Here is a 72,089-nt window from a genome sequence, read left to right as displayed (position 1 = left end):
CATTGCATTAGGTATTATAGGTAATCTAGAGATGACTTAAAGTACATGGGAGGAGGTGCATAGGTTATGTGCAAGTACTGCACATAAGAGAGGCTTGAGCATCCCTGAACCAGTCCTCCACGGATACTGAGACTATCTTTACGAAAGCCTGGAAAGGTAGCCTCGAGTGATGGTAACAAGGCCTAGACTAAACTACAGGGGGGTCCAGGACAGTTCAACCTCTGGAGTGGCCAGTGTCCAATGGGATGCAAAAGTACGTCTCTGCACAAACCTGACGTACTCAGGAGACTCAAAGAAAACTAATGCACCTGGTACCTAGAAATTTCTTCCATAACCTGACCAGTATTTGGTGTTCACACCATTTTTTATTTAGCCATTAAGATAGCCTCATTTTGGTTTTAATTTGCATTCCCCTAAAACTAGTGATGTTAGAATATTTTAGTATCTCATTTGCTACCTGTATATTCTCTACAGTGAAATAACTGTTCATTGCTTTGGCCCATTAATAATAGCAGTGTTTCCTTGAGTTTTGAGAATTCTTTATCCATTCTTGTTGCTAGTCCTTTGTTGGACAGAATTTTGCAAATAATTCCTCTCAGTCTTAGCTTTTCTTTTCATGCTTTGCACAGAGTCTTTTGTAGAGCAAGTATTTTTGAATTTGAATAATGCCTAATTTACCAGCTTTTTTTCATTTTTATGTTTAGCTTCTTGATATCAAATCTGAGAACACTTCACGTAGACCTATATCTCAAAGATTTTTCTCCTATATTTTTTTCTTAAACTTCTACATTTTTACATTTCAGTGCATTTTGAAGTGATATATTTTGAGTTAACTTTTATATGAGATATGAGGTTTAAGTCGGTTTGGGTTTTTTTTTGTTTTGTTTTGTTTTGCTTTTTAAAATCTTTGGATGTTCAGTTGTTCTGGCACCATCTTTGAAAGGCTCTCCTTCCCTGTGGTATCAGGATAACACTGGCCTCATGAAATAACCCTGGAAAGTACCCCCTGTTTGTTTACTTTCTGAAAGAATAATTGCATAAAATCAATTTTTATTTGAGAGGGATGAACCTACACGGGCAGGTGGGTAGTCAGGAAATGCTGGGCCTCTGGCTGTAAAGTGCCCTTCTTCCATTCCTGGGGTTTCTAACTCTTCTACCTTTTCCCCTAACTTTCCGAGTTCTGCTTTGCTTTTCTCATGGATTATTTCCAGGGTTTATATTTTTACTCAATAGGGACAAGCAAAGAAAGATGAGTGTATGCTGTCTTCCCTAGACTGGAAAGTCCCTACCTTACATTTTTAAAGGCTCACTCTAGATATATTAAGAATAAACATGGGACAAATGAAGAAGTAGAGAGACCAACTAGAAGAACTCTTGTATTCCATGGGGAAGTATTGATGGGTTGTACTAGTGGCAGAAGCAAATGGATTTGGGATACTGTTTTCAGATTGAGCCAATAGTATTTTTTGATAGATTGAATAATGTGAACTCTTGAAGTTAGAAAATAGGAGAAGTAAAGGAGAAATCCTTTATGCCCTCATAACCTGAGCGGTAGGTGCCATGACCTACCGTGATGCAGTGAGGAAGTGTCAAGTTAGCATGGAGATCTGGAGTTTTGGTCATGTGGTCTGCAAGAGGCCTAAGAGACTTCGAGGCATCAGTTAGACATCCAAGTAAAGATATCAGTTAGATAACTGATTTTATAGGTCTTGTCTTCAGGAGAGAGATCTGGAGTAGAGATATGAACTAAGGACTTTCGAAGCTAAATGTTGCTGAAAAAGCACATGCGCAAGGCTAGATTGGAAAGACAATAGACACCTTATACACTACAGTAGTAATGCCAGCATCATTACAAAGGATGGGGATGAGCACCTCTGTAGAAGAATTACCAACCACTTCTATCGCAATATAATTCACTTTCAATTTTATTAAGTAGTTATGTAAGAGTGAAGGGTCTAAATGCATGAGATATTCATTGGGTTGATACCTAACTTGGATGTCCATCCAAGGAAAACAGCAAGTAAATGTATTTAAGCTGACAGACACACATATAAAACCATCCAGATGAATACTTTTATTCCTGTGACTTTTATATATCTATTACTGATAAGAATTTGAAATTATCTTTCTTTTTCAAATTTCATAGTCTCTCTGTAGGCTGAAAATGCTAAATGTCAGTTAAATTAGTTTTCTAGGGCCTCAGTAACCAAGTGGGTGGCTGAAAAGAATGAAAAAAAAATATTGTTTCACAATTTTGGACGCTAGAACTCTAGAATCAAGGGTGTCATTAGGGCCATTTTCCCTCTGAACCTTGAAGAGGAATCATTTCTTGCCTCTCAATAGTTTCTGGTGGTTTGCTGGAAATCTTTGATATTTCTTGGCTTGCAGCTGCCAACATTAATCTCTTTATTATCATAGAAAGTCTTCCCTGTGTCTCTTACAATGTCACCATCTTATAAGGACATCAGTAATACTGGAGTAGGGGCCCTATTCCAGTATGTCCTCATCTGAACTTAACTAATTACACTTGCATGACCCTCTCGGTCACAATCTGGGACACTTTTCTTAGGAGGGGACACAATTTAATCCAGAACACCAGTCATATTTTTGAAATAAGATAGTTTTTTATTCAATAAAGTGTAAGCAGATCCAGGAAGAAATAATTTAATTATTGTGTTAACTTTCAAAGACTGTTCATGCCAAAAATCTCTCAGTTTTGAAGATTTAAACTATTTTGGTAGGCACACAATAATCTGCTACAGAGCTTTTTTCTCTTTCATTTGAGATGTAAAATTAAAAGAACTTAATGACTGACTGCTTGTAAAATCATTTTAATTATGCCACAAATTACAGCAATGCTCCTGAGTGTAAGAAAAACTATAATACCATGCATGTTCATATTTCTGTTCAGTATGTTCATAATTTAGTGTCTCAACTAAATTAAGGATTTTTTTCTTAAAGACAATAAATACATCAAATGATTCATTGGTGATTGTAGTGAACATGCTGATATTTTAATGTGCTTCATTCATAGTCAGTGCTTTCTGAACTGACTTTTGATTCTGTGATGAGGCTAGTTATTTTAGTTATTTTGATTATTGTAGTTACTTTAGCAGCTAGCATCTTAAAGGCCTTTATCAAATTAGCTTTCACTTATTCAAAGATCTAATTCCTTTTAATTTAGTGTACATTTTTACTACTGAAGTTGTAATTTATGTTTCATTTTTAAAATATGAGTTGAACTGTACACTACATAAAATAAACATCCTGTGTAAAGAGATAATAATTGTGTTAAACTATAGACATTTAGACTAAAATTGTTTAATAGCAAAGCAATGGTTTGTATCCAAGTTTGAAATAGATATTCTGTGTTTTCAAGAAACTGGTGACGATAATCTTAATAATCACTTTCAATTTTTTTTATGAGAATATTTGGGCAATTGCTTTCCATAATCTAATGGTGCTGATCTTTATCTGTATCATTATTATAAAAAATGCTATTAGTTCAGGAATCAATGTTTGAGGCTTCAACAATCTGAATAAAAATCTACTGAACTAATTTTATATTAGTCAGTTACATTTGGGCAATGAGGAATAAAACAGAGATGAAAAATATTGTGCAGTTTATGTTGGGAGTAAAATACTAAATCTATTTCACTAAACCCAAATGATTTAAAGACTGAAAAAGAAAGCTATTCTTCAGGGAAGGTTTTTTCTGTTGTTGTTTTTAATCCCTTAAAAATGGGATTGGTGAAGGAGAAAGTTATCTTTCCAGAAAGATAGATTTCTTATATGCACTTTCCATATGTTGAATATGCAATTTGTCAGGCAGTTAACTCGGGCAGAATTGGAAAGACAAAACCATTTACACAGCTGTTTTGAAAGGAGCACTGAACTGGAGTTAGGAATAATAGATTTTAATTATCTTTTCCTAATCAGAATATAATTTAAATATCTGGTCCTTACTCTCTCAAGAGATAAAAGAATTAGAATTTGGCAAAACTGTATTCCTTCATATTTAATCTCAGTCTGACATTCTATAAAGATACTCAGATCAGTTTTGGGCACTGAAATACATTTGTTCTATCACTTTGGCTTAAGTCAACTTTATCACACGTCACTTGGGACAACTACCACCAATTACAGACCAGTTTCTTCCAATTGGTCAACCTTAGACTAAATGCTCTTGCCTAGGAAGGTTTTGAATCTTCTTAACTTGAGAACTCTTTACTCTTAAAAAATTTCCCTAAGGGTACTATTTAGAAAGTAGCCAAAAGGTTTCTCACCCTGTTATTAGCCTCCACAAGCATGGGGAAGAGGTGCACTAAATAACTGGGCACAGGTTATGTAGCAGCCTTTGTCTTATTTATTGTGCGTTTATATGTCTTTGATTCCTCTATGGAAATGACTTAAGTTTTTACTAATCCCATTATTTGGGTAAAAGGCTGAAATTTCAGATAATTCTAAGTAACAATGAACTCCTCTAGTCGTTTATCTGTGTGTATACAGGTGCTTGTATACGTATATACACATATCCACATACATGTGTGTATGTGTATTGGCACATTTAAATACTTCGTTCAAGAGTTTAGTTACTTGTGATAGTGTAATATCTTTGTTTCTTTGTCTGAAAAATAGCGGTAGGTACAATTGCACCAAACTGAGGAATGGAAATAAAAAGACAATTGTCAGTTTTATCTTTCAGAAATTAAGCTATTTACAGGTATACATTATTTTTAAAAAGGCTATACCATATTTACATGCAAAATACTTTGGATGAAACTTGTAATGCTACTTTTTCCCATTACTTCCTACTCTACCGTTTCTCTTGAGCCTCTGAGGGTTTCAGGCAGTTGTTTCTTGTGGCTGAAAAAGTCGGAGACGGGCAGTAGGAAGAGAGAACTTGTGTAGCATCGCACCAGGGCTGGGGAGTTTCTAGATGCGTCGTGTCGCAGTCTAGGAATAGCAGAGATTCTCCACCCAAATCTTGCTGGCGTTATCTATAAAATTCACGAAGATCCCCTGAATCTTTACTTAATGTTTAGGAGACTGATATTCACTGAAAATTCATCTCTTGAAGTCACAGGTAACCTTTGAAGAAAATTATGATTATAAAACAGCTACCGGAAGAGGAACAGCAGAAGTTGAAATGTTTTCCTTGAATCTTGATATTTCCCCTGGGCTGCTAAAATTGCATAGTCAATAATCATTTTTTCCCCAAAAATTGTTGATTGGAAATTTGAAAATAGCATGTCTAAAATTTATTTTATCTTAATATTGTTATATAATTAGTCCTATTCGTCATGAAAAAATAGAAATTAAAGGGTCAATATAATCCAATTATTTAGATTTAAATCTCTTACATATTCTTTAGACCTTTTACTTTGCATACCCATGTAAATCCATTTACGAAAGAGGATTTCAGCTACCTGTTTCGTGAATTAATTATACATTTGACAATGCATCATGGATATATTAGTGTGTTAGAAAAAAGTATAGTTGATTGTTCTCTATCCTGTGGAAATCATTATACTGATATTATTTTAATGGATGTATTATAGCTTTTGAATTTTTTTCTATGTAAGAATGATATTTAATTTTATGTTGAATTATTTCCATTAAAAATGACATTAACCTATTTTGGAATAGACTGGTATTATCATATATTCACACATTTTTTTTTTAGGCTAGGCCCCATGCCCTTCACAAAAATTAACTCGCAGACCTAACCATAAAATGCAAAGCCATAAAATTCCTAGAAGATAACATAGGAGAAAATCTACATGACCTTGTGTTTAGTGATGACTTTTTAGATATCCTATCAAAGGCATGATCCATGAAATAAAGAATTGAGAAACTAGACATCATTAAATTTAATAATTTCTGTTCTAAAGACAATATTAAGAGAGTAGATAGGCCACAGACGTAGCGGGAAATATTTGCAAAAGGTACATCTGATAAAGGACTGTTACCTTAAATGTCAACAATAAGAAAACAAACAACTGAATTAAAATATGGACCAATGTTTCCCCATATCATAAGTCACCAGGGAAGTGCAAATTAAAACAACAAATGAGATACCACTACACACCTATTAGAATGGCCCAAATCCATAATACTGACAACACCAAATGTTGGTGAGGATGTGGAGCAACAGGAACTCTCATTCGTTGCTGGTAGGAATGCAAAGTGATACAGCCATTTTAGAAGATGGTTTCATGATTTCTTACAAAACAAACATAATCTTACCATATCCGATAATCAGCCTTCTTATTATCTACACAAAAGATTTGAAAACTTATTTGTGGGTGGGTTAGTATGTGGAGATATATATGGTAGGTTTATTCATAACTACCACAACTTGGAAGCACCAATAATAACTTCAGTAGGCGAGTGAATAAACTGATACATTCTGACAATGGAATATTCAGTACTCAAAAAAATGAGCAATCAAGCCATGAAAAGACAGAACAATTTTAAATGCATATTACTAAGTAAAAGAAGTCAACCTGAAAAGGCTAAACTTTGCATGATTTCAACTACAAGATGTTACGAAAAGCCACTGTGGAGAGGGTAAGCAGATTGGTGGTTGCCAGAGGGGCAAGTGGAGATGAGGGGAGTAGAGATGAATAGGTAGAACACAGAGAAATTTTAGGGCAGTGAAAATACTGTGTATGATATTATAATCTATATATATGATGTAGGTTCATTCTTGGTTTAAAAGAAAAATTCCTAGTAAGTGATGTTGATAACAGAGGAGGCCATGCATGGAGGAGCGGGGCAGGGTATACATTTTAAATATTTCTGCTTCCCTCTCAGTTTTGTTATAAACCTAAAGCTGCTCTTAAAATTCTTTTTTTTTAAAGTTGGAAAAAATTGAGGGAAAAGTAAATGTACAATGGAGAAGTCTGGAAAATATCAATCAAAGCTTAAGGTAAACACCATCAGAAATGGAATTAGTCCACATTAGGTGCCACCAATGTGATGGGTTGAGAGAAATAGCATTACTCTTGTGATCACCTGGCAAAAATGCATACCTTGGACTTAGTCACGGAGAGACATCAAACAAGTGCAAATTGAGGAACATTCTACAATGGCTATTCTGCAGTGGCTAGAAATGTAGGGGTCATGGAGATCAAGAAAGACTGAAAAATTGTTCCATATTAAAGAAGATGGAAAAATGTAACTGAGTACAGCACAGATTCCAAGACTGGATCTTTTTGCTGCAGACACTGTTAGGGCAACTGGAGTAGAAGCTCGGAGTTAAGGGTATGGATATTCTTGTAAAATTTTTTCAGTACGTATGAAATTGTTTCAAAATAAAATTTTAAAAATAGTAAGCCCCAAGCACAAGCCAAAAAAAAAAAAAAACAGGATTTTTTGGGGAAAAGACTTTCAAGAACCCATGTAGTATTAGATAACAAATTTTAATTCAGAGTAGCTGAAGTAGAAATAATTATATTCAAGTTATGCAAGAATTCATGTGTAAGTAATAAAAGCAAAATTTACATATCCACAAATAAACAAATACAAATGAACATTTGAGGTAAAATGCAATTATTTAAGAATAGATTTTGTGCATTAAGTAATAAGTTAGGGAATTTAACAAATGCAGAATCTGAACAATTTAAAATATGTACTGAAAGCTGACCAGTAATTTGACCAGTATTTTTACTCTCGCATTTTGTCATTCATTTTTACTAACCTTTATGCATACATTTCCATGTATGCTCAGAAGAACCATATCATAAAATATTAGTATCCTTATTAAAGGGAATTTAATAGAATTCTGAATTACCTTGTTCCATATGTGCTTAGTGAGGTTTCCCCTTAACAACTGTAACCATAATACTTACTGACAATTACCATTATTGTGTGGAAAACAGCTATATGAAAAATTTCAGCGACTTGACTTAACCTGTAATGACCATGCTATTATGACTTGTCCGTATTATATATATAATTAATGCCTCTGTTATTTTAATAATTGTTGTTTTGAATTAAAATAGAATGGAAAACTGACTAACCATAGTGTTTTGGAATAAATGAATAGTAAACAAATACGGACTTCTACAAACAATATGTAAAATTATATTTTTATATATTTTAATGGGGGGACTAATTAGATAATTTATTTTATGATTAATACATTTTTAAGTGATATGACAACATGATCTCTTGAGTACAGCCAAATGTTTCTATAATGCTATAAAAATAGCTTTGGCCTTTGAGAAGAGTTACACCTGATGGTCTTGCTTTTATTTTTGTTCAGCATCCATAACTTTTTTCTTGATTTTTGTCCCCCATCTTGGACGTTCTTAATAAGTTTAAGATGCACATTTAGCTGTTGTATCCTACCACCTGCTCACTAGAGTTCTGTCTCACATGGCTATTAGAATATTATACAGATACTTCAGAACCTGTAACTACTGATATTGTCAATCTTTTCACAGAAGACACGTGAGTTGACAAGTTGTTTAGATGCAGATATTACCATAGGCCAGTTTAAAGTTTAGAGGCGATGGTTCACAAGGTAGCCTCCTGTTTCCATTGTAAAACTTATTTTTCAGTATGAATTCAATATGTCAAATTAATCCAGATAAAATAGAAGTATTTTCCAAAGAGAGAAGAGTATAAGAACTTGTGAAGATTATGATTGTTGACCTTAAAAAATAATAGGATCAATTGGAAAGAGTAGATGCAAAGTGATTTAAAAAAGATAATATGCTTAAAATATAAGATTAATAGTATTTTAATATGCCAGACACAGTGTGAAAGTTTATAGATAACTGAAATCTTTAGTGAGTCAGGAGCATATAGAAAATAATTACGTCAGAGTGAGTGAGGTTCAAATCACTACTTCTGGAAGCAAAACTGTCCCCCGACCTCTTCTTCCTCTCCCTCTCCCCCTTTCTCCACTTGCTCTCTTCTCCCCTCCCCCCTCCACCTTTCCCTCCATCACACACATGCACACACATACATACACATATCTATACTTGAGTTACCTACACCCCATCAATCTTAATGTGATGGAAAAAATATGACTGCAGAATACAGCAGGATACAGCAAACTGAGGCTGGCCAGCATCCTTGTTAATCATCCCCAAGCTAACACATTTGGTTCATGTGTTTATTTTCCTAAAATTTGAAATGCAGAAACTGTATAAGGATAACTTACAAGAAAACCTTTGAGAAAATTGTTGAAAGCCTATTTGGCTTGTCTGTGGTCCATCCTGGCTATGTTTCTTTGTTTAATAATATCACTCAGTACAAAAACTGGATCTCTTTTAATGGTTCATGATTTAAAAGGCAAGGATTCATAGAGAATCCTTGTATTAATGCTGCTTTTTAATGAAGGGCATAAGTGGTCACTTTTCTATGAATAATTTGGTGAAAAGATTTATAGAAAACTACTTTTGTTGAGACTGGAATATGAATATTATGCTACAAAGAGAGAAAAAGGAGAGGGAGAGGAGGATAGAAGAAAGGAGAGTGTCATACAATTATATGATGACAAAAATCTATTTTTCTGTTCCCTAATAGATACTAGTTAATAAAAAAGTGAAGAAACAAGATGATAATCCTTCTTTATACCTCTACTCAGTACATTTGAAATCAGAGAAACAGGTTCTTTTTAGGTGAGATATCCACAAAGTTTCCCTTTCTTGAGCTAAATTTATCCACAATTTTTAAAGTTCCCTTTGGTCCACTAAAATGATTCATGCAAATTAAGCACTCATTATCATAGTTCTTATCATCCAACTCTCTATCTGTAATGTTCAAAAGATAGAAGATCCTCAACATCTGAACATAAATTCTCTGGAAGCTTGATGTCACTTCCAGCCAGAATTTGGTTTTCTTTGACCCCAGACCTGGTTGTTGTGCTTGTTCTGTGTGGGTACTTGAGGTGCGTACCTGGATCTCAAAGTTTCATCTGTTCAGACTATAAACTGAGAACCCTCGCTCATGTGGATAGAGCCAAGCTTTCTTATTAGGTTTCTTTTTACCACAGAGTTAATCTCTCACCATTTAATGTTCCCCAATATTGTGAAAGTAGAGTTTTTAATCTCCCATAGAACTTAGTTTTTCATAAAATACAGATTTGGGGGAATCAGTTTTTTTTTCATATGGAAGACTATAAAATTTTCTGGAATCTTTTGTAAAATGTTAATCCGGAATATATTACTAACTCCTCAAAAAGAAAACCCAGCCTAAATATTCTAGAGAGAAGCAGGCAGTAACAATAGCCAACATTGAAATATCCTCATCGTCTCTCTTGCCTTTTCTTGTACTATCCAACTTAGGAAACCACAAAAAGCATTTTAAAGACAATTATCTAATCTATATGTAATTATGTAATTCTTAAAATTTCTAGTTATTATTTGAACCAGAAATCGAGAACCAGAGGATTTTATCCCCAAGTATTTTTGTTTTGCTTTTTCTTCCATCTTCCTTCTACACCCACCCACCCACACAGTTCTTTTTTACCTCCTCTAGATTATGTCATATGAGAATTTATGGAACTTGAATATTCCAGATGATGTATTTGCTGCTGGAAACAAGACAAGTACTTCATATCCATGACCTCATGGAGCTATTATTTAATTGAGTGAATACAACTATATCTTGAAGTCTACTGTTGTACTTTGATGGAAGCATTTTTTTTCTTAGAAAATTCTTGGTATTTACAAAAAATACAGACTTACTCATTCTTTGCTAGTCTTTTTTAATCTTTCTTTTTCCAAAATGTTCCCTTGACCCTGTGAATTGAGGCTAGCTAGAAAGAGAACTGAGGCCAATCTATTTTAACAGATATTCCAAGAAAGCAATAAAACACCAAGAAAATAAAAGCATCCTTTTCATTTAAGCCAAAATTCTCTAAGTAGAGAACATGCTTTTAAAGCTTTCTCTAAATGGAAACAACACCTTTTAATCATTCTGCAGATGATTTGTCATCTTTACTTATATTCTTACATTTATATAGACATGTTCCTTGTAAAACTTGTAGAAACCAAATTTTAAGTGACCTTTTTTTTAAAAAAAAAATAACAAAAATTCTGGAGATCAAGCCTTTGTCGGTCTCATCATTTGCAAAATTTTTCTCCCATTCCGTAGGCTGTCGTTTTGTTTTACTTATGGTTTCCTTTGCTGTGCAGAAGCTTGTAAGTTTCATTAGGTCCCATTTATTTATTCTTGCTTTTATTTGTATTGCTTGGGTAGACTGCCCTAGGATAGCATTTTTGAGATGTATGTCAGATAATGTTTTGCCTGTATTTTCTTCTAGGAGGTTTATTGTATCTTGTCTTATGTTTAAGTCTTTGATCCATTTTGAGTTGATTTTTGTGTATGGTGTAAGGGAGTGTTCTAGCTTCACTGATTTACATGCTGCTGTCCAGTTTTTCCAACACCATTTGCTGAAGAAATTGTCTTTATTCCATTGTATATTCTAGCCTCCTTTGTCAAATACTAGTTGACCAAAAGTTTGTGGGTTCATTTCTGGGCTCTCTATTCTGTTTCATTGGTCATATGTCTATTTTTGTAGTAATACCATGCTGTCTTGATGACTGTAGCTCTACAGTATTGTCTGAAGTCTGGGAGAGTTATTCCTCCAGCCTCTTTCTTTCCTCTTCAGTAATGCTTTGGCAATTCTAGGTCTTTGATGGTTCCATATAAATTTTATTATGATTTGTTCTAGTTCTATGAAATATGTCCTGGGTAATTTGATAAGGATTGCATTAAATCTGTAGATTGCCTTGGGCTTGATCTCCAGAATATATAAGCAGCTCATACAACTTAATAAGAAAAAACCGAAACAACCCAATCCAAAAATGGGCAGAAGATCTAAACAAGCAATTCTCCAAGGATGAAATACAAATGACCAATAGGCACATGAAAAAAATACTCAATATCACTAATTATCAGAGAAATGGAATTCAAAACTACAATGAGGTATCACCTCACACCAGTCAGAATGGCCATCACTCAAAAGTCCACAAATGACAAATGCTGGAGAGGCTGTGGAGAAAAGGGACCCCTCCTACATTGCTGGTGGGAATGCAGTTTGGTGCAGTCACTGTGGAAAACAGTATGGAGATTCCTCAAAAGACTAGGAATAGACTTACCACATGACCCAGGAATCTCACTCCTGGGCATATATCCAGAAGGAACCTTACTTCAAAATGACACCTGCACCCCAATGTTCATAGCAGCACTGTTTACAATAGCCAAGACATGGAAATAGCCTAAATGTCTATCAACAGATGGCTGGATAAAGAAGAAGGGTTATATTTATACAGTGGAATACTATTCAGCCATAAAAGCTGATAATATAATACCATTTGCAGCAACATGGATGTTCCTGGAGAATGTCATTCTAAGTGAAGTAAGCCAGAAAGAGAAAGAAAAATACCATATGAGATCACTCATGTGGAATTAAAAAATAAAAACATAAATACAAAACAGGAACAGACTCATAAACATAGAATACAAATTTGTGGTTGCCAAAGGGGTAGGGGGTGGGAAGGGACAGACTGGGATTTCAAAATTTGTATATATTGACAGGCATATGCAGAATAGATAAACAAGATTATACTATATAGCACAGGGAAATATATACAAGATCTTGTGGTAGCTCACAGCAAAAAAAAAAAAGACATGACAATGAATATATGTATGTTCATGTATAACTGAAAAATTGTGCTCTACACTGGAATTTGACACAACATTGTAAAATGACTACAACTCAATAAAAAAATTTAAAAAAATGAAAAAAATGCAATAAAAATAAATAAAAATTCTTAAGGAAAATGTATTCATAACATAGGAGGGATACTGTTCAGTATCAACGTTAGATATGTAAATTCATACAGTACTAGTTAAAAGATTTTGTATGTATTACCTTTAATCTGTGTAAAATGAGATAGTTGTACATTTTTATTTTATATAAAAGTATGCTGAAATCCTAACAAATACATTCAGATGTTTATGAAAGTATATTTGAAAGTATAGTTCTGAGGATTATCTATACATATTAACGTATACATTTACATATTAATATAAACAAATGGTCTTCTGTCAAACTGGCACAGGAAATAGTCTTTTAAGGAATATGTAACTTGTATAACTATTCAGAGCCTATTATTTTGCTAATATTGATTATAAATACTTGAGAGGTGATACACACAAAACTTACCCAAATTTTGCTTTTTCTTAGCAATTTTCTTCATAATACAAAGGCATCTAAAGCAAAGTTATTGAAGAAAATTCAGTAAAGGAGGAAATCTTTATCTATGTACAGAAATACACAACATATAGATAGATACACAAATAGAGATACCTCTATACCTTTCCGTATGTATCTATACCTGTTTGTAATCTATCTATCATCTATCTATCTATCTATCTATCTATCTATCTATCTATCTATCTATCTATCTATCTATAGTATGTCTAGATCTAGATGTACATATCAAAATGTTACAAAGCATATTTTGTATTAACCAAATCATTGTAAATTCCCTACGGGTACAAGTCGTATTTGGTGTATTGCTTGCCCCTAGATAAGCTGATACCCTAAAGAAAGTTCAAAAACACATGCTTCATCTTTGATTACTACAACAGAATACATAGATAAGTGTTAATCTTTTTGAATAGGCAATTAGATAAAAGCAATAAATAATGTGCTAATTATGTGTCTGAAGTGTTAATGAGAACATCACAGTGTGGCACAACCAGTTGTGATTTAACAGAAAAGGAAAAGAAAGCCAGCTGAGAAAGCAAATGACTTGGTAATTGGCATTAAAGAATATCAAAAGTCACCCTTTAAAGTGACAGTGATTTAAGTACTAAATCTGATTATAGAGACATATGGTCCACTTAATTTTTCAAAAAATAATCATTTCTAGTGTAAAGTTTCCACATGTGAAAATCTTTATAAAGTACAAATCATAAAATTCTTAAGAAAAGTTTATAGTTAATAATGATAACAATGTACCAATTAAGAAAAAAAGTAGAAGTGTAAGTCAGGGGTGATATCAAGAATAAAGAGTTAGTTAAAATTTTCAGTTAGGACTCTTTTGCACTGCCAGTTTCTCTTTAATTCCCCTTTTCATGGTTAATGCTACTTCAATTCTGCAATCCACTCATTCCAGCATATGTTCAGTGCCTCAGGAGACCTCAATAAAACCAAAAGAATTTGGCTTTGCACCATATTTTTGTGCCTGTTATGGAACTGTTTCCATTTTATTCTAAAGATCATTGGCAGGAAAGATTTCACTTATCTTTATATTTTGGATTTCTTGTTACTATTCTGCATCTATCATCCCAGGCTAAAACTTAAGTCTTTTCTTAGAACTATTGGAAATTTAGCTACTGACGGATGAGTTTGCCAGTAAGACCCAGGTTGCTACCACTTTGGGTGATGTTAAAGATCTGCTTTAGCGCATCCATCCTCTCTTACTAGTCCTCCTTTCTCATTGCTTTCAAATGTTTCCTTTTTCTTCTCTTGTCTAGTCTTACCAGCCCACATCTGTTCATCATGCACCTTGTCCCCACAAACAAAATTGCTTTGGTAATGGTGTGTTTACTATCTTATGTGGTATTTTCACATCAAAACAATAATGTATTGAACCTAAATACACAAGCCTTTTCTAGGGCATTTCAGGCCTCTTGCAGAAGGTGAAGAAGACGCAGGAGAGATTATTCGTGTTATTCGTAACACCTAAGGAATCTTCTTAAATTAGAAATAACTGGCTCTACTTACAAAGAGGCTTACTTGTGATTCCTGTGGAAAGTGTATGAGGTTTGGTGGTGTAGTGGTTACAAAAGCACTTTCCTTGTCAATCCACGTTTCATATCCAAGCCTTGATTGCTGGGCAAACCTAGTGAAGAGTGGGAAATAAGCACCTGCATCCCTGCTTGCATGGTTGGAAATACTGCTTCATTATATACCAACTAATAAAAAGTTGGTATCATTTTTTCTGTGAAAAATAATAGTACTTAATCATGTGAAAAATCTTATTTATCTTTTGATTTACTACGTATTACCTTTGGAAATATTTCACAGGAATCTAAGATGTTTTTCCATATACTGTTAATTCACTATTAGGTAATATGGAAAGATTTCTGAACCTCAACGAGTCTGAATTTGAATACATTTTGTTTTCTGATAGGGTATTGCAGGTAGCATCAGGCAACAGTTTGTTCCTCCTTCAATTACTAGAAATAAATGGAAACATTGAAATGTCATATTTCTAAAGACATTGGTGAGCTGTGGAAGAAACAATGTGTGGAGGAACTAAAGTTCACGACAGGGAGGAGATTTTCCTCAGTGAGCTGGGTTTTAAGCCATTTCTTTGATAAATGTGCAATGTTAATATGAAGGAAACTGGGTAAAGGCAAACAGCATCTCTTTACTGTTCTCCTATCTTTTGGAATGTCTAAACTTACCTAAAAATAGACTTCTTTTAAGTCAAAGATTTCCAAATGAGACTAAAACTACTCACCCAGCTATATACTGGTTACAAGGAATACTATAACAATACAGATTAAAAAGAACAAAAACATTAAGTTCTATATTGTAAACACTAATGGATTGAAGGTTCTGTGACTCTACAACAAGATAAATCTTAAGAATACATGTGTTATTTGGGATGATAATGATTTAAGTGTCAATCAACAGAAGCCCATTCCTAAAATTTTATGATCCCAATAATATAGGCTTAGATTCTTTAAAACAAAGATATTAAACAATAAGTTCATACTGTATAGCACCTGGGATGATATTCTATATCTTATAGTAACTTACATTGAAAAAAGACTGAAAATAAATATATGTCTGTTCATGTATGACTGAAGTATTAATGCTGTACACCAGAAATTGACACATTGTAAACTGACTGTACTTCAATACAAATATATATACTAAAAACCCCCAAAGATATTGACAGTATTAAAAAGAGAAGTCTGAAAAGTAACACATATAATTGAAAAATTTAACCAATCTTTTTATTGTTTTTATTTTTATTTTTTAAACATTTTTTATTGATTTATAATCATTTTACAATGTTGTGTCAAATTCCAGTGTTCAGCACAATTTTTCAGTCATTCATGGACATATACACACTCATTGTCACATTTTTTTCTCTGTAATTTATCATAACATTTTGTGTATATTTCCCTGTGCTATACAGTGTAATCTTGTTTATCTATTCTACAATTTTAAAATCCCAGTCTATCCCTTCCCACCCTCTACCCCCCTGGTAACCACAAGTCTGTATTCTCTGTCCATGAGTCTATTTCTGTCCTGTATTTATGCTTTGTTTTTGTTTTTGTTTTTTAGATTCCACATATGAGCAATCTCATATGGTATTTTTCTTTCTCTTTCTGGCTTACTTCACTTAGCATGACATTCTCCAGGAGCATCCATGTTGCTGCAAATGGCATTATGTTGTCGGTTTTTATGGCTGAGTAGTATTCCATTGTATAAATATACCACCTCTTCTTTATCCAGTCACCTGTTGATGGACATTTAGGCTGTTTCCATGCTTTGGCTATTGTAAATAGTGCTGCTATGAACATTGGGGTGCAGGTGTCATCCTGAAGTAGATTTCCTTCTGGATACAAGCCCAGGAGTGGGATTCCTGGGTCATATGGTAAGTCTATTCCTAGTCTTTTGAGGAATCTCCACACTGTTTTCCACAGTGGCTGCACCAAACTGCATTCCCACCAGCAGTGTAGGAGGGTTCCCCTTTCTCCACAGCCTCTCCAGCATTTGTCATTTGTGGATTTTTGAATGACGGCCATTCTGACTGGTGTGAGGTGATACCTCATTGTAGTTTTGATTTGCATTTCTCTGATAATTAGTGATATTGAGCATTTTTTCATGTGCTTTTGGATCATTTGTATGTCTTCCTTGGAGAATTGCTTGTTTAGGTCTTCTGCCCATTTTTGGATTGGGTTGTTTATTTTTTTCTTATTGAGTCGTATGAGCTGCTTATCTATTCTGGAGATGAAGCCTTTGTCGGTTTCACTTGCAAACATTTTCTCCCATTCCGTAGGTTTTCTTCTTGTTTTACTTCTGGTTTCCTTTGCTGTGCAGAAGCTTGTAAGTTTCATTAGGTCCCATTTGTTTATTCTTGCTTTTATTTCTTCTAGGAGAAAATTTTTGAAATGTATGTCAGATAATGTTTTGCCTATGTTTTCCTCTAGGAGGCTTATTGTATCTTGTCTTATGTTTAAGTCTTTAATCCATTTTGAGTTGATTTTTGTATATGGTGTAAGGGAGTGTTCTAGCTTCATTGTTTTACATGCTGCTGTCCAGTTTTCCCAACACCATTTGCTGAAGAGACTGTCTTTATTCCATTGTATATTCTTGCCTCCTTTGTCGAAGATGAGTTGACCAAAAGTTTGTGGGTTCATTTCTGGGCTCTCTATTCGGTTCCATTTGGTCTATATGTCTGTTTTGGTACCAATACCATGCTGTCTTGATGACTGTAGCTCTATAGTATTGTCTGAAGTCTGGGAGAGTTATTCCTCCAGCCTCTTTCTTTCTCTTCAGTAATGCTTTGGTAATTCTAGGTCTTTGATGGTTCCATATAAATTTCATTATGATTTGTTCTAGTTCTGTGAAATATGTCCTGGGTATTTGGATAGGGATTGCATTAAATCTGTAGATTGCCTTGGGCAGTGTGACCATTTTAACAATATTCATTCTTCCAATCTAGGAGCATGGAATATCTTTCCATTTTTTAAAGTCTTCTTTAATTTCCTTCATCAATGGTTTATAGTTTTCTGTGTATAATTCTTTCACCTCCTTGGTTAGATTTATTCCCAGATATTTTATTACTTTGGGTGCTATTTTAAAGGGGATTGTTTCTTTACTTTCTTTTTCTGTTGATTTATCATTAGTGTAAAGAAATGCAACTGATTTTTGAATGTTAATTTTGTAACCTGCTACCTTGCTGAATTCTTCAATCAGCTCTAGTAGCTTTTGTGTGGACCTTTTAGGGTTTTCTATATATAGTAACATGTCATCAGCATATAATGTCACTTTTACCTCTTCTTTTCCAATTTGGATCCCTTTTATTTCTCTCTCTTGCCTGATTGCTGTGGCTAGGACTTCCAGGACTATGTTGAATAGGAGTGGTGATAGTGGGCATCCTTGCCTTGTCCCAGATTTTAGCGGGAAGCTTTTGAGTTTTTCACCATTGAGTACTATGCTGGCTGTAGGTTTGTCATATATAGATTTTATTATGTTGAGATATGTTCTGTCTATACCCACTTTGGCGAGAGTTTTTATCATAAATGGATGTTGAATTTTATCAAATGCTTTTTCTGCATCGATTGAGATGATCATGTGGTTTTTGTCCTTTCTCTTGTTGATGTGATGTATTACATTGATTGATTTGCATATGTTGAACCAGCCTTGTGTCCCTGGGATGAACCCCACTTGGTCATGATGTATAATCTTTTTTATGTGTTGTTGGATTCTATTTGCCAAAATTTTGGTGAGGATTTTGGCGTCTATGTTCATCAGTGATATTGGCCTATAATTCTCTTTTTTTGTAGTGTCTTTGCCTGGTTTTGGTATCAGGGTGATGGTGGCTTCATAGAATGAGTTTGGGAGTATTCCCTCCTTTTCAGTCGTCTGGAAGAGTTTGAGAAGGACTGGTATGAGTTCTTCTTTATATGTTTGGTAGAATTCCCCGGTGAATCCATCCGGTCCTGGACTTTTATTTGTAGGGAGGTTTTTAATTGCTATTTCTATTTCCTTTCTAGTGATCGGATTGTTCAAGTGTTCAGTTTCTTCTTGATTCAGTGTTGGTGGACAGTATGTTTCCAGAAACTTGTCCATCTCCTCTAGGTTATCCAGTTTGGTTCCATATAGTTTTTCATAATATTCTCGTATGATATTCTGTATTTCTATTTTGTTTGTTGTAATTTCTCCATTTTCCTTTCTTATTTTGCTAATTTGTGCTCTCTCTTTTTTCTTCTTTGTGAGTTTGGCCAGAGGTTTGTTGATTTTATTTACTTTTTTCAAAAAACCAGCTTTTGGTTCGGTTGATTTTTTTCTATGGTCTTGTTAATCTCTATTGTATTTAATTCCTCTCTGATCTTTATTATTTCCTTCCTTCTGCTGCTTTTTGGGGCTTTTTGTTCTTCTTTTTCTAATTGATTGAGGTGGTGGGTTAACTTGTTTATTTGAGATTGTTCTTTTTAAGGAAGGCCTGTATCGCTATAAACTTCCCTCTTAGCACTGCCTTTGCTGTGTCCCATAGGTTTTGAGTGGTTGTGCTTTCCTTATCATTTGTCTCAAGGTATTTTTTAATTTCAGCTTTGATTTCCTCATTGATCCATTGTTTTTTTCTGATTTCAGACAAAATAGACTTTAAAACAAAGGCCATAAAGAAAGATAAAGAAGGACATTTTATAATGATTAAAGGAGTGATACAAGATGAAGATATTACACTCGTTAATATATATGCACCCAATATAGGAGCACTTAAGTACATACAAGAATTACTAACAGAGATAAAGGGGGATATTGATGGGAATACAATCATAGTTAACCAATCTTTTTAAATGACTGATAAATCAGGTTGAAGAATACATTAATGATATATACTGTTTGAATACATAGTGAATTTACTTCTTTACTTATTTATTGATAACTTTACATATTATGAACACTACATTCCAAAACCTGCAGAAAACTCTTCCTTCACTTATTAAAATTTTGTTTTTCATACCCATTATATGACCAAACAAATTACCATCATACAGCCTATTCTCTGACCATAGGGGATTTAATTAATGCCTATGTCAAATAAGAAAATATAATGCGCTTTAGAAAAAAAATTCTATGAAAATTAAAGAATCTAATGACATATAGATTGTTCAAACAGTAAAAGATTCAGTGTGGTGAAGTAATTAATTATTTAGAAAGCCCTTGCTTAATTTTCAAACATTTTATTGATGTAAAGATTCAAGAAAATCTCAAATCATAAGAAGACTTTTTTCCTAATTTACAATCTGATTTTAAAGTTTCTTATGGCATCTTAAAGGAGCAAACATGGTAGTACCAGATTTAAAACTTCAGTGAAACTAGAGTCATTGAACTGAATGAAATTTAAGGTAAACTGATCTAAGGAACATAATAGACACACTTACTGTCACATTATTTCTAGAAATGTTGCCACTACAATTTAATTGGACAATGATTAATATTCTCTATCAATAATGACTGGAGCAATTGAATATCTCTACAGAAAATAAAATTTACTTTGGCTACCCAACATATTAACAGAAATTATTCAAGTTGCATCATAGGCTTAATGCATTATCTTTTGACTCTCCTTATTCTAGGTTACACAAACTTTTATTTAAATACATTTGTAAGGTAATATATTTAATATTAAATTCCAGAAGTTAGTGATAATACACTTGGCTTCTTGGAAAAAATAGTTTTCCCTGTTGGAAATAAAAATGCTTGTCTGTTTTAATTTTAATTTGATAATAATCAATAATTGAATTTTAAATAATCTTGACAAAAACATTGTCTTTCTTCCAAAAATAAAAAGATTAGATGCTGGATAGACTTTTGGTGATGTGATTTCTTCTTTTGTCTGATAACTGATTTCTCAAAAGACTATGAACAGTTGACATGTGTAAATATACTTATTATCATGGACAATAGTACATTAAGGCCTTCAGGAATATTGAACTGTGACTCAACAAAACAAGTCTTAGAAAGAAACAGTTATAAAGAATTTGAAATTGGGAAAGTCTCCAAATCATTTGTCTGATGGAATTAGAAATAGACGGGAAACGATTTCATCCTCTTATTTGCCATCAGACAATCGCTTCCTCTTCCTCCACCCAGATGGTGGAAATAGTTGAGATAACTTACTACTGTGAACACATTCCCGTTGATAACATATTGTCACTTTAAAAAAACAAATAAAAATTAGTCATTTTTAACACATTATGTCTGATTTCACTAGAGTAGAAATGTTGAGAATCGGCATTGTTGAATATCCTCTAAAAAACACCTCATCATCATACGACTCTTGCCATTTTATTTCTCCTCTGGGATTTTGATACCTGTGTTCTGGAACAGTGATACCTGTACTATTTTATCTGTAGTTAAGAAGTTAAATGGGACACTTTTGTGATAAGTGGGACTTACCTTTCTTTTCTTTTGACCTTGCTTTTTGTTCTCTGATGTGTGATGGCATTCCAAGGAAGAAATTTTAGTAAACTACAACACGCTGTTCAACCAAACTTACAAGTTTAGTAGCCATCATTTCTGAATTTTTGTAGCATATCTGCCACTAACTTATTAGCAAGACATTTAAAATTTTCTCATGGTGTTTTCTCAATTGTCACATGAATCTAATTATCCCTGCCTAATAGTAGAATTGAAAAGGCTAGTAAAATGTATATAAAAGTATTCAGAAAAATTTGGCCCTGAAGACATATTTAATTAGTAATTAGTAGTGTTATTGAAAATATGATTTAATGTTAATATTGCTATTTTAGCATTAATCTTGATGGTGTATATTTGAATGCATTTCTGTTTATCATATTGATAAACCTAGATGCTGCTTTTGTGTCAGTCCTTAGTAAATTGGAGACAGTGGCAGGATGGGTGTTCTTGAAACAGACCTTTTATGAATTGTGCTAAGTAATACTTCTGGTGTGTCCTTAGGAGAAGTTATACCGTTTTTCTTGCCCTGAAAATGTATGTATCTATGATTAAAGTTTAAAGAACATAATTTTTAGAGTACATACATGATGAAAATGAATTTCCTCCTTACTTTACGTTCTCCAAAATTATATCACCATGTACCCAGTTGCTCCGGCCAAAGCCCTAGGATTAATTCTTCTACCTCTATCCCTTAACACCACTTACTCCAAACAATGGCATGTTCTTTCTGTGTTATCTGCAAATACAGCTCAAATTCTTTGCTTTTTTCCTACGTCCCATCATAACAAGCTACTCAGTGAGAGCAGCCTCTTACACATTGTCCCTTGCTGTAGGTACTTAACAATCTTCCTTCCATTTTTGCCCAACCAAAGTTAACCCTCTACAATACAGCAGATGGTCTCCTCAAAATGCACATGAGATCAGACCGCTCTCCTGCTCATTAGGACATTCCAGTAAATTCCTGTTGCGAACATCTTTCCATGCGATCCATGGTCCTACACCAACTGGACCCATCTTTCTCTCCGATCTAATTTTATACTTCTCTATCTGGCAACCGTAGACATATGGGACTTTGTTCTGTCTTCTCAATTTACCATGGTTTCCATTGTAGGAAATTATTTTCTTATATCTAAAAGACACTGTCTCCAGATTCTTACATTGTTTCTTCTTCATCTTCTAGTATAAATGTCACTATTTCAGCCACCTCCTTTGTTTTTCCTTACCATTACCCTGTTTTAATTACTTCATAGCACTTATATGTCCTTGAAATTATATACAGTTGTGTATTGTTTTTGCTTATGGCCTTAACCACTGTGGCATAAGTTTGTCAGTCTTGTTCACCAGTGTATTAACTGTGCTTCGAATGATAGGTAAACAGTCCTCTTCAAACAGTTTTTAAGTGTCATAATTAATTAGAAAGGTAAAAATACAACCCTAGAACTAAAGTGACCTTAGATAACACGGATTAATGTTTCAGTCTTGTTAACTTTGTCCACTTCAGATAAACTAGGGGCTGTGTCCTGCATCTCCTCACTCCAGGGATCCCGTCTATTGGAAGAGTCATTAAGTTGACATTTTTCCATCACTTCAGCAGAATGAAAGATCTCACTCAGCTTTGCTACTGGCAGCTAAATTCTCTTATCTGACTGTGACTCACATCACTGCTTCTTACAATTAAGTGACCTAAACTAGTCAGATGCACCGAGCACATACAGAATAATAAAATGCTAAAATCACATTGATTGGAAAGGCAGAGAATTGAAAATATTTGGGAACACAGCACAATAATAGCTTATAAGAGATAATTGAGAAAAAGCTAGATTTATCCCAGCCATAGCCATAATCATATACACAATGGTAACTGGAAAGGTAATGCTGAATTTATCAACACATCTCCCCCATGTCAGGGATCGAGAAATTGGTGAGATGGAGCTAAGATATAGTATTTTTATTCATATTCCTTATATCTTTATATTTCCTACTAGCAGACAGATGTTTTCCTTATGAGCCCCTTCTAATTTAAGGAGCAGAAAACGTCTGGGAATATAGGCAAGGAGTAATCTACCTCTTAACCCTGTTGGTTTAAATGTATTTTTGAGCTTTTATAACTTCACTTATTCTTGTCTTTCTGTCAAAATACTGTACAATTAGGAAATGATTGATGGAAGTTTACTTTTATAATATGAAATTTTGAACTTCTACACATAAAGCTACTATCATTATTATCAAATTGAAAAAAAAAACTGCTAATGTAATAATCCCCTGGTTTATACAGTGGTGGCAGTCACTTGTTTTACACTTCATTTAGGCAAATTAGTTATTGATCAACTTCTGTTAAGAAAGTTGCGTAATGCTTTTGTATTTTTTTTATCTGCTTTTTACACTGGGGTAGAAACTATAAAAATATCTACCTTTATGGAAATAAATACTATTTTATATTTAAATTTGTATAATTTTATTAGATGTTTACCTGTATAAATATAGGGCAGATGAACAAAGGAAATATTTGAGGCTGAGTACATTTTGAGAACTGTCCTAATTATAAGTGCTGATGCCAGTCAGTGCTCATTTGACTGGAATTAAATTAATCCAGATTGCATTAGTAATCAAAGCCTGTGTCAGTACCTGTTGAGACCACAGAAACTTTACCTTCCCATGATAAACAAAATATGATGGCATCAGGAAACATTAACACTGAAGCCAAAGATAAGAGGTTAAACGTGCATTGAGAAAAAAGGAAGGCAATTAACCCTACCTAATATTTTAAGTAAACAGGAATTATTTAGCATTATATAATGTATTTTGCAGACACCTAATTTCAAACAGTGGTGAATACATTTGAACTGAAGTAAATGACTTACGTGGAAAACAAGAGATGCAGGACTTCATGGTCTAGAGCTGAGCTCACAGAAATCTGAACTGCTTTGAGAAATGGCTGTCTTAGTGGAGAGTGGGCATTTAAAGTTCCCAACTGTTATTCAGAATAAGGCATAGCTTGTGTTCGAAATTATTTTCAATTTTTGATGTTTCATCTTGTTAAAAGCTAAAGTATTCTAAGTCAGTTTCTCAGAGGATGTTTGCCTTTTAGGTCTACATCCCTAATCTAAATTCTTCAAATAAAATACAACTTACGTTTGTGACCTTACATCCAGGTTTCTGCTTAGGTCTTATACATTAGCGATCATCAGAAAATAAATTTTAAGTGATAGCATTTTAGTTTTTGCACAGAAGGTGAATAAATTATTTTCTTTGGAAGTAGTCTTCTTTCATTTCTTCCCCTCTTGTTTCTGTCAAGACTTTTCCATAAATACATAATTGGTCAAATATATTGATTCTGGCTCATCTATATATGCTTTTGAATGTACTACTGTTTCACCTCAGATGATTTTCAGAAGTTATCTGAAATTCTTGTTATGTTCCTATATGTGTGATATGAATGCCATAGATTTGAAGTTTGAGTAGTTCCAAAAGAAAGTGAATACAACTTACTGAGCTAAAACTTCCTCTTTACATTGAGATGTATGGTTTTTGTCTTGAAATTATACGTGTCTTTGTGTTAAACACATGGCCCAAAAGGAACTTTACGTGCATGTACCTGATGTTTCCTGTGACACTACAGAACCCTGCTTTTCTTGTTCCTAAACTACATTGACATTAACTTATTTATCCATTCAGCAGATATATTGAGTGCCCATTCTGATCCTGGTGTCACATTAGGGTCCTGTATCAGCAAACAGAACAGTCAAACATATGTCTGCCTCATGGTGTTTATATTCTGGGGGACAGAAAGGGACAAAAGGGCTATAACATACAAGCGAATATATAGGATGAGAGGTGGGACACCTTGCATGTGATAAGTGGTGAATATAAAGATTGTAGAGGGCTAGTTTGCATTTTGAATATAATCACTTTGAGGATCCCGTTTAAAAAGTCTTGAAGGTGGCATTTGCATAAAGACTTGAAGTTGGAAAGGGACATGACACGAGATGTGTGGGGAAACCAAAGGTTAAGAGAACAGTTAGCAAAGGATGCCAAGGAAAGAAAAGGTTTGAATAACAGGCAGAGGATAGCGTGGCTGGGCAATGATATAAAGTGGGCAGTAGTAGCTGTTGGATCCAAGCACAAACAGGGGCAAGATGGTCTAAATCCTTGTTGGCTGTTGTAAGAGCTTCCACTTGTACTGAGTAAAATGGACAGCCATTGCAGGGTTTGTCCAGGGAAGAGACAAAAACTTTAGTTTTTAGGGCAAACACTCTGGCTTCTGTATAGAGTCCGGATATCATGGGAGTTCAGGGGCAGGAACAGAATACAGGCAAGGCAAAGAGTGAAAAGGAAATTGGTAGTTCCACTGTTCTAGGAATCATGTAAGAGGTTCTTGGCCAGTTCTACCTACCAATTCTATGACGTGTGTCCTGTTATCACTGTAGAGACAGGAAAGCTGAAGCACAGATATTAAAGAATTTTCTCAAATTACTATAGTTCTATAACAAGTGTTGGCTTACATTATTACTCATCAATAGCATTTTAGCCATTTTTATTATAACTAACAAATGGCAAGAATATACATTTTGAGAGAGACAGAGATAATCCCCAAAGTCACAGTACATTGACTTCAACTGTGAGCCTAACAGGTCATGCCTGAAACATGGATACTGCTCAGTGCCATGTTTTTTTTTCCGCAAAGACTCATTTTCTGGAGAAAATATAAATACAATGGAGGGGGCGGGAATTTTTCTGTGGATTGATGCAAACATACTGTGTGCTACCTACAGTATATGAGATACACTTAAAACTAAATAGAAGTAAGTTAAATGTGTAGTTCATCACAAGAAGAATAAAAAATGTAAACTAATGAAGGAATGAAGTAATGTTAGAAAACAGATGATAAAAAGCATAAATAGAAATTTATGTATAATGTTGAATCAGCCCTTGTGTGAAATCAAAGCAAACAAGATGAGAATTCGTGAGTCGTATCAGTCTTACTGTATTTCAGTATAAATATATATACGGGAACATTTTTAAAGATCCTGAAAAGTGACATTTCAGAGTGATGCGAACTATAATTATGCATGTGTATATTTGTGTGTAATGAAGGAAAATGGTCCTTTCCCTGACTTTTTGAGAGGATGCTACCGATATTCCAGATTAGCATAGACAAAGAATCACATTTGGTTGGTCCAAGAGAATAGAAAGCACCTCTGTTTTCAAATGGATTCACTCTGAGTACTGCTCTGAAGGATTTGACAATGAGAATAAGTGATTTTTCCATTAAAAATACAAATAACACATCACTCATAATCAGTGCCAGATGACGACTGAATTTGGAAGTCTCCCTGGTGTACTTTATGAACCCGGGCAGAGAGAATCTTAATTCATGGTTTTCGACCATCAGATCTATAGCTACGACTTTGCGGAGAACTTCGAGACGATTCCCTTTCTGCATATAAAAGTATAGGTATGGGTCATTGATAATTAATCCAAACAGTAAAACATTACATAACACCTATTTTTAATGAAAACCTTAAAATTTTGTAACCACTTATCAACTCCAATGGCCTCCTTTAATGCTTACCAAAAAATTATTTATGGTTACTTTGCTTAACACCATTTAATTTTATAAATCAAATTTGTTTATTTCTCCACAATTTTATTACAACTTTTTCCAGGGAGTTTTAAACTATAGGATGAGGTCTGAACATGAAATAATGATATTAAAAATCTGTTCCTGTTTCATTAAGAGACTTAACTAAATGGATATAGATTAAGGCAGTACAATTAGCTTTTAAATCATCAGAAATCATTTAGAAAACTTTATGCAGAAAATAAGATTTTCTATTGTACTATTGCCCTTTTATTTAATTATTGTCATTCTATTTATAAATGATTCAATATTAAATTACAGATAAATAGGTTTTGAAAACGGATTCTGATGTATATCTAACCATCTGTCACAATGATTTGATCAATGATGCCACACTATAAAATTTGCTTTAAAAATGTATTATGAAAACTGAATCTTGCCTATGTCAGATTAGGTATATTGATTTACCTTTGATGATTTGACATTTACCAGGAAGATTAGTCCTGAAGTTTCAAGGTGGAGTTTATTGTTGATTTATATTCTGTGGAATATAACAGTAGTACAATCATATTGGAGGAGAAAGATATCCATGAAGGAAAAAAAAATAACTGAGGTTAGTAATAATAAGGGAGAATAAATATGCTTAAAAGACTCAATTTTTAAAAAATCATTAACTATGAGTCACCTTTAACTTTTCAAAACTTACTATATATACAGGAACATTTTTAAAGATCCTGAAAAATATGACATTTCAGAGTGATGCAAACTTTAGTACAAGTTATATATTCCTTTTTATTTCTATTTCCTGCAAGGCCTCAAAAACTGTTTGTACACAAAACATAGGAAAGTTTTAGTCCTCTATTCAGAAATGTGTAAAAAGAAATACAGACTGATTTTCTAAAGATGGGGAATTTATCAGTTTTTAACAAGATTAAGAATCCGTCATACAATGGCCCTTATATCCAAATTGATGGTAAAGATGATTAATCGTATGTTCTATGACCACAATTGAACTTTTTTAGAAAACAATACACATAAATATTGAAAAAGTCCCTAAAATATTGAAAAGTTTTTATCTATTTAGCAGTCTTACTCAAGATAAATCATGTGGGATAAAGCTAAAACCACACTTAGAAAAAAATTGTCACTTAAAAGCATGTGTGAGAAGAGAATGAAATGCGATAATCAGTCATGTATACATGCATCTTAAGAAACTAAAAATAGCAGCAATTTAACACCAAAGAAATTAGAGGTAATTACATAATAAAGATATGAACTGAAGCTAATGAAATAGGAAATAAATGTACAGTAGAGCAAATCAACAAAGCCCAAGTTTGGTTCTTTATGAAATCTAATAAAATCGATAAACTGCTAACAAGACTGAGCAAAATAAAAATGAGTAAAACTGTCATTTCCATAAAGGAAAATGTCTTGCACATATTATAAAGGTAATTAATTTTTAAAAGGGCAAAAAATAGATACAGGAAATATACTGATGTCATTGAGTCTACTCCAGTATCACCTGGATCATTGTACCCTTCCCCCACTGGTTGCCTGGGGTCACACTCTCCATTCACCAATCATTGACTTATTTTTCAGTCTTACTGTATGTGTACAGAGTGTTCAGAATTGCTACAACTTACTGCTATGAGAAAAAGATGTGACCAACTAGAATATACTGTTTATGTAGCATTCCTTTCGTCTTTAGTCACATTAAAATGGTGTTCCCCAAAGTTACTCTGAAAAAGTCAGCACCTTTTCCCCCCATCACCTTCAGTGAGGCTATATCATGCATTTGTAGTCCAGATAGATTATCTTATACAATCTGCATTCCATTCTGAGATCCTCTTACACTTTAGTCAATTTTTTAAAGTTTATTGAAAGCTTTATGGGTTTGGACAAAAGCTTAGCATTATGTATTCATATTACAGTTCCTTTACAGGGCAGCTTTTTATTCACAGTAATTATGTTCTATAAAGTCAGTGTGAACGCCGAGTTTTTGAATACTGAACCATTATTCCTGGAAGAAATAAAAGTTAAGGTTTCTTTCTTATTCTGGTCACAATATTTTTCCTCAGCCAACCAATACATAACCTATTCAAATAGTGTTTCTACTTATAGACACCATGTGCATACACACACACACACACAAACTATGATTCATTAACACTGAACTCACAGCCAACAGAGCTATAAATCATGCCTCCATGAAGCTTTTCTAATATACATATTTCCTCAGTAAGACCCATCACAGCCTTTTTTATCTTAAGAACACTAGACAGCACTTCAGTCCCTTATTTGGGGACCATGTTAAACAGTGAGATCACATACACACAAAGCGCAACATAAAAAATGACATTAAGGAGACAACAAGAAGGGTAATTGTTTACAGTATGAGAACTGAGAAGAAAAACGGCAAAGCTGAGCTTTGTTTGACATCTGGGAATGTGTGCATCGATGAATCAAAATTGTTATTACTGTGTACATCTGCAAGTGATCTTGAAAGTGCTCTGACTATTCATTTTGAGGTTGCAAATAAATTTTAGCAAGTAGATGAATTTTTGAATACAAAATCCATGAATAAGGAGAATCAATTGTAATTAATTCCACCGCTCTAAAATATTCCCTTTATTTCTCTTTGTCAAACAGTACCTTCTTACCAGCTCCATGGGAACCAGTGGCCTGTCTCCTATCCCTATCATTTTGCCTATTCCGAATGTCACATACATGGGTTCATAAAGTATGAAGCCTTTTCTGTCTTCTTTCGTTTGTCGTATACATTTAAGTTTTGTACATGTTTTTCTTTTAAATTAATGCCTCATTTTTATTGCTGCTTGGTTTTTTTATTATATGGATGAAGTACAGTTTGTCTACTCATTTATCTACTGGAGGACATGGTCGCTTTACTTTTCTTTCACTTTTCTTTCCTTACCACCTTAGCTCACACTTAAGAATTTTTGAACATTAGTGGTGATAGAGGAGGATGTCCTAGTCTTGTTCTCAGTCTTAACATGTGAGCATTCTTTCTCTCAGCATTAAGCATGGTATATGTTTTCTGTATTCTCATGTATTGTTTTCATAGGAAATAAGTGTATTAATTTGGTAGTGCTGCTGTGACAAAGTAAGTCACACTGGGTGGCTGAAATACCGTAAACGTATCTTCTCACAGCCCTAGAGACTAGAAATCTGAAATTAAAATACTGGTAGGATTATTAATTCTTTCGAATGCCATGAGGGAAGGATGTGTTCCAGGCTTCTGTCTTTGGCTTGTAGATGGGATCCATGTTCACATGGTGCTCCCCCTGTGTGTAGGCGGACTAGTCACACTGAAGGAGGAGCCCGCCCTACTCAAGTGTGATCCTCATGTTAACTTGACTAATTATAGTTGCATTGACTCTTTTTTGGTTAAGCTAATTATATTTTATGTGTTTTTACAGATGACTAATTGAGCTAATACTTTGTATTAAAATGCACACATTTTAAGCATGTAATAAATGAGCTGACAAATGAATACAACTTTGCAGACACTGAAGAATCTCCCCTTCTGCCTGTTTGCAGTTAATCACAAACCCCAACACAGCCTAAGGCAAACACTAGACTGTTTTCTGTTAGTAAAGATTAGTGTTTCCTATTCTCAAATTACATATCCATTCCCTTTTAACTTGTGTTTTCATTAACCACACTACTTTTTCATGTTCATAAAAATTATTATAGATACTAGTAGTTTAAACTTTTTTTTTTACAATACCCATTGTATGGATAGATGACAGAGTACACATTTAATTTTATAAGAAATTAAGAAATTTCCTCACAGTTTTCAAAAGTGGTTGTACCATTTTAAAATCCTTTCAACAATGTATAGGGGTTTCAGTTGTGATACATATTCTCCATAATACAATTCCTAATGTAGGAATTTTTAATATTTGCTATTCTGACTTGGGTATACATCTATATCATGTTGTTATTCTTTGCATTTTCCAGATCTCTGATGATAAATGCTTTTTCATTGCTTATTGGCCATTTGTGTATTATCATCTTAGTAAAATATCAGTTCTAATCTTTGGCCTATTTTAACTTTTTGCCTTCTTTTAACTGCAGTAAAAATGAGACAGAAATATGTCATGATTAACATATTGATAAAGACTTGCCTGGGATGTCAGAATTCAGATTTTTTTAAAATTTATGTAAATTCATTATCTAAGTAATTTATTTATGTAAATAAATGTATCTTATATTTATTGAAAAAGTCACTCAAAGGAAAAAACAATTCCTTCAGATATATATATATATACACACACATATGTACATATTTACACTATATATACATATTTATATATGATTAAACAACACATTTTTATTTAACTTTTTATGAAGGGTGCCTATAAATATTTAAGTGCAAATATTTTATATTAACTATTTAGATATCTCATTTCTAGAACTTGTTTATCATTTATTAAAACACTATAAATATCTCTTTGGCTTGTAAAAGGCAGATTTTTGAGGTTATTTGCTGTCAGGGTTGGCAAATTTGTGATAACCTCAGATAAGCAATTACAGCTATCATCACATAAATGCAGAACTTAAATGAAAGATAACTGATTTCTATGACAACTATGACTATGCCCATAATTAGTTAAGCCAGTAACAGCATTCTAATAAATATTAGCTCTCATAAATGGCACATCTGCTCCTTCTGTTTAACCTAGATTCTTATTAATTGAAAAAGATTATATAAATAAATTGTTTTGAATGCATTTAACAAATACCAAGAAAATGTGTACCTGTGTTCCAAAAGCAACATGTTTTTGAAATAAAAAGTATTTTATTTTCATATCAAAATCTAGATGCCTGCTCAGGATAAATGAGGCTTAGGGCATGAATTCATTTAAAGCATGCCACATGACAATTATTAGAGGAAATACAATTTGGTTATTTACGTCTGCTCCAATGCCCCACTTTTTGGGCATGATTCATTTTATCATGTTTTGTATTCTTTATTCAAATCATTCACAACTTAATGTGAATTACATACGCTAATGTGAAATTAAACATTAGAATATGCTTGTCACTGGGAGTTTGAAAAATAACCTAATTCCAACATACAGAATTTTGAGACAAATTTCTAAAGTAAATATTTTTATAGAAAACATTTTTTCAATAAACGAAGTTCCTGTAAAAAGTGATGTAACAGTCATTGAATAGAGATTTCAAAACTTTCTATTATATAGCAAAGGATAAAAATTTGATTCTTGTACATTGAACTCACTTCTTGTAAAATAAGGAGGTAGACTGAATGCATAGTTAGTTTTAAACAGAACATGTGTTTTTTTTCCTGGTAAATGTGCTGGATTTTTTTTTTCACATTTCCCTGTCTCAGTTAATAGTGTCACCAACCTTACAATTATTTATAGATCCAACATTGAAATGATTATTTCTGGAGCAGTCCTCTGAACATCCATCCCCATATAGTCAGCTGTAAATTTTCTAGATTTATAACCCGAAAACTTACCTCTTTTGCTCTTTCTGTCTTTCTTGTCTGAAATATTCTCACTCTGGAAGATCTTTAGGTAAAAATACTGCCAAGAAATTGAAAATATGAGTCTAAAACAAAACTCAGCTAACTGAGGAAAGATGACAGAAAGTAAGAAGAGAGGGGTGAGATCACGGTACTTTTGTCGCCAGCATGGCTGCTCTACAGAGAGAGAAGCAAACACAAGACCCCTTTCTGAGGAGATTATGATGCATATCCAGAGACACCAGTGGGCTCTTGGGGTCGTAATCAACAATCAAGATACGTACACAAAAATAGAATGACAGTAAACTTACAGTCATAGCATTTATTTATAAGCATAACATTAAATATGTACATATCCATACATATATAAAGAAATATATACCCAGTAAGCGTTAGTTCCATAGTTAGAAAATTAAAATACAAAAAATTCATTTATCTGTTGAAGGACACGTTGATTCCTTTTTCACTTTTCTTTCCTTACCACCTTAGCTTGCACTTAAGAATTTTTAAATAAAATTAAATAAAATTCTTGATTGCCCATTTAGTAAATGAACACTGATTAAAATAAACTATACCTTTATATTTATGGATTTAAAAAGTTTCTCTGGAACATTATGCAAATTCTACATAGAAAGGAGAATTGACCTTTTTTTTAAAAGAAAAAGAAGAAAACAAAGTGTTCTTTGTAGGTCTCATCTAATTGTGCTGTATTTGTTTATTTTTTATTTGTTTATTTTTATTTTTTGAACTTTGTTTGGGTGGTAGGTAATTAAGGTTTGTTTGTTTATTTATCTTTAATGGAGGTACTGGGGATTGAACCCAGGACCTCATGCATGCCAGTCATACACTCTACCACTGAGCTATACTTCCCATTGTATTGCACTGTATTTGAATTATACATAGTAATTCCAGCCTTTGTTCTGGCGTGGAAGTTAAGTGAATGATGCAGGGATTGGGACCTATAGCTGTAAATCTGTGAAATTTGTCATGGCTAGTTGGAGAAAAAGGACCACAGAATAATTATATTGACGCACTCTTTTTAAAATAGTGTGAATTGTAGGCTGGTTGGGTGATAGGATAGTTATTTGGTTATATATTCAGTTTGAATTTTAACATGTCCTTGTTAATAGGAGACAACCAATATCATGAAATTAATAACATATTCATCTATATGTGCATACGTACATTAAGCTAAAAGTACTACTTTGAGGAGGAAACAAGACAGGAGGAAGAAGGTTACTTTACCCACATTTGTTTTCTCTTCTTGAAATTGTGCAATTGGTACCCACCTCATGCAGTGGCACACTCTGTGCCCAAAACCATGACCTTTTTAAAACTTCAGGAACCTTTAGTTGTGAACTGTAACAGTGGGAGTTCAACAGTTTGACAAACTATTGCTAAACTACCAAGCTGTTCGACATGTCAGTAAGCCTTCTTTACCATCCTGCTTCTCACTTTCTCTTTGTCAAGACATGTCCTATTTCTCTATGAAAAGTTGCTATAGTATAGCTCAAGAAATCATTTGCAGACTAGCCACATTTTTCACTGATCATTCCACTCCCTCCCAATGTGACATAAGCTTACTGTAACACATTTATTGTGGAAAATGGAGATAGATGTATAGTAATTGGGCACCCATTTATGTTTGTATTAAATGCAAAAATCTCACTTTGAATGCAAAAGTGATTAGAAGAGTGATTCTTAAGAGGAAAATTTGGTAGCTCTTTATTCTGGATTCCTCATGGTTATTTCTATATTGTTATAGAATGTTGATTCTAATGTTTGGTGACGTATGAAAATCACATGTGAACTTTTTGTCAGTAATATTCTGGCCACATTTCAGTCAAAAGTATTTTATAAAGCTGTCTATTGAGTATCCTACGTATGATCATGCTAGTGTGTATAATTCTTGTCAGAGGTTAATGGGTTGAAGGATTTTAAACAGTGGGGAAAATTTGTTCATATTTTAGAAGTTATTTTAAAATATTTAAGTGAAAATATAACGTGTGTGGGTGTCATCCATATACATGTATAATATGTGATATCATCTCAAATACTTTTATTGAAAGTACTCACATTTGGGGGATGGGTATATTTTAGCAGACATTATTAAACTTATCACTTCTTACTGTCTATTAAAATGTCCACTATTCTGCATAAAGCTAAATTCATCTCAATATTTCAAAGCTAATTTAGTCTCCATCCATCAAATCTGTTATATCTGAGATATGTTGTTTGCTGTTACTTAAAGATAAGGCAAATATAATGAAATTAAGGCTATTAAGGTATATTGTTGCAGTATATACGTTCTACTTATTATCCTAGCTTATTTATGCAAATTCATAAGAATCTTAAACTTACAGAAATGGAGAGGTTTGAATCAAGACCATTTGAAATGTCACTGCTAATCTGTCTGTGCAAGTCCTCATCAAAGTTGACCTTCCTGATTGCCTGTTACAGCGTGACATAAATTCAGTACATCCACCCCAGTGCTGTAATTGACCTTTAACCACAGTATAGTCATGATCCTTTTTAGTGATCTAATAATTCCATGGCCTGAATATCATTTACTTGTCTCAATAATTACTGTGGACAACTTGTATTGTGTGTATCTTTAAAACAGTTTGCATGAGAATAGATAGTGAGTCTTTTTTTTAACATTTTTTATTGATTCATAATTATTTTACAGTGTTGTGTCAAATTCCAGTGTTCAGCACAATTTTTCAGTCATTCATGGACATATACACACTCATTGTCACATTTTTTTCTCTGTGATTTATCATAACATTTTGTGTATATTTCCCTGTGCTATACAGTGTAATCTTGTTTATCTATTCTACAGTTTTGAAACCCCAGTCTATCCCTTCCCACCCTCTACCTTGTATTTCATCCAAATGGTATTATTTAAGTATAACATTCCAATGCATTATTTTAAAATAAATAAAATGTGTGTTTCATTTATGCAAGTAGGGGGAGTGAAGAGGCACTTGAGTTTCTCTGAGCATGCCTACTGTGTGCTGTAACAACACTTAGCATGAGCTCTAGCTCAGCTGTTACTTAACTAAACAGTTGAGTATTGTGAACTGTAGGCACAATGTGGTACAGTGGGTCTCTAGAACTTAATCATATTGCATAACTGAAACTTGAGTAGCTAGTCCCTGGCAACTACCATCCTACACTATTCCTCTTAAGTTCAGCTTTTTTACATTCCACATATGGGTGAGATCATACAGTATTTCACTTGACATTTGCATTCAAGGTCCACATATATTGACATAAATGTCAGGATTTCCATCCTTTTTATGGCTGAACAATATTCCCTTGTGTATCTGTATCGTATTTTCTTTTTCCATTCATTCAGTGATAGGTATTTACATTGTTTCTGTGTCTTGGCTATTGTGAATGATATTGAAATGAACATGAGGGTGCATTTATCTTTTTGATAACTTCTTTCATCCATATTTTGTGGTTTTCATTGTTTAAATTTTTTACATCCTTGATTGAGTGTATTCCTAAGTATTCTGTTCTTTTTGCTGCTGTCATAAATGGGATAAATGGGATTGCTTTCTTAATTTCCTTTTCAAACAGTTCATTGTTAGTATATAGAAATTCCTCTTATTTGTGTGTGTGTGTGTGTGTGGATTTTTATATCCTGCAACTTTACTGAATTTGTTGATTAGTTCTAAAGGTTTTTTTGTTGTTGTTGTTGTTGTTGTAGCTTCTTTGGATTTTCTATACATAAGATGTCACCTGCAAACAGATAATTTGACTTCTTCCTTTACAATTTGGATGCATTTTCTTTCTTTTCCTTTACCTAACATTTCTGGCTGGTACTTCTAGTACTATAGTGAATAGAAGTGGCAAGAATGGGCATCCTTGCTTTGTTCCTAATCTTAGAGGAAAAGCCTTAAGGTTTTTTGCCATTGAGTATGACGTTAGCTTTAGGCTTTTGACCTTTATTGAGGTCAAAAATTAAGATACAATACTTCTTAGCGAGGGTTTTTTTTTTCATCAAAGAATGTTGAATTTTGTTAAATGATTTTTCTGTATCTATTGAGATGTTCATATGATTTTTATTCTTTATTCTTTTAATTTGGTATATCATACACCACATGTAACAGTGCATTTGCAAATATTGAACCATCTGGCATTCCAGTGATAAATCTCACTTTGCCATGGTGTTTGACACTTTTAATATGCTGTTGAATTCAGTTTGCTAGTATCATGTTGGGGATTTTTGCATCTGCATTTATCATGGCACCAACATGCAGTTTTCTTTTCTTGTAGTATCCTTCCTCACCTTGCTTTAATAACTGGATAATGATGGCCTCATAAAATGATTTTGGAAGTGTTTCCTTTTCTTCTTCTCTTGGAAGAATTGAAAAGTACTGGCCTTAATTCTTTAAATATTTGATAACATTCACCCATGAAGCCATCTGATCCTCCTGTTTTTTTGTGTTTTGTTTTTGTCTTCTTTTTTGTTGTTGTTAGAGGAGTTTTTGATCGCTGACTCAACATTCATACTAATTGTAGTTCTATTCATATTTTCTATTTCTTCATGACTTAGTCTTGATAGAATATGTTTCTAGGAGTTTATTCATTTCTTATAGGTTTTCCACTTACTGTATTCTCTTTTGATGCTTAGTATGTCTGTGTTATCAGTTGCAATGTCTCATTTTCCATTACTGATTTTATTTGAGTCTTTTTTTCTGAATGAGTCTGTCTGAGGGTTTGTGCGTTTTGTTTATTTTTCAAAAAACAGTTCAGCTCTATTGATTTTTTATACTCTACTCTATTTTATTTCTGCTTTAGTCTTTACTGTATTTTTCCATCTGCTGACTTTGGCCTTAATTTGTTCTTTTTCTACCTTCTTGAAGTGTAAATATAAATTATTTGAGATACATTTTTTTTTTGAAAATTAATAAAGACATTAATTACAGCAAACTTTCGTCTTACTGCAGCTTTTGCTGCATCCCATCAGGTTTTGGTACGTTTTGTTTTTGTCATCATTCATCTCAAGGTATTTTCTAATTTCCATTTTGATTCCTTCTTTGACCCACTGGTTGTTGAAGAGTCTGTTGTTTAATTTCCCCATATGTGAATTTTCCAGTTTTCTTTCTGCAGTTGATTTCTAGTTTTATTCTATTGTGGTCAGCAAAGATACTGGATATAATTTCACTCTTCTTAATTTTTAAATAATTATTTTGTGACCTATTGTGATTTATGCTAGAGAATGTGGTGTGTTTACTTGAAGAATGTATATTCTGTTTGGGGGTGGAATGTTCTGTATGTGTTCATTAGGTTTCTCTGATCTATATTGTTGTTCAAGTCCACTGTGTCCTTATGGATTTTCTGTTTGAAAAGCCTATCCATTATTGAAAGTGAGGTTTCAAAGCCTCCTACTATTAACTTAATGTCTATTTCTCCCTTCAATTCTGTCATGGTTTGCTTTGTATATTTAAGTGCTATGATGTTTGGTGCATATATATTTATAATATGTCCTCCTGATGAATTGACTCTTACATCATTGTATATTAACCTTCTTTGTCAAATTTATGAAGAAAGAAAATTTTATCCATTTCTACTAATACTCAAGTAGTATCCTAAGAAACAAATGTGAATTTAGTAATATGAGAAAAAACATGTTCCTATAGCTATATTTTAATGTGGTTTGGGAGGGGGCATCTGACAGTATGTATTATAGCTGCTTTTTTAAAAAGCAACTTACTGGTTAAGTAATTTTAAGAATATATTCAAGCAACAAATTTTAAATCAGAAAATAGATTTTGTTCTCCCTTGTGTTAAGATGTGAGAACAGATCTGTCACAAGTGTTGATGTTTTCATTGTACAGTCTTACATTTGTTTCCTGGCAAATATCATCATAATTTAAATAGCACTAACATAGTAAAGTATCTGACTAAGGATGCATTTAAACACTAAAATGTAAAATATAAAGGAAGAAAACATATTGTGTGTCCTTTTATGTAATGTGAGGCATTGATACTACCAATTACAGATTTTAATCAGTATGATGATATCCTACATGGAAAAAACTATAGCCTATTCACAAAGCTAAAGAAAATATTTTGCTTCCATCTTAGCTAGTCAGTGCATTAATCCTGCCATATATATATATATATATATAATCTGACTGTTTGTACTACAGGTTTAATTGATTAGTTTTCCTCTTTGTCAGTTGTGTTTGAAGACTAAAATACTTTTTAGGAAAAGTGACCCTAAAAATCTCCCAAGTTTTTCTATAGAAAAATAAACAGTACGACAAAGAAATTGGAGCACCAAAGGATTCCCAACACTACTTCTGTAAAGTGTTGCCAATACTTCAGTCACAGAACTATTTTTAAGATTAAATTGGATGATATCTATAGCTCTAAAAAAGAATACAAGCATCATTTTATATTTCTTTGCTGGAAAATGCTTTGATCTAGTCTTAAAGGAGCTTTGGCCAAGTATGAGGTAGGAGTTGGGAGGCCAGGGTCAGCAAAAGACATAATATCCAGTTACATGCAGAGATAGGACTCAAAATCTTTGCGATATATGATGTCCACAACCTTTTGGAAGTTATTTGCTTGCTAAATTATGTAGAACTTCTCGTCACCACTCACCCATCTTCTAGATGTTACATTTGAGAAGGATTATTTGGAGGGAGTCCCAGACACACTTGGGAGCTGATGTTAGTGAATATCTCTTGAAACTGAAATGAGAGAGGTAGTCCCCAGAATGCCTGGGAAGATGTGACAGTAGGATAGAATAGCTCTTTCAGTGGACAATCTTAAGATCTCTAGAGAACATTTCAGATGAAGAAAATGTGTGTAAACTTTATTTATTTAGAAACTCATTACAAACCACAAAAATGACTTTCTCATTCTGTTTAGCAAAATAATAGTTAGTTGGATGAGCAAAGAATGTAATTGCAGTACCAATTCTGGACACACTACTTTCCTTTAATCTATTCATAATGTCCATTTATCTAATGACAAGACTTCTCACATAATTCAGTGTGACCATAATTTTAAGCATTTCAGATACGGATACATGACATCTGGTTGCCAGGTAAATGCCCATGAAATCAATCTCCCATGCCTTCTTTAAACCGTTTATGCAAGTTTTCACTTTATAAAACTATAATTTTTATGTTCACCTGTGTTCTAAATAGAATAAAGTCACTCCCTGAAGAATTGTTAGTTTTCAATTATAACAGCCATTGCTTGATGTTCAAACTATATGCCAGATATGCTGATAAGAATATCTGTTTCTCTTCTCTACTCTCTTTTTGTATATGCTTTTTAGATCAACAATATATAAATTATTAAACAGAGAAATAATCATTAAGATGCTCTAAAAGATAGTAAATAGGAGAAGGTCTCTGAATCTGGAAACGCACTATTTAAAAACTAACTCTGAAAATTTTTGCAAGTGAAACCGACAAAGGCTTGATCTCCAGAATATATAAGCAGCTCATATGACTCAATAAGAAGAAAATAAACAACCCAATCCAAAAGTGGGCAGAAGACCTAACAAGCAATTCTCCAAGGAAGACATACAAATGATCAAAAAGCACATGAAAAAATGCTCAATATCACTAATTATCAGAGAAATGCAAATCAAAACTACAATGAGGTATCACCTCACACCAGTCAGAATGGCCGTCATTCAAAAATCCACAAATGACAAGTGCTGGAGAGGCTGTGGAGAAAGGGGAACCCTCCTACACTGCTGGTGGGAATGCAGTTTGGTGCAGCCACTGTGGAAAACAGTGTGGAGATTCCTCAAAAGACTAGGAATAGACTTACCATATGACCCAGGAATCCCACTCCTGGGCTTGTATCCAGAAGGAAATCTACTTCAGGATGACACCTGCACCCCAATGTTCATAGCAGCATTATTTACAATAGCCAAAACATGGAAACAGCCTAAATGTCCATCAACAGGTGACTGGATAAAGAAGAGGTTGTATATTTATACAATGGAATACTACTCAGCCATAAAAACTGACAACATAATGCCATTTGCAGCAACATGGATGCTCCTAGAGAATGTCATTCTAAGTGAAGTAAGCCAGAAAGAGAAAGAAAAATACCATATGAGATCGCTCATATGTGGAATCTAAAAAACAAAAAACAAAAACAAACAAACAAACAAAAACAAAGCATAAATACAGGACAGAAATAGACTCATGGACAGAGAATACAGACTTGTGGTTACCAGGGGGGTGGTGGGTGGGAAGGGATAGACTGGGATTTTAAAATTGTAGAATAGATAAACAAGATTACACTGTATAGCACAGGGAAATATACACAAAATGTTATGATAAATTACGGAGAAAAAAATGTGACAATGAGTGTGTATATGTCCATGAATGACTGAAAAATTGTGCTGAACACTGGAATTTGACACAACATTGTAAAATGATTATAAATCAATAAAAAATGTTAAAAAAATAAATAAAAACTAAGTCTGAAACATAGCTCTACAAAATACCTTCCTTTTGTTGTGAGAAGTTACTATGAATATTATATAAAAGTGTGCCTAGACTTTAATAAGAGTAATATAATATTTAGTAATTCTTACATCCATTCACCAGTGAGGGTGTCTCAAAATGGCTTGACACTGGTATATCCAGTTTCAGAGGACTGCATAGAGTAATGATTTTCATAATTCAGGTCAGAACCTATTATTGGATCATGAGAGCAATTTAAGGAGTTACAATCTCTATTGTTTTTTAACATCTATGAAATAGAATAAATTGTAATTGAATAGGATGGAAAATAGTTGATGTTGCTTAAAATGTAGGTATTTTTCCTTCTAATTTTATTGATATATAATTAACATGGAGCACTGTATAAGTTTAAGGTGTACAGCATAATAATTTTGACTTACATACTTCATAAGATGATTACCACAATGTTAATGAGGATCCATTGTCTCCTCAAAAATACAAAAGACAGAAAATATTTTTCATCGTGATTAGAATATATATATATATATCTCACAACTATTTTATCAATTTATCTATCAATGGGCACATAGCTACCTAGCTTGCTTACATATCCTGGCTTTTGTAAATAATGATGCAGTAAACAGATGGATGCATGTATCTTTTTGAATTAGATTTTTATTTTCTTCAGTTAAATACTCAGGATTGGGATTGTTGTATTATATGGTAGTTCTGTTTTTAATGCTTTGAAAAACCTTCATACTGTTTTCTATTGTGGCTGAACCAACTTACATTCCACCAACAGTGCATGTGCATTCACTTTTCTCCACATCTGCACCAACTCTTGTTACTTCTTTTTGATAATAAGACATTATTACAGGTGTGAGGTGATATCTCATTGTGGTTTAGATTCACTTTTTCCTGCTGATTAATGACGTTGGGCATCTTTTGATGTGTCTGTTGGCCATCTATATGTCTTCTTTGGAAAATGTCTCTTCACATCCCTTGCCCATTTTTTAATTATTTTTTTAATGTTTAGTTGTATGAGTTCTTTCTACATTTTGGATATTAACCCCTTATCAGATATATTTTGCAAATATCTTCTCCCATTCAGTAGGCAGTCTTTTCATTATGTTGTTAGTTTTCTTCTCTGTGCAAAAGCTATTTAGTTAGATGTAGTCCCATTTGCTTATTTTTGCTTTTGTTTCCCTTGCCTGAGAATGTGTATCAAAATATATATATATTTCTAAGACTGGTGATAAAGATCATACTGACTATATTTTCTTCCAGGGATTTTTGTCGTTTCAGGCTTTATAAATAAGTCTTTCATCCATTTTGAGTTTATTTTTGTATATGGTGTGGGAGTATTGTCCATTCTGAATATTTTGCATGTAGCTGTCCAGTTTTCTCAACACTGTTTATTGAAGAGGCTGTCCTTTTCCCATTGTATATTCTTGTATCCTTTGTTATAGATTAATTGAGCACATAAATATGGAATTATTAATAGGCTGGCTGTTCTGTTCTGTTGATCTACGTGTCTGTGTTTTTAGCCGGTACCATAGTGTATCTTGATTACTCTGGCTTTGAAACATAATGTGGCATCAGAGCACAATGCCTTCGGCTTAATTCTTTCTTAAGATTCTTTTGACCATTCTGGGTCTTTGTGTTTCCGTACAAATTTTAGAATTGTTCTAGTTCTACAGAAAATGCCGTTGATATTTGATTGGGATGGCACTGAAACTGTATATTGCCTTGATTAGTATGATCATATTAGTAATATTAATTCTTGCCAGTCAATGAGCACAGAATATCTTTCCATTTGCTTGTGTCTTTGAAAATTTCTTTCATCAGTATCTTATAGTTCTCTGTGTACAGATTTTTACCTCTTCAGCTTTATTTCTAGGTATTTGATTCTTTTTGATGCCCTTGTAAATGGGTTATTTTCTAAATTTCTCTTTCTGATAGTTCATTGTTAGTATATAAAAATGCAACAGATTTCTGTGTATTAATTTTGTATCCTAAAATGTACTGAATTAATTCATTAGTTCTAATATTTTTGTGACATCTTTAGCATTTTCTGTATATAGTATCACGTCATCTACAAATAATCACAGTTTTACTTATCTCTCTCCAGTTTTGGTTGCCTTTATTTCATCTCTGATTTCTGTAGCTAGGAGTACCAATACTATGTTGAATAAGGGTGAGATTGGGCATCCTGGGGTGTTTCTAATCTTAGGGGAAATTTTTCAGCTTGTCAGCTTTGAGAATGATGATAACTGTGGGCTTTTCATATATGGTCTATATTGTGTTGAGTTATGTTCCCTCTATGCCCACTTTGTTGAGACTTTTTATCATAAATGGATATCAAATTATGTCAAAGATTTTTCTGTGTCTATTGAGATGATCATATGATTTTTATTCTTCAATTTATCAATATTGTGTATCACATGGATTTGTGGATATTAAATCAACTTTGCCTCCCAGTGATAAATCCCACTTGATCATGGTGTGTGATCCTTTTAATGTCTTGTTGAATCTGGTTTACTAATATTTTGTTGAGGATTTTTGCACCTAGGTTTATTAGTGATATTGGCCTATAGGTTTCTTATCTTGTGCCTTTTTTTTCCTTTTAATCTGAATGAGGCTGGCATCTTAGAATGAGTGTAGAAGCATTAGAAGCATTCTTCCTCTGGGATTTTTGGAATAGTTGGAGAAGGATAGGTGTTAACTCCTCTTTAAATGTTTGGTACAACTTACTTGTGAGGCTATGTAGCCCTGGGCCTTTGTTTATTGGAAGGTTTTTTTTTTTTTAAATTACTGATTCAATTTCATTACTGGTAAATACTCTTCATATTTTCTGTTTCTTCCTTAATTAGTCTTGGAAGACTCTACATTTCTAGAAACTTGCCTATGTCTTCTAAGTTGGGTTGTCCATTTTATTGGCATATGCTGGTTCCTACCAATCTCTTATGAACCTTTGTATTTCTTTGGTGTCAGTTCTTTTTTTCTGATTTAATTTATGTGGGTCCTCTCTTTTATTTTTCTTGGTGAATCTGGCTATAGGTTTATCAATTTTGTTTATCTTTTCAAAGAACCAGCTCTTAGATTTATCTTTTCTGTTTTTTTTTTTTAAGTCTCTATTTCATTTATTTCTGCTCTGATCTTTATGGTTTCATTTCTTCTAAATTTGAGTTTTGTTTTTCTAGTTCCTTTAGGTGTTAGGTTAGGTTGTTTATTTGAGATTTTTCTTGTTTTCTGAGGTAAGCTTGTATTGCTAAACTCTCCTCAGAGAACTGCTTTTGCAGTGTCCCATAGATTTTGGATCTTTTTATAGATACTTTTTCTTAAATATTTTCTTTCAGATTATATCTATGCCATAGGCATTTATGACATATATAGTTTCAGTGTAAAAATATTTTTTATTATTGTGGTCAAATCTAGTTAAAATTCACAGGTCTAAGTTAAATCATCTAATGATCTAATTTTAGAAATATTTGATATTCTTCTTGAAACTTTATTCTCCTTAAAGAGAATTAATTTAATTTTATCTTGAGTATTTTTTCTAATTGATAATAAAGTGTTAATATCAAGAGAAATGGAAGAAAATTGAAGATACTTCTAATGTACATCTTTACATATTAATCTATTATTATGTAATACAATGGTCATTTTCAAAAGGACTAAGTAAATACTGGGAGAGAGTAGCAACAGGAATAATTTCTAAAACTTTCTGTTAACTCTAATGGAAAATTTGAAAGTATGCATTGTTTTCTATAGATTCTGCTAGCATACAATTAGATTTATATGTAATATGTTTACATATAGTTGAGAAGTTTACAGTCCATATCAACAACTTTTAGATGTTCCAAAATATTTATCTCATTCCTTTTTTTAAATTACCTTTAAAAGAATATTCACTGATAATATTTGAGAATAAAAGAGCTAAGGCTCAATATTTTAGAGTCAACTAGATTTTTTTGTAAGAAGAAATTTCTCTTTTGATGGTTCCTTGTAAATGGGATTACTGCTTTCTAAAGATGTGTGCAAAAAATAAGGAGGAAAAACTTTACAAATTATTAATCTACAACTGTAGTGTATCTAAATAATTTGTGAACCTAACACTATTCTAAGATACAAAGTTAATTTTTAAAAAATCCACAACCTGAAATGACCCAATTGAGGCCATGTAACTTAATTGCATATCATTAAATATAAAACATTATTTAAGCTAGCACAACAAAACCCAGCACCCAACAACATGAAATTTGATGAACAATTGAAAATTCAAGGTGTTCAGACAGTAGGAAATTATGACCCATATACATGTAAAAACAAATAATAAACCAGATTTTAAAAAATCCAGGATGATGGAACTAGCAGGAAAGGACTTGAAAATAACTGTTCTAAATATGGTACTTTTTATGTTCAAGAAGATAGAGGAAACATGAACATAAAAGTAGTAGTAGAAAAATAATAACTCAGAGGAAACACTGAGTGATTAAAATTACAGTTTCTAAAATTGAAATATGATTTGACGCAAGTCATGGGAGATTAGACACTGCAGATAAAATGATCAATGTACTTAAGTAATTAATAGGATCCAAAACTGAGTACGGAAAGACAAAAAATAGAGAAGTCAGTGACCTGTGATACATTAGCAAGCATCTAAAACAATGAGTAATGGGAGTTCCAGAAGGAAGAAAAGGGAGACAGCAAAAAATTGAAAGTATGTATATTACAATTTGATACAAAGTTACTAACTCAAAAATCTAAGCGCTCCTTGACTCCAAACCAGAACACACCTAAAGGAAGCTCTGCCAAGGCATATTGCAATCAAATTGGAGAAAATAAATGCTACTTTAAAAGTACGGTTAAAGACAGAAAAATTAAACATATAGAAGAGCAAAGAGAAGGTTAACAACAAACTGTCAAAAGGTACAAACAGGAGAGGACTGGCATTTTTAAAGCTCACAGAAAGTTGAAATAATTCAGGTGTTTATTTGCTCAGGCTGCTATAACAAAATCCTTTAGAATGAGTGACTTAAACAACAAAAATATGTTTCTCATAGTTCTGAAGGCTTAAATTCTAAGACCAAGGTGCCAGTATGCTTGGGTTATTTTGAGAACTCTGGCTTGCAAAAAAAAAAAAAAAAGCCTTTCTTTCTGTTGTCTCTTCACGTGAGATAGGGGAGGAGGGAGAGAGAACTCTGTTCTATGAAAGGGCTAAACATCATGACGACCCCAACCTCATGACCTCATCTAAACCTAATTACCTGCCAAAGGCCCCAAATTAATTGTGAATTCTGATGGATGTAGTCTTCTTTTTACACCATTAATAGACCTATTTTTGTTCATTTCTGGTATTATTACATTACTCAGTCACCATCATGATACCTCTCTGAACTCACTCACACTCTTCCCTTTGCCTGCATTCAGATCTTAATGACCTTCTGTTGTTGCTCCTCAAACCCCCGAGCAGCTTCTGATCTGATGCTTTCTCCCCACTGCTGGTGAAACCCTTCTCCTGGATCTTGTCAGGGTGGACCTCTCCTCATTAATCAGCTTATCAGCCTCTGCCACTGAGGTCTTTGCTGCTGATGCTACTCATGTCCAATCATTGTACTTCCCACTTACAATAATTGCTACTATCTATACGTCTTGTTCATTTATTTAGTAATGTTTTGGTCTCAGTATTTGCCCTTAAACAGGTATCAAGGAAGCAAATGCCTTACGTATATTCCTGGTACCTAGAAAAATACCTGGGACGCAATTGTAGTTCAACAATAAATGTTGAAAAGGTTTTCTTGAATTACTTCAACACTCTACTGTTTCCATTAGTTTATTTTTTTTTAATTTTTGTTTTCTTTCTATACTTGACTTTCATTTCATATTTCAGTCAGACCAACAGGTTTGAAACGTACATATGGTCTTATCATTATAATGTCATTGGATTGAGTTGAACTTCATCTACTTAGAAAGCCCCATCTGATCCACAGGTGTGTATGCATGTACACACGTGTGTGCACGCATACACACACATATCCACATTTAGGCCCACACGCTATTATCACCTCACCTTCCAACTTACACACCAGGAAAGACTTCCCTAAACCCTGCCTCACCAACCTGTCCCTTCACACCCATCTCCATATGTGGAGGGTCATTCTTTATGCTCTCCCATTGGATACTCTGCTTTACCTTCTTGTAACACAAATCGCTCTGTAGCGTAATGAGTTCTTCAAGAATGGATCTTTCTTATTTTCCTTTTCCCCTCATTATTCTTTGCACTTTGCATGTTGTAAGCAGTTAGTGTATTCCCAGTGTATAAAAGTACTCTAAAATTCTCTGCTCTCATCTCCTGTTACTGATTATAATTGATTCAGTGAGATCTGTTGTTTTTTTAAAGGTATCCTGCCTCCTTCCCTCCTTGCCATCATTGATGCAATTCCCTACATAGAGTGCATCCCTGTCCTTGCACTCAGTTGTTTAGCTTTCTGATCTAAAAAACAAAAACTGAAAACTTCAAGCAAGCCTGCATCCTTCCTTCTTTCTGTCATGTAATCTAGCCATAATGTCATGTTTCCGCCTCTGAATTCTTTACATAGTAGTACATCATATCCATCAGTTATAATGGAAGCCTTCACATTATAGTCCATGTTTATTTGAAATTATATTAATGTATAGAGGAGGTCATAGTTCCCGTATTTAGCATAAATAACAAACATCCATTTGTTTTAACTCTGGTACTATCTAGTGCGTTACTTGCGTACAACATTCTTAATGAATTACGTCCATCTGGTTTTCCAATTTTGGATGATGGTACCATTGATTGTGGTCCCTTAAAAACAGATTTCTGGGCAAAGTTGCATATGGAATCAAAATCTTCATGAGAATCTCTATTTCCAGTAAATACTTCAAGTGAATTAGAGCAAGAGAAAAATTAGGAAACCCTAGATGATTGCTCTGCCACCCCAGTCAATTCATATTCTGCTCTACTAACTGTTTCATTCATTCTCTTCATAGTTTCCCAATACTTGTTCTCCGTTTCTTATTCTTAGCTAATAAATGTACTTTGTATTTCACTGAAAAATGGGAGCAATTAAAAAGAACCTCCATATGCTCCTTCTTTCAAATTTTGTGATCTGCTTTCTTCTTACCCATATATTCTCTGTCTTCCTTTTACAGCTGTTGACTGCCCATGCTCCTGAGTAAGTCAGTATCTCCACTTGATCCTCTTTCCAGAATCATCCATACTCCTTTCTCTAAAAACTAAAACAAAACCACTGGATTCTTTTATTTTCTGCTATGGACAGAATGAAATATATTCATTTAAATACAAAATCCCACACAACACTCTGCTTCATTTATAAGTGTTTGAACTCATAAGTGTGAACTCTATGGAAAGCATTGTTTTGAAATGTATTTGCTTTTTATACATTATATGTAATTTACTTTTTCTGTTGATCCTCTTATCTGAAAATACATTGTGCTATTTTAATTATCTGCACACACATTCATATTGCTTCTTCCAAAGTATGACAAAAAAAGTAAAATTAACCTCATTTGAACTATAATTTGACATTTTGACTACTCGAAATAGGATGAAAAAGATTTTAAGGTAATTTTCCAATTTTTTTTGCTCTTATTAATGAAGAAAATGATCTAAAAACATAATACCTGAGTGTCCCGAACATAATTATATGATGCTTTAATATTACTGTGACAGAAGCAATGGTTTAATAGAAAGGAAAAAAGATTTCAAATAAAATTCTATTTTTAACTGCTCTTGTTTCAGCACACTTTACTTGGTGCACATATAAATGAAATAGCAAGGGCTTGTAGAAGGAAGATACTGAACTTAATAACTTTGACTTCAAATTAATAAAAATTACATCAAAGACAGCATTTCATTGTCCTGAGTATGTCCAATCCTTTCAAACTATTCGTTAAGAAGATAATGTTTAATGAACAAGAGTTTTGTTTTTATCAATTTTTAAAGCTTATTAAAAGCCTTGAAACAAAATTTAAAAATAAAAATGTGTATCTATATAGGATGATCTGGACCGCTAGGTCCCCTGCATTGCTTCTGAAATGCTTCAGCTGAACCTGTGAGCAGGCAGCCCTCAGGCTTGAAAGAACATCAGTTAAAGCTATTGTGACCTCATCTGTCAAAGTGGTATCTCGGTTACACAAAAACTTCCATCTACATCAGAAATCCATTAACCGCTGATCCTAAATAACAGAGCTCACATAATGGATGGCTGAATTTCTGTTTGGAATGGGGGTTGGCTTATCAGGCTGACTGAGCAAGAGTGGTAAACTGAATGGAGGGAAAAATAAGATAAAGTTTATAACAGACAAAGTAACCCAAACAGTAACAGGTGAAATATCACTTTAATATTACAATCAATTTACATTTTTATCAAAGAGAATAGAATTCCATGTGGTTATTTTATAACGTGTTAAATTATTGCTTAAAATAAGAGTGGTACTACCAAACCTTTGCACCATACTTATGACTGTTCAAGAGCTTTGCAAGTATGAACTAGTATAAACCCCACAAAAACCTTTTGCGGTGGATACTTTTACTGTCCTGTTGTTCCACATGGAGGAACTGAGACCCAGAGGTTTGAGTGATTTGACTTATTCACACAGCTAGCCAGTAGAGGGGATAAGATTTGTTCCCGGACATTCTGGCTGCAAAGACTACGCCCTTAACCTTCCCACAGTACAATCTTTCAAATCAGTCACCAGTAAAATGTGTTTGGTAAAACAGTGTCAGATTATGTTTCATCCAGAATAATCAACTGGGACACTGTGTGCATGCTTTTTGTAAGAATGAGCTGAAGTTTTAAATCCTTGAAAATCCGGGGTTCTGATATCATATGCTGTAATATGGCAAAGTTTGCAGAACATGTAGTAAATTTGGCAATTGAATCTTCTAGCATGATTGAAAATAAAAGTGGGAGTTAGATATTGCCAAATAAACTGACATGAATTGAGGATTTATATGAACTGGTGATGCATACATAGCTTAAGCCCTGGTAAACAATGAATACTCAATAAATGCTTATTAGTTACATTGTCATGCTTATGAATTATAAGTTGTTATTAATCCATATAGGAGATGTCAACTCATATGTACAATAAGACCATAAATGTAATGATCAGTAATATTTATTGGTTTGATTCTTATTTACTCAGATATTTTTATCTATATCCAATATATTTCACAGATATTGTATTTAATTACATTTCACCAAAAGCATGATGCAATAATGACAAACCTGGCAACGATACCAGTTAAGAAGTTAGCAAGTGTTAAGGTAAAGTCAAATGTTACCTCTGTTTTGGAACCCAGTTTTATTATAGTTTTCTAGCAGCTCTGTCTACACATATAATCAGGCTACTCCTAAGTCCCTGTATTAGTCAGGATTCTCCAGAGAAATAGAACCAACATAATGTATATATAGACAGAAGGAGATTTATCTTGGAAAATTCGCTCATATCATCATGGGGGCTTGATAAGGCCAAAAACTGTGGGGGAGACCAGAAAGCTAGAGACCCAGGGAAGAGCTGCAGTTGAAGTCTGAAGGCTGTCTGCTGGCAGAATTCCTTCTTGGTCTGGGAAGGTACATCTTTAAACTGACTGGATAAGGCCCACCCATACTGTAGAGGATAATTTACTTTATTCAGAGTCCATTGACTGAAAGCTTATCTCACCCCAAAAATACCTTCACCAAAACACCCAAAATAAAGTTTGACCTGGCATTGGGACACTGTGGCTCAGCCAAGTTGACACAAATACAAATTCTGGATGTTTGTAGACAACCTGATAGCTTAAAACAACAAATAAATGGGCTTTGAATAAAATTCATCTACAGACATCCAGGAGGAAAATAACAAATGCAGAATTCATTATCATCTATGGACATGGTACAGCAGAGTGAGACTGCGTTTAATGCTGTAGACAGATAAAAATGATTTGCAATGAGAGTATGTTTAAAATCTTGTGAGTGATCATTAAAATTTTAATTGGCAAATTTCATATATAATACTCTCCACTGTGGTCTGTGCTAGAAATGGAGGCAGTGCCGAAACAGACTGTGCAGTGGATGAGAAATTCAAACTGAAATCTAAAGTATCACACAAAAGAGAGGCCTAGTCTAATATAATGGTGGGTTATGAATTATAATTATGGTAATTATTATACTTAATTAAGTACTATGAATTGTATTCTATTCAATATATGATTCCTTCCTTCTCTATTCCCGCTGCCTCTATATACATAAAAGAGCAGGCATTTTAGGATAAAATATTCAATGTCATCTTTTTTCTAAGTTCATATTATCACTGAGAGCTCAAAGTGGAGTTTGATGGTGGGTTTTTACACATCAAATAATGATATTTGTTTAATACCCAGGTTAAATAAGAGTTTAATTGGTTATTTTATTCCCATTTGTATGTTCCCACAAATTTGTCTTTCCATGAGTGTCAGTTTGTGTGTGTGTGTGTGTGTGTGTTTAGAGAAACAGTCACATTGCACGACAGTTGACTGCATGTAGTACTAATTCACAAAAATTTCTCGGCTTCTTCATTAAATGAATTATTTTTCAAATTTTGTATGTTTCCTAGAATTATAACATTCTAATTTGGTTGAGTTTATATAACAAAGCGAATATTTGTTGGATGGAATAAATGTTCCTTTATAAGTTTCAGGTGGTTATGTAAATCCTATAAATATATGTTCCCACTTTTGTTTGTTTTCTCATCTTTAACAGAACTCAGCTGCAATAAAAAAAATCTATTTTTAATTTAAATTAAAATTTTAAAATTGAAGTATAGTTGATTTACAATGTTTCAGGTGTACAGCAAAGTGATTTCATTATATATATATATATATATATATATATATATATAAATAATATTCTTTTCCATTATAGCTTATAACAAGATACTGAATGAAGTTACCTGTGCTATATAGTAGGTCCTTGTTGTTTATCTATTTTATATATAATGGTATGTATTTGTTAATTCCATACTCCTAGTTTATCCCTACCCTCCTTTCCCCTTTGGTAACCATGTTGGTTTTCTATGTCTGTGAGTCTATTTTTGTTTTGTAAATAAGTTCATTTGTATGATTTTTAAATTTTCATATATAAGTGATATAATACGGTGTTTGTCTTTCTCTTTCTGACTTGCTTCACTTAGTATGATAATTTAATAACCATGCATGTTGCTGCAAATGGCATTATTTCATTATTTTAATGGATGAATAATATTCCATTGTGTATATATAGCACATCTTCTTTATCCATTCATCTATCAAGGGACATTTAGGTTGCTCCCATGTCTTGGCTATTGTAAATAGCACTGCCATAAACATTGGGGTGCATGTATCTTTTTGAATAGAGTTTTACCTTTTCTAGCTCTATGCCCAGGCGTAGGATTGCTGGATTGTCACGGTAACTCTGATTTTAGTTTCTTAACAAACCTCCATACTGTTCTCTTTAGTGGATACACTAATTTGCATTCCTACCAGTGATGCAGGAGAGTTCCCTTTCCTCCACACCCTCTCCAACGTTGATTATTTGTAGACTTTATGACGATGTCCATTCTAAGCAGCGTGACTGTATGTCTTCTTCGGAGAAGTGTCTATTTAGATCTTCTACACATTTTAAAAATTTTGAGTGTTTTTTGTTTTTGCTTTTGTTTTTTGATATTGAGCTGTATGAGCTGTTTGTGTAGTCTGGAATATTACCCTTTGTTGGTTGCATTGTTTGCAAATATTTTCTCCTATTCCCTAGGTTGCCTTTTCTTTTCTTTTATGGTTTCCTTTCCTGTGCAAAAGCTTTTAAGTTTAATTTGGTCCCATTGTTTATTTTTACTTTAGTTTTCATTGCTCTAGGAGATGAACCCCCCAAAATACTGCTGTGATTTATGTCAAAGAGTGTGTTGCCTATGTTTTCCTCTAGGAGTTTTGGTATGCAGACTTACATTTAGGTCTTTAATTCATTTTGAGTTTATTTTTGTATATGATACCAGAGAATCTTCTAATTCCATTCTTTTACATGTAGCTGTCCCAGCACCACTTTCTGAAGAGACTCTTTTCTCCATTGCACATTTTTGCCTCCTTTGTTGTGGATTAATTGATCATAAGTGTGTAGGTTTATTTCCGGGCTTTATATGCTGTCCCACTGATGTATGTGTCTGTTTTTGTGCCAGCACCGTACTGTTCCATTACTGTAGCTTTGTAATACAGTGTGAAATCACTGGAAGGAGTGTGATTCCTCCAGCTCCATTCTTCTTTCCTAAGTTCGTTTTGGCTATTCAGGGTCTGTTGTGTTTCCAAATAAATTTGAAAAAAATTGTTTTAGTTCTGTGAAAAATGCCATTGGTAATTTGATGGCGGTTGTATTGAACCTGTAGATTACTTTGGGTACGATGGTCATTTTAACCATACTGATTCTTCCAGTCCAAGAACATGGTATATCTTTCAATCTGTGTGTTGTCTTCATTTTTCTTTTCTCATCAATGTCTTACAGTTATTGGAGTACACGTCTTTTGCTTCTTTAGGTAGGTTTATTCTTAGGTATTTTATTCTTTTTGGTGTGATGGTAAATGGAATTGGTTTCTTCATTTCTCTTTCTGATAGTTTGTTATTAATCTATAGAAATACAGCATATTTCTGCATATTAATTTTGTATCCTACAACTTTACCAAATTCACTGATGAGCTCTAGTAATTTTCTGGTGGCGTCTTTAGTATTTTCTATGTACAGGATCATGTTTTCTGATTTCCTCTGATTTCTTTAGTGCTCCATTGGTTGTTCAGTAGTATATTTATCCTCCACATGTTTGTGTTTAAAAAACCAACATTTTAAAATAGGTAATTGTATGATTTGTATCCATATTTGCTAAGGTGTTATAATCTTCACTCTTTAGAATCCCAACAGGATGCTTACTAATAAGAATCTAAAACTTGCTATCATAGCATGTGCCATTCATAACATAATAAAGCTCAGTGATGAATATGAGAAAGCACATTGCTTTTCATTAGAGGACCTTCTGACCTCACTTGTATGCAAAGTGGTGCATCATTAAACAGTATGTCCTGCATAAATATTTTCTATTTCTACCACTAATCAGGCCTTCTTTTTGAGACCAATTTAATAGGATAGCAGAATAAATGAACTTGAAATTACTGTCCATCTATTTTACATTATGCAAAAGATAGCAAATGTTCTTAAAGATTCCACATGATTTCTTAAAGTTAACATTGTAACCTTACCTGCATTCTTTTATTTTTTAAAGAATCTTTGAGGATTCTATAATGAGAGTTTTTCATTAAACATTGAAACATTTCTGAAGCCATTATTTTATATTCTGCTCATTATAAAGAGTTTGGAAATACAGAGACAAAATTTAAATCAAGGGACAGAGCCTTATAGCTATCTAAGCATATAAAAATAAAAACTTTAAACACATAAAGAAACACACATATTTATACTTACACATATTAATTGGTATGAGAAGTAGGTAGATGGCACTCTAGGAACAAGGAGAAAAATAACCAGTTTTGCTTGGGAAAGGAGTAAAAGACAAGAGATACAGAAAAGGAAATTTTTGAGCTTAAATTTTATGTGCAAGTTTTTTTGGTATGTTATAGTTTGTAGAGGCTATGTAGGAAAGGAGAAAGAAATTAAGCACATAGTTCAGTGTAAGGAAAGTGCATAATCTGTAAATTTAATGATCTTCGTATAAAACTTGGTTTTATTGGACAGCCTCCAATGACAAATTCTTGTTGAATTATGAAAGCTCTCCTGCAACATGTAAAGATATTCATGTTTTACACCTATAGGCTGTGTGGACATGTTGAAGGGGGGACATACACATTCACACATAAATTTAACATATTCATATGCATCTGTGAATGTATTACATGTCACACACACACATAGATGCACTTACACTTTTTAGCTGAGATACAGTTGAGGTACATAAGTTACAGGTATATAACATAGTGATTCACAATGTTTAAAAGCCATGTTCCACCTGTAGTTATTATAAAATCTTGCCTATATTCTCTGTGTTGTACCATGTGTCCTTGTAGATTGTTTGCTTAATATATAAATAGTATAAATTCTTAGTAGTAGCAGGATAAATATGGTAGTGGTGTGGATGAGGAAATAATAATCTGGCTATGGTGAGTTGTTAAGATGCAACTGAGAAAAGATAGCAAAGTCCTGATTTAAAACGGTGATAGTGGGGATGAAGAATTGGACAAAATTTGAGGAATTTTGAATTGGAACGTCTATCAACACTTGGTTCTTGAATGAGAGGGGAAATGAAAGAAATATGAAGAAAAAAATGCCAGATCTGTTGATGGGATGTTACAGGTATATAACATCAGTCTCTCTCTGTCCTCCTGCTCCTTTATTTACTTTCATGTGCTTTTCAACTATATAAAGTTACTTAAAAAGCAAGCTAGATATTTTTGATGATTTATTCATTAAATAAAATTTATGGAACATAAGCAAATGCTCTATTAGCATATATATTTACTGTTTTGTAAAAGCAAGCTTACTGATTTAGGAAAACTACTCCAGAATCATTATATACACATTTATTTATTATTGTCCTTGACACTTGATATAGAAATAATTCTGTATGAAAGTGATCAACTTTTAAATTATAGTCTTCTCTTTTTCTTCTCATTGATCAATACTGTTTTCCTTATATAATTTTGAAATAATATTTCTTATTTAAAATAGTTATATATTCTTAAATAACACAGCTTAAGATCATTTTCCCTTACCACATTAAATATGTAATGAAATAAGTCATGGATGAATCAATTTGAGGTAACCAATATCATATTTATTAAATGCTCACATCATAAAATACACAGAATGAAATTATCTGCAGAAGTTAGGACTAGAGTGTAAGATAAATATTTTAGAGAGAAATACTTGTGAATAAACTAAGTAGGATTTAGAATTCAAAGTACGGGCTAAATATACCAAACTTACATCCAATTATCTAAAAGGGGGTTAAGGAGGAAATTTTCCCTAGTCCTTTTAAATGTGATAAATTATTGAAATTTGCTCATTCAATTATTTGAGAAATAGGAATAAAGCACTTCTGGAAGGCAATCAGGTAGCACAATTAAAAATCTATTGGTTACTGCCTTTCAACATTTAACATAGATAGAATTCAAATGTGAAGATATTTTTATTCTAAAGTACCACGCAGAAGAACAATAGGTTTTTAATCAGAGCACAAAACATTTACAATATTCAGAATGGAAACGAGAGAGTAATTTCCATCAAAATTGTAATGTCCAACTTCATGCAGAAGTCAACTCATCACAAACTAGAAATTAAAAGGACAAGGAAGTATCATTTTAAAGAATTGATTAGAAATAAAAATAACTCTGCACCAAAACTATATAATGTTTGCCTTTTGGGAATCTTATAGAATGGAAAGAAGTTTTCTGATTACCTGGGCCCAAGGAGCGGAGCTGAAGACCTCTTCTGGTCCAGGCACTGTCTTCCTTGTTGATTTTTATTTTAAGAGTTTCTGTCACAGCCTCTTCCCTTGTCTCTTTCCTGTAAAAAACATTCACTGCATTGTACAGCAACAAAGTCATTCAGTTTTTATATAACAATCCTAGCGAATAACTGGTTAACACTGAGCGTTTTATCCACTTCTTGAAGCAATTGCTTTGGCTAGAAGATTAAATATCCACATTTTTCAAACAGGTCATTTCACCATCCCCAGCATGGACAGGTTGGGGACAGAGACTGAGGGCACTGACTGAGAGTTTAAGAAGACACAGCTGAGGGAGTAAAATCCCCCAAACAAGAAGAATGAAGATAAAAACAGTGAGACTATATTATGCACTAAACTACTGTACAAAGGTGAATGCCAGATGACAATAAAAATGACCTTGGTGGGCACAGTAGTCAGGGTTAAGTTGCAAGGTGTATGATACATGCAAGGTGAAACAGACAATGAGTCAGTATTGGGCGTTAAATCACTCAGGATCAGTAAGAGGGGACGAGCGAATAAACTCAAAACAAGCTTCCAGCAATCATCCCCTGAACTGTATTTGCTGTTCCTTTTGCCATGGGAAGGGAACTGCCTTTCGAAATGGGATCCTGTCAATGTAACTACAATCCTTGAAAGCACCTTCCCTGCCACAGTCCAGACCCACAGGACCGTCTCCCACCCTGCTTCTCTCCTCAGTTACTACCCGATGAATTCAAGTTTCACAGCAATAGTAAAATGAAAATCAAATCTAACACCCTAGCTGTAAGGACTCATTGAAATGAAATTTAGACTTCCAGCTTTAGCAGTGTTACTGTCTTCTCTTTGTGGACTTCTTTTTAGGAGGCATCCTGTGGAAGGTATATGAGTGGATCTTGGACCAAATGCTGAATAAGCCCATCCACGTGATCTGCCATATTGAGCAACTTGATTCATCTTTAACAAAATGGCTTAAGAATATAATTTACAAGATAAATTATCTTTTCTTCAGAGATGACTGCTTGCCATGATTTTTTTTTTTTGAATATTAGAAATGGCAAAATGGCTTCCAGATTTTCTCCTGTACCATCTGTGTTTATGGCTAACAGATAATCTCTCATCTTTCCTTCTGGCTTAGGCAGAATATTATTAAAGTCAGTATTCTATGTGAAATACCCTGTCTTCATTAATTACTTTTTCACAGTAAAGACTGAATAGAATAAAATATTAATGAATATTTTTCTTTAATATTAATAATCTATTATAGGAATGAGAGAATCATTTCAGAGTATTTTGATAGCAGACAGCATAATAATTTGAGGGATTTTTAAAGACAAATTGTGAAATATATTTATGTATATTTTTTTAACCCAGAAATAGAATCCAGAATTTTCATTCTGGATCTGTGACCACCACAAACATTTAAAAAAGCACTGTTAAACAAAGTACTTCTTAAAGGAAATTCTTCTGTATTTTTGTGCATTGTGAAGATTTATTGGTGTCAAATGTGAAGGAAAATTTTCTGGGTCACTTGTGCAAATGAGAAGTATAAGAAAGACCATAAATATAATGGTTTGTAAAATGAATTTGAAAACATTTATAATGATTTAATTCTACTAAGAATTACACAAGTTATATTTGAACGAGGGTTTGGGAAAAAATCCTCACCATATTGTTGATAACTTCATTTAATTCATACTTTTGAAAATCAAAAGGAATAATATCATTATATGATTGATTCTAGATAATTGTCATCTTTTACATAAATACACTGGCCATCCAACTTATTTTTGTAAAGAAATTATGTACATACTCGGCTGAGTTCTCATTTCTTTCCACAAAGCACTGATGGATACACTGTGCAGAAAAAAAACACAAATACTGTAATTATGTTGCTGATTATATTTATCCTCTTCTGTATTAACAGTGATTATAATAATGACATATCAAATGAAATATGTACATAAATTCAATGCACATGTATAAAACGTATAGAAATTTATGTTGAAGATAACCTATTATTAAAAACAGCAATCAAATTAAAATTTCTTTAGCTCCAACTGGAGAAAAATAACTAGATTTTTTTTTACACAAATATATACCTTTTAACAATAATGTAACTTTATTTTAAAAGGTATAAATAGTTTTCTCCTTTTAAAAATACTACCTATAATTTTTTAAAATATTGACACATGTAAGCAATGTTTCATATTGTGTCAGGTGGTTCTATTTTGCTAATCTAATTGACATCTTTTTTTTATTAATGGACTGTCTTTTATTCTAGGCCAGTCTGGCAATGATGCTTTCATTTTCCACAGTGCACATGATAAAAATTTAAAAATCTGGCATTTCGTGGGGAGTGTAAATTCAGACCTAATTCTGCAGTGATCAGGTAAAATGAAAGACGCAGCAATTTTGGAAACTGGAATTGGAAAGTTAATAGGAATTTTGAACTTTAAATGTTTCAGTATTTCTGGGTGGCACATTGTATAACCTTTGGTTCATGTGTTTATGTTGCATTTGAGAGGAAAAAGATAAGAATGTAATAGGACATAGCAACGATTTTTAGTAAAATGATCATGACTTTAGGTATACAATCAATCAACAGTAATTTCACAGGATATCAATGCAATCAAATGCTTTTTTCCTTACAAGTAAAATTTAAATATTAAATATCAATATTATTAAAATTTATTTTTAAATCTAAATGTTAGGTATTGTATGATTTAACACCATTTAGATAACATGTTTTGTTTGTTGAATTCAAAGCTCTTGACATTGTATATTTAAAGGGATGATGTGTTTCTTTGTGTGTTATGTGCTATCCCTGTATTATGACGTTGTATTTTCTCATAAATATTTGAAAACATGATTAACACATGCCAAGTGTATTATATAGCTGGCAGTTTATTTGAAGTTCATGTGATCATTATATAAATGACATAAAATCGTAATATGACTGATAGGTCTAATATGTAGTGTAACATCAAGACCATTATGTTCTTTAAAAAATGGTGACCTCAGAATTCTAGGAGTGAAACACAACCTTTCAGACCTAAATCACAATGTATTTATATTTTTGTTAGAATTTTGTTACAATATTTTTTGTCAGAAAATTGTTAGACCATTAAAATTTGTCCCTGAATGTACCAACTACTTGAATATTTATCGTGCTCAAAATATAAATCCACAATTCCTGATTTTTTTTTCCCTGTCAATGCACTAAGTACTAAGACAGTTATATAAAGAAGCCTTCTGATCTCTGACCTGGATTGTGTACAGATCTTTGGGAAGTAAAGCAGAAATGGAACTGTAAAAGCTGGAATGCATCTCAGATGATTCTAGAGGTCAGAGAGTATAACAAAGATGGGATTTCTGACATGTTGCAGGTGTCACTGTGTAGTTAATCTCATTTAGTTTTTAGTATATCCATTTGAAAGCTACTACATACTCTATAGATTTCAGGAAAAGCAGAGTGAGAGTAAGAAGCTGTTTACAGTTATTTAAATTTACATTAAGATTATCTGAGGAAACTGACAAAAACCCACCAAGCTAATTTGGACAGGTAAGTTACAGAGATTTAAAAAATCTCTTTAAGTGAATTTTTAGAAAGAGAACAATCCCAATCTGGTATCATACCATTGGACAGTAGGACAATAAGGCAAGACAATAACACTGAGGTTCCATGAGATTTTAGAATTTACCTAAATCTGAAATTGATTAAGACTCAAGCTTTCATTAACACATAATCTATTTAACAAGATTATTACTGTTTTTCCACAACGGACTAGCTCATATACCTTTCAGTGGCCAGGAATATTATTACATATTTACATGTATTACAGTAATCATCATCTTAATACTTTGTCACATTCTGGTTGTCAGATACTACGTTGGGCATTTTATCTTCCATTGTGTTTATTATTTCCAAACACTCTGAAAGGAAGGGTTACTGCCATTATTTTACAGATGTGGATGCTGATGGTCAGAGATGTTGCTTAAAATACCATACCTATTTTTCTCCATTTATGGGGAAGCTGGAACTTATTCTTAGTATGTTCAGTCATAACATCTGTGCATCTTTTCAACTCTGCTTCTGTAGTGAGTCTCTGAAAGCTAGTTGGAAAAAACTAAGACAGGAAGTGACAAAAATGAATTTTACTATTTAGCATTAGTTACATTGACTCAGCAAAAAAATTAAACTTCTAGAAAAAGAATTTTCAAAACTTGAAAACAAAGTATGGTGAAACATTAAAGAAAAATATTGCATCTTGTATTTAAGAGCATGTTAACTCTATTTGATTACCTTGTTAACATCCCACTTTTCTTTAGATGAAAAAATAATGATGATGTTTCACAATAAGGTAACTATTGAATCTTCTTTTCAATGTATTTTTTACGAAAAAAGAGAGCTTGTATTTCAACATGGGCAAAGTTTTTAGCCTGTGTTAGATTATATTTCCAGGCATCGGTAGTCACACATTTCAATATATCTAATGGGATATTGATTTTCAAATAAAGTGCTATGAGGTGAGAATAATATCACGTTATTCTAGGAAGTAAAACAGGGGAATGAAAACTGCATAAATTGCTTGGATGTATATGAATTTACATATGGATCAAAAACTACTTAAATCGCCATAAAGCAGCAAGAGTTAAATCATGTTCAAAAATGCAAATCAATTAGTACAGGTACCCCAAATTATAATTAATGTCAGGTCATTCATAATATTGATTGCAGAAATAAGATCAAACTTAAAAATAGCTACTTTGTGTAGTCTTTTTCAGTAATATTGGACCCATTATCCATTTATTTATCTCTAACAGATTTATTGGGATATAATTAATATATAGTACTAGTCACACATTGAACCCTCCAGTTAATGTTTTTTAGCATATTAACAGAGTTGTGCCACTATTACCATAATAAATTTTAGAATATTTGCATCACCTAAAAAAGAGACCATGTAATCATCAGCAGTTGCTTCCCCACCCCACCCCATTCCTCCAACCTTAGTCAATGAAAAAAATCTACCTTCTTTCTATTCATTTACCTATTGTGAACATTTACTAAAAAACAGAGATACAATAAGTGGTCTTCTGTGACTGGCTTATTTCACTCAGCATACTGTTTTCAGCGTTCATTCATGTTGTAGCACTTTAACAGGACTTCCTTTTTATTGTAGAATAATATTCCGCCATAGACTTACACCGCATTTTGTCTATCCATTCATCATTTGATGGCTATTTCAGATTTTTTTACTGTTTGGTTAATATAAATAATGGTATTAACATTTATGCACAAGTTTTTGGGTGCAAATATGGTTTTATTTCTTTGCAGTATATACCTAATAATGGAATTCCTAGGTCATAGAATAATTGTATGTTTCACAATTCAAGTGTGAGTTTTCCAGTTTCTTCATATCTTTTTGAACACTTGTTATCTTCTGTCATTTGGTGATAGCTGTTGCCCTATGGGTAGAAAGTGATATCTCATTGTAGTTTTGATTTGCATTTCTCTAATAATTAGTGATACTGAGCATATTTTCATATGCCTGTTGGCCATCTCGATATCTTCTTTGGAAAAATGTCTATTTAGGTCTTCTGCCTATTTTTTGATTGGTTGGGTTGTTGGTTTTTTGATATTAAACTGTATGAACTTTTTGTATATTTTGGAAATTAGTCCGTCATCGGCCATGTCTTTTGCAAATATCTTCTCCTTGTTTGTAGGCTGTATTTGCATTTTGTTGAAGGTATTCTTAGCTGTGTAAAAGCTTGTAAGTTTAATTAGGTCCCATTTGTTTATTTTTGCTTTTATTTCCATTACAGAAGTAACAGAAATATAACTGTTAAACTTTCACCTAGAGAAATTCTGCTTGACACAATGCACTTGTAGTTTTAGAAAATCAAAATACATTTTAAACTTCAATACCATGAAGAGAGTTTATCTTATAAAATGTGTAAATTAGATTTTAAATATAGTTGCTTAAATATGTACCACTACAGATGATTTCAATTGATGGAAAATATCTAACTTAAATCAGCAAACTACACTGTATTTTCAGAATAGACTTTCAGTTATGGAAAAAATTACCTGACTTTATTCTCCAATTTGTGTAAATATAGCAGTCCACAAACAAAATCTAAGTCATGAATTCTAATTTTGAAATAGATAAATCTTAAACATCTTTCTGTTACATTCATTCCCTTGTTACTGGATTATTCTTATAAGCATGCAAAGACATTCTTACCTCTTCAATACTATCTGAAAAAGAACAGAAAAATCTTCTCTTGACCCACTTCCCTCTATGTTTCCCTGTGATCCAAATTTATCTCAGTAGTTGTCTATAATAGTGTAATTTTTATTCTGCTGGTCCTCATTATTCAACTCTAATCAGAATACGGCCTACATCAGTGAACCTGACCTTGGCCTAGTTAACAGTGCCTTCCGTATTAAATAAATGCTCATGAGTTTTGAGTTTTTTTCTTCCTTAATTGAGTATAATCTGATACTATTGACCAATTTGCTTTCTGATTATATTTGCTTCACTTGTCTTTCACAGGCAAAAATAATAATAATCCTGGTGTTATTTCAGCCTCATTGACTTCTCAGTATCTACCTTCCTGATTACAGTCCTCTTCTAACTCTTCTGTATGAAATATCAAGGGTTACTGAATTTTTTCCTTAGTTTAACTGAATTCACCACTATAGTTTTTTTTTTTTCACTCAGTCTCCTGCCTTTAAATACTGTATAATTTCTGATGACTCTCAGATGTCTTCCTCCCAACTAGAGATCCTTCTCAAAATACTGTTCTCTATATTCAGCTACTTTGCTGACCTCTCCACTTGTATGTCTAAAAGACATCTGCCATATTCAAAATATATATTCAGTATCTAATCTTATTAATATCACTGTTATGACCTTTTCCAAGTCACCATCATGACTTCCCTGGAACATTGCTATAGCTTCTGTTCAAAAACTTATATTTAACTTTTCTATGCTACCTAACAAACCATTTAAAAACTTGGTGGTGTGATATAATAATTCTGCTATGTTTATGGATTCTGTGGGTCAGGACATCAGGAACATCTCAGTTGGGCAGTTTTAATGCCTCTTTTCCTGTCTTCATGATGCTTTTGCATGTCTCTTTGCATTGGCTATGTGTTCAAATATAAAGTTGAATAGAAATAAAGAGTCTCTGTATCTTTGTGTTGTCTCTAATATTGGAGGAGTATCATTCAGTATTTGATCATTAAGTACATTCTAAATTGTACGTTTTTGTTAGGGACTTCCTTAACCTAAGTAAGGATGCTGATGTTTTTAGTTTGCTAAGATATTCTTACCATGAATGGGTGTTGAAATATCATATTTTTAGTCTGTTGATACAATAAATCATACTAATTGATTTCTAAATGTCACATCAACTTAAATTCTTCAGTAAACTCCATTTAGTTATAGTGTTTTAGCCTTTATCGTTAGATATGATTTTACTACAGCCAAATGTCTACATTTATTAAAATATGCACCTGTACTTTCCTTTTTAAGTAATGTCTTTATCTAGTTTTGGTATCATGTCAATGCTTACTTAACAAAACGAATGGGAAGATTTATCACCTCTGCTGAAATAGGTTGTATAGAATTTGTCTTATTACCTAAATGTTTAGTAAAATCCACTAATGAAGCTGGATAGATCTGAAGATTTCTTTGTAGAATGGTGTTTATGTATAAATGTAATTTGTTCAACACATACATCATTATTTAGGTTATGTATATATTCTTGGGTAAACATTGAAAAAAAGAACGGAGTTTGACCACTTTCTATAATTTGTGGAATACTGTACCATAAAATTGTTCATCATGTTCTCCTGTTATCTTTTTAAAGTTTATAGTATTTATAGTGATATCCTATTTTTCATTACAGATCTTCATTCAAGATATTCTGAGTTTGGCTAAAAATTTCTTCCAAAAAACTGGCTTTGGATCTACTGATTTTCTCTATTGTTACTTTCTGTTTCTATTTGAATAATGTCTTTCTGTTCTTTCAGTTTTATTGAGATATAATTGACATATAGCACTGTGTAAGTTCAAAGTGTGCAACAAATAACGTCAGTGAATATGCACCATCTCATATACATAGGAAATAAAAGAAAAAGGTAAAATATTATTCTGATGAGAACTATTAGGATTTACTCTTTTTAACGGCCTTTATAACATATAGCACTGTCAATCATGTGAATCATGCTCTACCATTGATAAGTACATCCAGGGTACTCAGTATTTCTGTGACTTCTTGTATTCATGGTAATTCTGCTTTATGGCTTAATTCTACTTTGGCTTTTGTGCTCAAATATACTCCAAGGACTAAACTTTCAGTTTATAATATTACATTGAACCAATTCATCATTTTTTTCCCCTTCTCTTTACAAAATTTGGGTACAAGATTTATTTCTTCAGATTGGGGTTTAGTTATTTTTTTTAAAAAAGCATTTGTAGCTGAACATTGAGATATATATATATTTCAATCCTCTTCAATTTATTCCCCATTATTCTTTGATAATATCCTTTATTTTGTTTTCTTTGTTCTCTCTCTGAATATTATAATAGATACATACTGTATTTCCCAGTTCTCTAATTCTCTCTTTCTCTTTCTTTTACTCGGTGTTTTATTTCACATTGAGGTATATCTTTCACTTGAAATTCCAACTATAATTGTTTTATGATCATTGGTATTTATTTTTCTCCTATTGGAATCCCTGTAGTATAACTTTAGTATTATCTTGGGAATTGATAAATACAGGTGGTCAATAGCCCTTTGTAACTAAAAGCCTTATGTAGAAAATAGAATATGCAATTCTGATGCATGAAGATGGATATCTAATGTATAGTAAAGTGGAAAATGGCAACAGGCATTAACAGTCATAAAACAATAGCCATATACTTTATTGCATTTGATTCTAGAAAGGTCATCTGAAAGACAAAAGAATATAATGCATAAAATAATAACTTTTTAAAAATTATGATTTTTGCATCTTATAGAATTGATCAGCAAATATAGACTATTTCAAATATTTGCTACTCAGGGGATAAATTAATGAAGTTTTTATTATATTTATTTAATTCCTGAGAAACACCATTGCATTGACTTGTCTTGGCATCTAGTAAATGGAAATATGTTGTATTAGTCATATTAGGTATACAGTAATACTTTAATGTGTAACACTGTATATTCATTTGATACATGATTTTGTAAACAGAGGATATACAAAGTAAAACTGAAAACTAATAATAACATGTTGAATCACCTTAATAAGTAATTATTTTTGTGACCAATTTTGCTTATATTTATGTTGTGAACATTTCCCAACATCAGTAACTTTGAACATACTGTTTTTAATAAATGTGTACAGTTTTGCCATATATAACCTTACACTTTTGCCAAGACTATTTTCACATTTAAAATTATTTTCACATTTCTAAATTCTTGTCATGTCCAAATTTTCCTATTTTAAGTAACGATCAGAAATACAGAAACTATAATAAAACATACCTGTAATATTCACAAACATATTGGATAAAATTTGCTTCATGTATATTTGCTAAAGGGTTTACAGAATAAAGGAAATGTTATCTTGCTTTAAATTTCTTGGTGTATACTCAAAGCACCAGGTTATGCATACTTCTGTGGCACCACACCACCATCAGAATTGGATATAATTACATGTAATTGTAGTAGGAAAATAATGCCTTAATTTAATTCATTTCATTACATTTTATCTCTATGTTGATGTAAAATATGTTTTGAGAAAAACATATAAAAATACAATTTTGTCACTATTATATACTGAAAATAATTTCAGAGAAATAAATATATATATATATAATACCTAACCCATACTATTCAAAGAGAGTTCTCACCAGTTTTCTTACCTGAATAATCATGAATTTAGTCAGGAGTAGAGTAAAGCTTATGATTGCTTTGGTGTACAAGGCTTTTTAAAATAACTGGGCATGAGGTTTCTTGGTTTGTTTGTAAACATTTATATTAAGGATGAAAAATCTTGTAGTTAAAATAAAGACTTCTGCCAAACGGATAATGGAAAACAATAGCTCTCACATGTCTCACCTATTTCACAATATCCAGAGGTAAAGTCTTTATAATCTTTAGCTAATCTCTTTTTGAGTTTGCCTGTATTTTGCAAAAATAATATATGTATATTTTTTGCTTTCTCTCTTTTGAAGTATTTCTACTAAGGGAAGGAGTTTCTACTAAGGAAAAATATAACCAGTTTCCTTGTATCTGTCCCCACATGCATACAATTCCTTATATATTTATTTTTTAATTGAAGTATAGTCAATTACAATGTGTCAATTTCTGGTGTACAGCACAATGTCCCAGTTATGCATATACACATATAAATTCATTTTCATAGTTTTTCATTAAAGGTTATTACAAGATATTGAATATGGTTCCCTGTGCTATACAGAAGAAACTTATTTTAAAAATCTATTTTTATATATAGTGGTTAACATTTGTAAATCTCAAACTCCCAAATTTATCCCTTCCCACCCCCTTTCCCTGGTCACCATAAGATTGTTTACCATGTCTGAGAGTCTGTTTCTGTTTTGTAGATGTTCATAATGTCCTTTTTTTTTTTAAAATTCTACATATGAGTGATATCATATGGTATTTTTCTTTCTATCATATATTTTAATATAATTGTGCCATAATTTTGTGCTACTTAGTATGACATATATCAAGACCTGGTAATTATTACTTATAGTTGTAAATCTATCATATTACGATTTTATTCCCTTATGTGTGTATACTTTGGGTTAATAATAGGCTCATTCACTTTTTGCTTAATTTTCTATGTATCTATAATAAAATATACCTTAACTTTCCACCAGAAGTGTAACTCTCCTCTCAGGACTTTCAGCTAGTTTAGTAATTTTGTCTATTTCTTGGAGAAAGTCCTACTGAAGTCCTTCTTACTGTTTCTTTGTAGTGCCTACTGGTGTTTTGTATGGATGATCTAGTTAATATTTTTTAGAATGTTAATGTTTAACAATTGACTATTTTTTTCTTTTACCCATATTTTCTCTTTTGTGTGTGTGTGTCTACTTGCTTTGGTATCTGTGTTTCATGGTAAAGGTTTTTTTACAAATGTCTGGTAAGACTAGGCTCTCTTCACATTAAAAAGTAAGACTGTATCTAAGCTAACTGGAAGCTCTATGCAGGTTGATGGAATTTGCTGATTTTTAATTTTGTTGTGGCGTGATCTTTCCAGACCCTTACATAAAAGGATATCTCAAAAAGGGAGTATCTCTGCATGGTTTTTCTCTTAGACAAGTGTTGCTGGAGAGGAATTCTTCAGTGTCTTGGGTGAGATCGCAAGCCTGGCTACCACGTTCTCACAGCTAACGGGAGAACGTGTCTTGGGAGGAGCTGTCACCTCTGTTCTGAACACAGACTTTATCATTATTTCCATGTTTGAATTAAAGCACCTTTAATCTCAGCTGTGTCTTAGGATCCCTTCTAAGTTTGTTTCAGCAGTCCCAAAGAGGAAATTTACAGTCTACTCTTAAAGGGACAAAGGGTAATTTACCAGTTGAAAAAGATGGTGAAGAGTCACATGAGTCTGTTTTCTGTTTTTACAAATTTTGTATGATTTCTCCTGCTATCATCTTCACAGGCACCCCAAAATTTCAGAAGTGCTTGGCTGATCCAATTCCTGAGCCACTCTGAGAAATTCAGCCTTAATCACAGTTTGGCATAATGTCCATTATCTATTTATCCATCCATCCATTCATCACCCCTCTGCTTTCCTATTCCCAAACCTTGTTGTTGTTGTTGTTTTTAACCTTCCTCATTGTCTTGGTATTTGGGTCTGTTTATTGTTTAAACCCACTCCTTTCATGTAAGTTTGTTTTTAAAAGAGAAGCTGTAAACTGGTATGCTCTTTCCAGAATGCTTAACTAAGGCCCTTGTGCATACTCTAAAGAGTTTTTTTGAAACAATATTAATTTGCCTTATTCTAAGATCTTAGCACACAATAAATGGAGATTTTTTTATGGAAGAAAAGACACTTCTTACCATAAAAAGACAGTTATTAATTCATTTTGGGGTTTAACATTAATTACATTTCCATATCTTCCCAAAATCAAGTGAATGATAAGGTAAGAAGGTTTCAAATCATCATCTGATTATCTTCTATCTAGCAAGCACTAAAGAAACGCTGTAGATGTACTGGTGTGCAAGACATATCATCCATTATTTCCTAGGGCATATGCTCTTCTGTGTTAGTCAAATAAATTAAGTATGTTATACATTTTAAAAAGTGTAAAATGCAGCATGCTGTGAATCCATATACTCTGACTACTTGATCAATTTTAGAAGTCATTAGAAGCTTAACTACAAAGTAACATTTAACCATATACTGAAATTAAAAATTAGAGTTAGCCAAAATAAAAATACGGAAAACGATTTAAGACAGTAGGTAAAGCCTGTTGAATCCAAAAAAATACAGCATATTTTCTCATAAGGAATACATGTAAGTCTAGATCATGGAATGCAGATGTGTGACAAGGGTGAAAACGCTGGGAAGGTACATGGTATGGAATGATGCTCATGTAATAGATTATTTTTAAAATTATACTTTTAAAATAATGGGAAGCCCTTCTCCTATAATAAGCACAAGGATAATAAAAATACATTTTTACTCAGTGAATATTGAAGTTGTGTCGCTGGGAGAAGTGTGAATTCATTGGTAGAAGCCAGTAAAAAAAAAAAAAAAGGCAGTTATAGTGGCAAGACAACAGATCTGGTGATTTGGACCAAAATAGTGTAATAAAGAAAGGTAGATAAGAACTCTAGATTAGTATGAAATGGAATCTACAAGGGCTTGTGTTTACTGGATATGGGTGTGAAGGTGAAAGTGTCTGAGTTTTCCAGTCTGTGCAGGGGTGAAGGCAAAGATGTCATGAAGAAGGAGCAGCTAGGGAGGCAGTTAAGAGCAATGACCCCAGTTTTACACAATCAAATGACAGACTATGAATTCATTTTCTACCTCCTACAATTTCCCTTTCTCCAGTGTTTTATATGAGTAAGTAAAACACAATATGTAATTAAGGAAATTTAGTAACAGGAAAAAGAGGTTGATGCTTGAACAACATTGTCTGCATGCATCTTAGGCAAATGTGGAAGATGTTAATATTATTTTGGCTTATTTGCGCATTAATGAAAGGCCTAGCTAGTTATTTCCTAATGGCCCATTTTAATTGATCGGCCCTGATGAGATTATTAAAATGCTGTAGTTTTAGTTTGAACGCTAATATTCCTTTCAGACATTGGAACACCGTTTGCATGATCATTTCTATATGCTTAGAATTATTACAAATAATCAGCTCATTTCTGAGCATGAGGGAGCTTCGATTTTTGCCCCTGAGTAGGAAGATTTTCTTTGTTTAGAGAAAAACAACAACAATAATGGAAACAACCTACTGAGATAGCACTTCAAAATATGAACACCTAGAAACGCAGTATGAGGTTTAGTTAACGTTCATAACAATGATATGGGGAAATCATTAATCAAGCCAACCATTGATGCAGATAGATTCAAAATATAGATACCTATAACATCAGGTTTCCAAATATGATTATGTCCTTAACCAGCCACTCCTTGCCTCGAAATCCAAGAGGGACATTTATGAACAGTTGATGAAGCATGTAAGCATCCCATTTTAATTCTGTCTTGTTATTTGACTCCCAAATTCAATATAAAACAAGTGGGCTATGGTGTTGCACGGAGAGGCTTCATGTCATGCAAGCAATATTAATCTCAGTAAGCAGGTTGCTTCATCTGGTTCAGGCCCACAAGTTTAAAATGTGAATCAAATTCCATTGTTGTAAAGAAAACAAATCCTAAATACATCAAACAGGCAGAGAAGGCTTAGGAAGATGCGAGTGTACAGCAGTTGCATTCAGAAGTCAACCTCAATGAAAAAGTCACCTCAGATAGAGAGAACACCTAGTAAAGGCAGAGAGAAAGACCCAGATCCTGGCCCATTACTGGTGCTGAGTTTGTTGTTGTTTTAAGGAGATACATAAAATGGGGACCTTAACTATATGCCAGAACACATCCTGACCGACTGTCAAATCGATGGCTGATTTGTGTGATTTTTTTCTCTTCTTCTGTAACTCTAATGAAGTTAAAATCTGAGCCTGTTTCTTCTAGGACTGTAGCTAATTTCTAGGATCTGAGATGGTGGAAGAAGAATTATGGGATGTCAGAGAATCATACACTTTTTTGGAGACAGTTTCTTGTCTGAATCACTGTTTCTCTTTGATTTAGGTCTTTTAAGAATCAATTTTGATGTTGCTTCCAAAAGCCTATGAAATGAATTAGAGGAAAGTTATGAATGAATTAATCGTAAGGCCTATTTTAGCCAAGACAGGAGCTCTTCTAAAGAGTTACACAGCGCACGTCAGATAAAACAAGAGCCAGTTTCTTGTCCCTAGAAAGAAACAAAAGTCCTACAAAGTGTTTCTCCCCTTCTTAAATGCACCCTAAAAGTCTCCATTCTCAGTGTGAATATTCTTCTTTAGTAATAAATCTGCTTCTTCATTTTCAAGGTTATATCACTCCAGGAAATGTTGACTTAAAACCTTCATCCTACTTCTTTGTGCACATAGTAAAAGGGAATATAAAAAGCTGCTCTTTACAGGCAACATTTGAGTATTTTTGTTATATTCCTTTTAACTTTCAAAATGAATTTTAAAATCAAAGGTATAAAAACATTGAATTTCCTTGCTAGGAGGCCTTTTATTTTTCTTCAAAGATTCCTTTTAGTCTTACCTTAGTGTTCAGGATCTCCAGTGATAAATGTGGTAACTCATTTCCACAATCTGTAAAGATAATTTCCCCAGTAATTGTATTTGGCTAAACTGGTCCAGCAGCTTACTTCTCAGGAAGTCTCATTATCCAGCACCTGATTTGTTGGCAGGCAGATGTTAAATACTGTAGTTGGCACGTGTCTATGTAGTCCTGCAGAAAAAGACCCAGTCTGGGAAGATCTGAGTAGTCTGATCACAGAATGCAGAGAATAGGGCAGGTTAGGACTTGTGATCTCCAAATTAAATCAATCTTTATATCCATAAAGAGCTTGATATTTTCATATTTCCACTTCATGCCATCACCATTTGTATTGTGGCACCTTGAAAAGCTACGGGGGGTAAAAGTGTTGGTGGAAGTCCTGCCTGTGGATCTGAGGTAGCAGTTAGGCTCTTACGGTTGATCAAAAATATTAGCCATGGAGAAGTGCTGACCGCTTTCACCAGCACAACAGGCTCGGGTCTGTAGTGCATTTGTACCTGGTGTTTCTCTTCACTCAGCTTGTGTCCATGTTCTCTGTCGTGTTTTACCTTTCACTCCCATGTCTTCCAGCAGGGAAAACTACTTCTTCATCTTCATCACTGATTGCTAGTCCCTCCTGTGTCCCGAGCTTGTTCCCTTTGCTGTCTTGTTCTTACAGCCATTTTCTTTGATTAAAGGCAGGGAAAATTCAATACCTTCATTTCCTCATAGCTCTACTCACACCTCGACTTGTCGGAGATAGGAGAGTCGTGATGGCATCGTTTCCTACTAATCCTGCTGTACGAAACAGGAGAGCAGACTGATAGGTACACACATAGACGTAGGGGCAAAGATTATACAGAGAAGTGAAGCACACAGACCAGTCGGTCATTTACATGTGTTGCAGGGTTTCATCGTTTGACTGAGGGCTTGTCTTTCCGGCCA

At 33.1% G+C, this 72,089-nt stretch overlaps 1 long non-coding RNA gene, 1 other non-coding gene and 1 pseudogene across 2 annotated transcripts; 1 reads left to right on the top strand and 2 right to left on the bottom strand.

Annotated features, from left to right (window-relative positions):
* Positions 1–33,102: 33,102 nt before the first annotated feature.
* Positions 33,103–33,174, bottom strand: TRNAA-GGC (transfer RNA alanine (anticodon GGC)). Its single transcript has one exon. It is a non-coding gene; the product is annotated as a tRNA-Ala (tRNA).
* A 15,816-nt stretch (positions 33,175–48,990) lies between these two features.
* On the top strand, positions 48,991–57,463 carry LOC140698247 (uncharacterized). The gene is made up of 3 exons (XR_012075892.1): positions 48,991–49,141; positions 49,997–50,086; positions 57,155–57,463. It is a non-coding gene; the product is annotated as an uncharacterized lncRNA (long non-coding RNA).
* Positions 57,464–71,155: 13,692 nt separating this feature from the next.
* Positions 71,156–72,089, bottom strand: part of LOC102540439 (protein downstream neighbor of Son pseudogene) — a 1,248-nt pseudogene continuing 314 nt past the window's right edge.

Source organism: Vicugna pacos, chromosome 1 (assembly GCF_048564905.1).
Source record: "Vicugna pacos chromosome 1, VicPac4, whole genome shotgun sequence".
NCBI classification, from domain to species: domain Eukaryota; kingdom Metazoa; phylum Chordata; class Mammalia; order Artiodactyla; family Camelidae; genus Vicugna; species Vicugna pacos.
The sequence above is the reverse complement of the archived record's forward strand: the minus strand, read 5'-3'. Positions and strand labels throughout refer to the sequence as shown.